Source organism: Amblyraja radiata, chromosome 17 (assembly GCF_010909765.2).
Source record: "Amblyraja radiata isolate CabotCenter1 chromosome 17, sAmbRad1.1.pri, whole genome shotgun sequence".
In the NCBI taxonomy this organism is placed as follows: Eukaryota; Metazoa; Chordata; class Chondrichthyes; order Rajiformes; family Rajidae; genus Amblyraja; species Amblyraja radiata.
Window position 1 is genome coordinate 29,120,231 of NC_045972.1, and position 72,089 is coordinate 29,192,319.

The window sequence follows — 72,089 nt, forward strand, 5'->3', positions numbered from 1 at the left end:
TGAAAGGTGTGCGGGCCGTGACATTTCACTATTTCAATTTCTTTTGCCCCTCATGTCATCCAGGAATCCCATTCTTGCATGAATGGTTTAAATGGTTTCGCCCAGTCTTAATAGTTAATAGTTACTGGTTAATAGTTTGCCGCTCTCCCAACGTTCCTGAGTAGAATGTCAACAAATTGGCGGCGTGATCACACCGAAATGCTTATTTATGGATAATATATAAAATAAAGCTCCCTTCCCCTTATCACCTGAAATAATTCCAAGATGATACAAAGAACAGTGGTTGGCTTAATCCCTTGGCTACAATGATCCCTTCGTAAAGAACATTTTAGTTTAAACTTAATTTAACATTTAAATATTTTTTCTATTTGCAATTTACAGCAGCATTAATCCCCCCCCCTCCCTCCCCCCTCTCTATCTCTCTCTCCCTTCTATCTCTCTCGCCTTATCCCTCTCCCCTCTCTCTCTCACCTTCTCTCTCATCCCTTCTCTCTCCGCTCCTCTCCCACACCCCTCCCTCTCCCCTCTCCTTCTCACCCCCTCTCACGCCCCCTCTTTCTCTCCCCCCCTCATCCCGTCTCTCTCTGTCTCCCCTTCTCTCCCACCTCTCTCTCTCTCTCCCTCTCTCCCCACTTTCTCTCCTCACTCTCTCTTCCCTCTCTCCCCCTCTTTCGCACCGCACTCTCCCCCTCTCCATCTCCCCCTCTCTCACCCTCCCTCTCTCCCTCTGTCTCACATCCCTCTCCCCCCTCTCCCTCACATCAGTTCTCCCACTCAACCCCCTCTCTCTCCCCCTTATCTCTCTCCCCCTCTCTCACCCCCCCTCTCACTCCCTTCTCCCCCTCCATCCGTCTGCCCCTTATAGTTCCTTCTGTCTCTCCCCTTCCACAATCTCCCTCTCCCTCCACGCCCTCGCTCCTCCCCTCTCGGAGGAACAATGAATGGAATGTAATTTGTATGGGATCTTTCTGTGTGAGGGCCCGTTGCCCAATATGTCCAGTAAAGTAAGAGTCGTTACGATGGAAATGAGTTCAAAGACAATAAAGCGATTTTGGATGAATATTGATTAGTTCAATTAATACGTTTGATTTATTTGGTTGCGCTCTTCCCAAGTCAGTGCTTTTACCTTCGCTGTGCAGTTTAGCAACTGCGCAAGCCCGCTTTTCAATTGAATAAAATCGAGTTGACTGCACACAAGATCAATGTATACATCAATTAAGTAAATTACCCGATTCCATTTATTTAACTCGAGTTAGGGCAAATGAACAGATATTGGGTGGTGGGGCTAATACGGGTGTATTATTTCTATGTGGACGAGTTCGTCTCACCACTTGCATGCTGCACGATGCATGGATTGATCCTATGGATATGACGATGTTGTTAGTCGGCCAATTTCATAGAGTCGCATAGAAACAGACGTTTTGTCCGAGCGTGGCATGCGGACCATCAAGAACATGTCCATACTAATTCAGTTTACTAGAACACGTTTCGTGGCCTGTTGTAACTTGGCAATTCAGGTGTTTGTCAGGACGCTTCATAAATGTTGCAAGAGCAAGATTCCAAACAATGTGTGGGAAAGAACTGCAGATGCTGGTTTAAATCGAAGGTAGACACAACATGCTGGAGTAACTCCGCGGGATAGGCAGCATCTCTGGAGAGAAGGGATAGGTGAAATGTCAGGGGAGTGGGCGGGACAGAGATAGAATGTAGCCGGAGACAGTAAAAGACTGGTAGGAGAACTGGGAAGGGGGAGGGGATGGTTTGGGTGGGAAGGGACGAGTTGACCAGGGAATTACGGCGGGAACGTTCTCTGCGGAAAGCAGCAAGTGGTGGAGATGGGAAGATGTGGCCAGTAGTGGGATCTCGTTGGAGGTGGAGGATTATATGCTTTTTCCAAACCATCTTTGCAGGAGTAAATTCACTTTTGGATCCCCTCTAAACACCGAACATTTTGCATGTGTCTTTTTGTTTTTCATGTTGAAATAAGGAGGTGCCTCCTTTTACAAAACGTATGCAATTTCAAAGGGCACAGTTGCCAAGCGGATGGACACCGATGTTTACTGGCGCATAACTTGGGCAACTGGTTGTGACCCATTTCACCCCTAGTGTTGAAGGTGAAGGGCTCAGTTGGTTAGGAGCTTTGACGTCAAATCAGTGCTTGATGCTTGTAATATGGAACATCTCGCCATTTCCCTGAGGGCTGTTGCTGCCTTCTTGTTGTCAGATCATGGACGAGTTGCTAAGTAACTACACAAATAACAAGACGTCACTTTGAGCACGGAAACTACTTGGGAATCCATTCCGAATAGATACCATCTGCCCCTCGCATTTGTTTCATTGGCTGTGAGTTGTCCGTGTAATTATGCCAACGATTTGTGTTTCCTTCTGTCTTGTTTCCCGTCGTAGCGACAGGCGCGTAAATCACTTTACCAGGCATTGGTTTCTGCTTGGTCTGCGAGATGAAAATTAGAGGGAAGACATTAGTTCATGTTTTTAGCCGCTTTGATCCTCACACATACCCGAGCGTTTTGCAGGATCAGAAATGAAAGTAATAAAATGGACGGGGAGATAGATGTTTGTTTACATCAAAGATTGACACAAAACGCTGGAGTACGTCAGCAGGTCAGGTCGCATCTCTGGAGAAATTGGATAATTGACGTTTCGTGTAGGGACCCTTCTTCAGTCTGACTGTCGGCGAGGGACTGGTGAGAGCCCAAGAGGGATACATGATCGCGACCGTGGGGCCAATTAACCGATTTGCAGTGGAAGGGGCGGGAATGGGCGGGAAGGGGCGGGAAGGGGGGTGGGGGGTCGGAATTCGTATATTAAAAGGTACCTGTGCATACAGCGTCCTTTCTTGATTCACCTTCCTTGGAATTTTCCGGGGTTTACTCAGATTTAGCGCAGCATAAGGCACCATCGCTTCACCTGCACGTTGCATGGACTGAACGAGAAAAGTATACATCTTCTCAACAAAGGTGCATTGATACTTGCGCAGAAGGACACTATCAGGCTCTAAAACGGTTTCGAGGGCCCATTACATGAATAGTTCCAATGCCAATAACCTATGCGCACGATGTCGATCACTTCTCCTGCTCTAACATTACCCCCAAAAGCAAGTTAGATCAGTTTAGCTAATTAAATCGCATTTTGGGGATGGCGGGGGGGGGGGGGGTGCATAAAAAAGGGGGATGCATAAAAAATGTGTAGAAGTCTTAACTCAAATTTACAAAGCGTTATTTGAACTACAACACATTTTGTGGACTGTTTGGATGCCCTTACTGAAAGCATGTGACATTGTTGCAAGAGACAGTTCAGAGAATGTTCAATGAGATGCCAGCGGGTGCTTTAGGATTTCCCTTTACGAGGAAAGACAGGACAGCTTGATCTTGTGCTGATTGGAATCAGAAATTGAGAGATTTTGGAGCGTCAAGCTCCAGAAAGCCACATGAAAATGAAACTCTGATTATATTTGTCACCAGCATGAGAATCACAATACATGCGTGGATGGCGGAGGAGATGGACGAAGAATGTTGAATCAGCCGAAAGCCTATTGTATGGTGAAATAGACTCGATTGGATTAATGGTCACCTTTTGCTCCTGATGTGATCTGGAATTTTGAATTTTTCACTGAGATGTCGACAACAGGCTGGAACTGCGATTAGTTTCTATTTTGTGTTGTCCTGCGACGATGCCCATGGGCCTGGGGAAGCGCTTCAGGGGAAACTTAAATTAAACAATTTGTGGCCTGCAGTTGCATGCAGTGCGTGCCAGGCAAATGCGGCAGATATGCACCCGTAATAGGCACTCGTGATTTTGCTCAGAATGTAAGACCTTTTTATAGACCTTGTCATTTAGTAGACACGGGTACGATTTTTAGAAGTGAGTGCAATATATCAGCTTGGCAATATGGATTTTCATCTAACATTCGAGTTACCGGACAAAACCTTTCGGACGGTTGTTACCGAGGGGTACTGGGAGCAATAAAACAGGTAATTAATTTGAGCTGTATAGAAGGCAAGCGCAGTATTTTAACTTTACTTATTTCATACATACCAGTTGCCCAGTAACATCGGATCTTTCTTCTTCCTTCCGCGTACCTGGTCAATTATTAATATTAATTACATAGAAACATAGAAACATAGAAAATAGGTGCAGGAGTAGGCCATTCGGCCCTTCGAGCCTGCACCGTCATTCAATATGATCATGGCTGATCATCCAACTCAGTATCCTGTACCTGCCTTCTCACCATACCCCCTGATCCATTTAGCAACAAGGGCCACATCTAACTCCCTCTTAAATATAACCAATGAACTGGCCTCAACTACCTTCTGTGGCAGAGAGTTCCAGAGATACACCACTCTCTGTGTGAAAAATGTTTTTCTCATCTCGGTCCTAAAGGATTCCCCCTTTATCCTTAAACTGTGACCCCTAGTCCTGGACTTCCCCAACATCGGGAACAATCTTCCTGCATCTAGCCTGTCCAACCCCTTAAGAATGTTGTAAGTTTCTATAAGATCCCCCCTCAATCTTCTAAATTCTAGCGAGTACAAGCCGAGTCTATCCAGTCTTTCTTCATATGAAAGTCCTGACATCCCAGGAATCAGTCTGGTGAACCTTCTCTGTACTCCCTCTATGGCAAGAATGTCTTTCCTCAGATTTGGAGACCAAAACTGTACACGATACTCCAGGTGTGGACTCACCAAGACCCTGTACAACTGCAGTCGAACCTCCCTGCTCCTATACTCAAATCCTTTTGCTATGAATGCTAACATACCATTCGCTTTCTTCACGGCCTGCTGCACCTGCATGCCTACTTTCAATGACTGGTGTGCCATGACACCCAGGTCTCGTTGCATCTTCCCTTTTCCTAATCGGTCACCATGTAGATAATAGTCTACTTTCCTGTTTTTGCCACCAAAGTGGATAACCTCACATTTATCCACATTATACTGCATCTGCCATGGATTTGCCCACTCACCCAAAATTACTTATCTAGATTTAAAAAAATTGAATTTTGTCACCCGAAAAAGACGGTGGACATAGAGTTAGGGGGTAATATAGATCGATGGGAATGATCATGTGCAAAGTCATGGGTTTATTGCCGAATCACTATTAATTCGCCTTTTAATCCTAGCGTGTTTTCGGAAGTCTTTTTGCTGGTAAGGAAATTGAATCTCCAGTTACCAACCTCTCCCAATTGCTGGGGTTCATAACATTTTGACCTGGGAGTGAGCAACTACCAAGTACCCCGTGAAATTGAGTGGCCGTGAGGGCATCCCGATATTCAAACTGTCGGGATTCAGTTACCGGTGTATTTCTTTCAGTCTGGATAGTCGTTGTTTGACTAATTCAAGTTACAATAAACATGAATGGCGAACAGCTGACTGAATAGCTAACGGGGGATGAATGAGTCCAGTGTACAATAGGACAATAAGCTTAACTTTCATGATAACAGGAAATTTCACAGGATCAATAATTAACGGACAGAAAATAGAAATATAGAAAGAAAGTGTACAGCAATGTGTACTCATGATGATTTCAGCAGGGGAATCATGCTGGACCAACAGCAAACTTCGTGAAAATTACAGAGAGACACAGCTATGCTAATAAAGAAATTATAATCTGTCTAGATTTGCAAAATAATGTCAAAGAGGTTGGCGACAAAATAAAAAAAAAGATCAGAGAATAGTAATTATCGACAGGTTGCAGAATTGATTGACGGCTGGCTGTGGGAAAGAAAGCAGACTAAAGTCCAACTGTTCACTAAAGTGCAACTGCTCACGGAAAGCAATGGGCGCAGTTGTGCCGCTTTCTCCTGTCTTGTTTCCCGTCGTAGAAATCACTTTACCATGCATTGGTTTCTGCTTGGTCTGCGAGATGAAAATTAGGGAGAAAACATTAGTTCATTTTTAAAGCTGCTTTGAATCTTACACTGACCCGAACGTTTTGCAGGATCAGAAAGGAAAGTAATCAAATTAACGGGCAGATGCTTGTTTATATCAAAGATTGACACAAAATGCTGGAGTACGTCAGCGGGTCAGGTCGCAGCTCTGGGGAAATTGGATACCTGACGTTTCGGGTAGGGACCCTACTTCAGTCTGATTAATCTGTGTGTGTGTGTGTGTGTGTGTGTGTGTGTGTGTGTGTGTGTGTGTGTGTGTGTGTGTGTGTGTGTGTGTGTGTGTGTGTATGTGTGTGTGTGTGTGTGTGTGTGTGTGTGTGTGCGTGTGTGTGCGCGTGTGTGTGTGCGTATATGTGTGCGTCTGTGTGTGCGCGTGTGTGTGAGTGTGTGTGTGTGTATGTGTGTGTGTGTGTGTGTGTGTGTGTGCGTGTGTGTATATCTGTGTGTGTGTGTGTGTGTGTGTGTGTATGTGTGCGTGTGTGTGTGTGTGAGTGTGTATATCTGTGTGTGTGTGTGTGTGTGTGTGTGTGTGTGTGTGTGTGTGTGTGTGCGCGCGCGCGCATGTGTGTGTGTATATCTGTGTGTGTGTGTGTGTGTGTGTGTGTGTGTGTGTGTGTGTGTGTGTGTGTGTGTGTGTGTGTGTGTGTGTGTGTGTGTGTGTTTGTGTGTGACTGTGTGTGTGTGTGAGTGAGAGAGAGAGAAGGGGTCGGTGGTGAGTGGGTTACTGGAGCCGACGAAAAACTGTGCAAATCGGGGCTGGCATCAGATGACAGGTAAGCTGGTTCCCTGGTAGGTTGACTGTCAGCTAGGGACTGGTGAGAGCCCAAGAGGGATACATAATTAACAGTTAACAGATTTACTGTGGAGGGGGGGGTGGCGGGGGTGGTGGGGGGTGTCCGACTTCGTATGTTAAAATGTACCTGTGCATACAGCGTCCTTTCTTGATTCACCTGCCTTGGAACTTTCCGGGGTTTGCTCAGATTTAGCGCAGCATAAGGCACCATCGCTTCACTCGCACGTTCCATGGACTGAACGAGAAAAGTATACATCTTCTATACAAAGGTGCATTGATTCTTGCGCAGAACGACGCCATCAGGCTCTAAAATGGTTTCGAGTGCTCATTACATGAATAGTTCCAATGTCAATAACCTATGGGTACGATGTCGATCATTCTCCTGCTCTAACATTGCCCCAAAAAGCAAGTTAGATCAGATTAGTTAATTAAATCGCAATTTGGGGATGGTGGGGGGAGGCCTCCCAAGCCGTATACGGCAATTGTTTTCTTCGTAAACGACTTTATTTGCTTATTCTCAGCATTTATATACGCAAAGAAGCAAATTAGTCAATTGATTGAACGCAAACATTTTCTCTAGTTCCCGTTTTTCCATTTGATTTCACATCACAATTCAGCTTCTGTTTCTAAGTGACTGTCAGAATGCGCAGCAGCATTTGCCTGTCATCTTCAGAGGGGATGCAGCAAAAAATGTATAGAAGTCTTAGCTCAAATTAACTAAGCGTTGTTTGAACTACAGCAATAGACAATAGACAATAGGTGCAGGAGCAGGCCATTTGGCCCTTCGAGCCAGCACCGCCATTCAATGCGATCATGGCTCATCATCCCCAATCAGGACCCCGTTCCTGCCTTCTCGCCATATCCCCTGACTCCGCTATCTTACAGCCCAACAAAATATGTGGACTGTTTTGATGCCCTCACTTAAAGCAAGGGACATTGATACACAAGACTGTTCAGAGAATGTTCATGGTGTTTTATGGGATTGACAGGGTAAATACTCGGGGATGCTGATAGTCATGAATGAATTTTGGAGCCGCAGCAGCTTCCGGAAATGGGGATGGGTGGTGGTGGGGGAGGGGGGGGGCATTGACATTGAAACGGGGAGTGAATTCGCCTATCAGAAATTGAGAAAGCAACATGAAGATGAAACTCTGATTATATTTGTCACCAGCATGAGAATCACAATATATGCATGAATGGCGGAGGAGATGGACGAAGAATGTTGAATCAGCCGAAAGCCTATTGAATGGGGAAATAGAGTTGATTGGCTTAATGGTCACCTTTGGCTCCTGATATGATCCTGAATTTTGAATTCATCACTGAGATGTCGACAGCAGGCTGGAACTGCAATTAGTATCTATCGTGTGTTGTCCTGCGACTATGGCCATGGGCTTGGGAAGGCGCTTCGGGTGAAACTTAAATTAAACTATTTGTGACCTGTAGTTACATGCTGTGCGTGCCAGGCAAATACGGCAGATATGCATCCGTGATAGGCACTCATGATTTTGCTCAGAATGTAAGAGCATTTAATATACCCTGGACATTTTGTAGACAACAGGTACGATTTTTAGAAGTGAGTGCAATATATCAGCTTGGCAATATGGATTTTCTTCTAGCATTCGTGTTAACGGACAAAACCCTTTGGACGGCTGTTACCGAGAGGCACTGGGAGCAATACAACTGCTAATAAATTTGTCGTATAGAAGGCAAACGCAGTATTTTAACTTTACTTATTTCATACATACCAGTTGCTCAATAACATCGGATCTTTCTTCTTCCTTCCGCGTACCTGGTCAATTATGAATATTAATTACTTATCTAGATTAAATAATAGAATTTTGTCACCCGAAAAAGACGGTGGTGTGATAGAGATAGGGGTTAATATAGATCGATGGGCATAATCATGTGAAAAGTCATGGCTTTATTGCCGAATCGTTAATAATAATAAGCAAATATGCCGATGCCTCTGCAATAGGTTCCCGACCAGTGACATGCTGCTCACCGGTCTGTATTTCCTGGAATATCTCCGCTTCGCTGCTGAATCAAGTTTGCTGCTCCCCAGTCCTGCAGGGACTCGGCTGTGACTAGAGAAAATCTAAAGATCAGCTCTTAATAGCCTGTGATAGGTTCCACCAAGCCATGGGATTTATCCACTTTAATGCTCTTCAAAGGCCCAAACACCACTTCCTTCTTGATGTTCAGCTGCCCAATATGTCACTTATCCGAACATTGATCTCACTGTGCTCCATACTCCGTGATGATTTTCCGTGATGAATAGAGATGCAGAGTTCTAATTCCTTGGAAGGTGCCAGTCCATGCGATATGGAGGAGTAAATGGATATTAGAGAGAACTCGCACCATATGCGCTGATCGTCATAAAACACAATATCATAAAACACAAATGAAACACGGTTGAAGGCAGGAGACTGAAAACGGGAGACATTATGCTAAGCACATTGGACCACGGTCGATGTAACCAGGAGAGTTCTGGTGGGGCCGGTTTCAAAAAATCCTGAAGAAAATGTGAATTATTCATATCAGGAAAGCATAAATAAAGATCACGCTCCGTTCCTTTGATCTTGTTACGAAAGATAAGGGATGACGACGAGGTTGTCTTTAAAATTAATGGAAGTTCTGAGAACATTGATATGGAAAGAATGACGCGTCTTGTGGGAAAGATCAAAAACATAGACGGTCATTAGGAGGTAGGATTAAAGAAACGTTACGTTAGAAAAAAATAATTGGGATATTGGAACCAAGGTGAGTTGGTGCAGCGAGTTGCACGCACGACATGGGAAGCCGAGCAGGCAAGCGAGAGAGAAATAAAAATGGTTAATGGTCTTAGATTTGTAGGAAATTGTGAGAAAGTACGAGAGGAGGACGAACTCCGGCCTGCGCCGCAATGTAATCGGCTGCAATGAAAAATAATGTTTATACCTTTGAGAGTTCCTATGTTTCCCTTTCTGGAGGTATAACACTATGGAAAAAAATGCATAAATTATTTCTTACCTTTAATTTTCCTTGCAATACAACGCTTTGCAATGACAAGAGCCAATAGCAACGATACAAGACCGCTCACTGCGCATATCGAAATCATGACGTAATTGACGTAATCTGTAAGATTGAAATACATCAGGTACATATGAAAATCGTAGCTGGTGAATTAGGAAAATCCCACGTCGCTTGTATATGACGCAACACGCCGCAAGCTCTGAAATTTAGTAATAATCTGAACGTTTGTACAAAGCGAACAAAAAAAAACTTGACAGATGTGAATTTCCAGAAAGTGTACCTGGAGAAAATGTAACTCGTTCTGCCTGATGAACAAAGGATATTTAACTAAAATTGCGGGAGTTGCGAGAAAGGCCGTCAATAGTTACAGCTAATTTTGTGGACCGGCCCTGTGGTTATTCATAACTATTTTCAAGCCAATAGAACTGTAGTTATTGAGTTATTGGTTCCTAAACACCCCCCCCCCCCCCACGCGAACATTTATGGAGTCAGCGAGTCAGTGTAGAAACAGGCCCTTCGGCCCAATTTTACCATGCAGACCATCATCCCCCATCTACACTAGGTCCCCTTGCCTGCGTTTGGCCCATTACCTTCGAAAGCTATCTTATCCATGCACCGGTGCAAGTGTCATTTAAACGTTGTTATGACACCTGGCTCAGCTATCTCCCCTGATATCTGAAGAAGGGTTTCGGCCCGAAACGTTGCCTATTTCCTTCGCCCCATAGATGCTGCTGCACCCGCTGAGTTTCTCCAGCATTTTTTGTGTACCTTCTATCTCCCCTGATAGCTCGTTCCATATACTCAGCACAATCTGTGTAAAAAAAGTTGACCCTCAGGCAGATTAAATATCCCCCCCCCCCCCTCACATTAAAGCGTTGTCCTCTGGTTGTTGATTCTCCTACTCTGGGCAAAATAATCTGTACGTTTGCCGTTTCTGTTCATCTCATTATCCTATACACCCTTCATACCCCTGCAGTCCAAAGAATAAAGTGTTATTCTGCTCAATCTCTCCCCATAGCTCATGCCCTCGAGTCCTGCGAATGCTCTTCTCTGCACCCTTCCCAGCTTAACAACGTATTTCCTCGATCAAACTGGCCAAACCTGAACACAATACTCCAAATGTGGCCTCACCAATATCCTGTACAACTGTGATATGTCATCGTAACTTCTATACTCAATATTCGTAATGACGAAGGCCAATGCGCCGCAAGCCTGTTTGACCAGTAACACCAGCTTCAAGGAACTATATACCTGCACTCCCAGACCCCGCTGATTGCCAACACTCCTAGGTGCCCTGCTATTCATTGTTTGACCTTCAGAAAATGCAACACCTCGCACTTATCTGCATTTAACTCCATTAACCATTCCTCAACCTACCTGCCCAACAGATCAACATCCAGTTGCAATTGTTGATAACCATCTTCAGTCACTTGCCAATTTCCCAAGATTAGGTCGAGGATTGTCCTCTCCATTGTAGGGCCATACACGTATTGGCTAAGTATATTGTATTGAACATATTTGACCAATTCCTGCTGATCAATGTCCTTAACATTATGACAATCCCAGTCTAAACAGTGAATGGTATAATATGTGGGCGAAGAAATGGTAGATGCAGTTGAATCAGAGCAAGTGTGTGCTGTTGCACTACGGAGGTCCAATGTTAATGAAAGGTGTACCGTAAATTTTAAGGCCTTGAATCATAGGTCTAGGAACACAGTTCCTTGAGAATGGTAACACAAATTGATAGCGTGAAAAAGGATGCAGTTAGTATAGTTGCCATCATCGGTCGTAGCACTGAGTACAAGAGCCATGTGGTGAGTGGTAACCATGTTGCAACTTTATAAAACTTTGCTTCGGCCGCGTTTGGAATGTTGTGTGCCGTTCTGGTCGCTCCATTACGGCAAGAATGTGGAGACTTTTGATAGGGTGCGGAACAGATGTATTAAAACAATAGTTAAAAGACATTTGGACAGGTACATGTATAGGAAAGGTTTATAAGGATAAGGGCTAAACGTAGGCAAGTGGGACGTGTAGATGGGGCAACTGGGTCGGCATAGGCATATTGAGCAGAAAGGCCTGTATCCATGCTCCATAACTGTCATAGAGTGCCGACTGGATTAGAGGATATTGGCCATCAAGAGAGCTTGGCCAACCTTGGATTCTTTTTTTCTAGGGCATCGGAAGTTGAGGGAGACATAAGTGGGGGGGCAATTATGAGGGGCATAGTCAGGATAGATGGTTAGAAACCTTTTCCCAGGGAAAACATGTGAACTAATCTCGGGCATAACTTTAAGATCAGAGATGTGTGGGGCAAGTTGTTTTTATACAGAGAGTTGTGTGTGCCTGGAAAACGTTGCCATGGGTGGTGGTGTTGGAGGCAGAATCGAATGTGGGCTTTATGAGTCTTTTGTGGTGGCACATCGACATACAATGTGTGGATGGAAATAGATCACTTGCAGGGAGTGGTAATTATTTTAACTTGCCGGACATGGCGGGACGAAGAGTCTGATCCTGTGGTGTGCTGTTCTATATTATATGTCAAACAAATAAAACTGGCTTTTAGGCCTCATTTTATGAAACTATTCCTGTAAACGAGAAAGCCTGGTTTTCATACTTTACAAAAAAAATAGCTTTAAAAAGACAATCCGGAGTATTTGCTTTTTCCTTGTTAAAAGCAAACGCCAATATTAGCGATAATATTTAGTTGACACTTCAGATTAAATCGGAGACAGCAAACCGGCGGTCCGACTCACAGTTATATCCGCTTTAAAATTCAGGAATTTCAATTAGTATATTTTTAGTGTGTTACTTTATTTCAAGGTTCAAATTGTTGGAAAATTCGTGACTTGTAGCCAGTTATGTCATGTTCAGGGAATGAGGGAGAGCGTTTCAGCTCCGTGGCCTTTCGGCCATGAGCGGATAGTAGCTCGTGTATCCATCTTACACCTCTGCGCTGACTTACCTGGCTGTGGAAGCAGAATGGCAGAGCGAGATATGTTAATCGGACAACGGGATCACTGGAAATGTTAGAATCAAACAATTGTCCCACGCGGTGGCCGGGAAATATTCGTGTGTTTGTTAGGGGAGTGCTGTCCTCAAACACAAAATAATAGTAGACGCGAGGAGGTAGTTGATATACTGCAGAGATTAGCAGACTCGGCTCAATTGCATTTTAAAAGGTATGATGTAACTGTTCATGTGTAAGTTGAAACATACAGGGACATGCTTATATTTTGAGGAATATAGAAGCATACTGTAAACCGGAAAACATATTACACAATTCTGGTGCACTGATAAAAGATTTAAGGCAGGTCGTGGAACTTTGGGCCTCATGGAAGCAGTGGATCCAAAAGCACGTGATGCCGTGGTAAATGCTTGAAAATCACTACTTTTAAGTTAGGTCTGTGCACAGGTTGTTTGCGAGAATGATGAGATCATAGTGGCCGGTTCAGTGAAGAGTTGGGAGAAGTTTGGGGTCTTCTCGTTTGGACAGAAATGAAGGGCAATTGGTCACGGGGGATGCTTTACTGGGGCGATTACAACCCATTCCCCCTGAAGAAAAAGGAAAACCAGCGGTTATACCGCATCGAGGAGATTTGTAGGAGTAGCATTCTTCAGATTCGGAGTGCAGCGCCTGACATGTTGGAGGTAGCAGCTCCCAATGAAATTTGTCAAAAGACAATTTTGCGTGTACTTGATGAGAACATTTGCAGCCACATGGAATTCCAGCGGATGTGATTATAATAGACGGATCTTCAAGGTTGAAAGTTTCAGGCCAGGACTAACGGTAATTCATATCATGCGACATTTTGTGAAATCTCAAACTTTACGTATCTTTCTATGGTAATAGAGATACACAGTCTTACCTGTGTCGGAGTTGATGACAACGTAAGTGGCTGCTGCAGGAACACGGTGAGTTACATGATTCACAAGGCAGGTGTAAACGGTGCCGGTCGGGCCATACTGTGTCACCTTTAATCGGCTGGAAGCTTCATACAATCCACCTGCGATGGGCTTGTTGCTATTAACTAAATCCGTTGTAGTGTTTATACCATCTTTATACCAGATGAAGCTGATATCCTTTGGGTAAAAGGGAGATGTCGCGCAGAGAATAAAGAAGGATTCCGTCTTCTCGGGAATTCCAGAGTAAATTTTCAGTGGAGTTGGCGGAACTAGGGAATGAAGGTCAGTGATACGTTTATATTAGTAGAAAATAATTGCGCGGAGTGTGAATGGTTAATGTGACGCAGATTCGCGCGTTCATTGTGCATTTATAATAATGTAAACGGAATCTTTATACCCGATTTGAAATCAGAGATGCCGTTTACTCGTGCTGTCTAGTGAAGAAAAACATGATGGTAAATGTATATCCCACTCTGCGTCCTGTAGAGACTGTATCCCCGACACTCAATTCCTCCGTCTACGCCGCATCTGCGCGCAAGATGAGGTGTTCCATACCAGGACATCTGAGATGCCTTCATGCAATAGGAAACAGGGGTTCCCCCCTTCCATCATAAACGATGCCCTCACTGGTGTCTCCTCGATATCCCGCAGCTCCGCGCTTGCCCCCCCCCCCCCCTCCCCCCAGTCGCAACAGGGACATAGTCCCCCTAGTCCTCACCGTTCACCCCATCAGCCGTCGCATACAGCACATGATTCTCCGGCATTTTCGCCACCTCCAACGGGATCCCACCACTAGCCAACACTTTAACTCCCCCTCCCATTCCCACAATGATCTTTTTATCCTGGGCCTCTTCCATTGTCAAAGTGAGGTCCACCGCAAATTGGAGGAACAACACCTCGTATTTCGCTTGGGCAGCTTAAGCCCCAGCGGTATGAATATTCATTTCTAATTTCAAGTAACCCTTGCCTTCGCTCTCTTCCCAGTTCTCCGACTAATCTGACTGTCCTCGTTTACATTTTATCTCTGTTTACTTTGTTGTTCCCTTATCCTAGCTAACAATGATCTATTCTACATTCCCCCTGATCGGCATCCCCTTTGTCTCGTTTTGACACCACACGTTTCCTTATCTCTGTGTCTCCGTCTCCCCTGCCAGTCTGAAGAAAGGTCTCGACCCGAAACGTCGCCCATTCCTTCTATCCAGAGATGCTGCCTGTCCCGCTGAGTGACGCCAGCATTTTGTGTCTATCTTCGGTTTAAACCAGCATCTGCAGTTCCCGCAACATGATGGTAAATGTGTTGTTCTTGCCACACTGAGGTCTCGGGGAAATGCCGCACATGGGAATGTTGAATAAAAAATGTGAATACAAAATTCTGAAAAATGTAATTTAGTTGTGATATGAGAATTTTGGGTGGAAGGTCCGGAATACCATGCAGGTCATTTGAAATGTTGATGGAAATTTAGGTTCCGATTCTTCGCTATGTTACGTCCGCAACATTAGCGTCCAAAGTTATTCATGTGGAGGCCATGGCTACAATTGAATGACTCTAACGTCCAATATATAAACAAACTCTTGATCCAACGCAGGCGAAATGGTACATCGTATGGGATCACCCACTACCATAGTTGCATATGTCTTTTACGTATTCACGACGGGCACTACAATGCTACCTGTATTGTACTGATGTTATGCTGTGCTTTGGAAATAAACTTCCAATACATAAGATACGTTTTGATTAATATCGCTAAACATCTTGTTTATACATATCAGCACGCAAGCCATCTATGGTATGATTTACCAATTGCAATATTTATAGTATTCATCTGGCTGTATGAATGATTCAAATCTGAAAAAAACACGCTACTTACAGGGCCATATCACAGACGCGAAATCGCATTCGTTACACGTTTAAACATACTTACCCAACACAACTAATGCGGATCCGGTTCCGTTGCCAACTAAAGTGCCCCGGCGGGTGATGGTACAATAATATACTCCGGCATCCTGTCGGCTCACATTGGCTATTTTCAGGAAGCCACTGAATTTAGTACTGACGCCGGAAATCGTTCTCCCGTCAGGGTCTGGGATGAAAAACTCATTTTCACCCTGTTTCCACCAATGTACGCTTACGCGGGGCCCTTCACTAAAGAAGGGAAGAGAGCAGTGAAACGAAGCATGTTGGCCCGTCGAGACATTCACTGCTTGAGGAAATTGACTTACTTTGTCTGCAGTTTCCCCAGAGCCTAAAGGAAAAAACAGGCCAGATTAGGAATATTTCACCCCAGAAGGTTAAACGCGAGAGCAGGGCTAATTGCAAATGGAAATAAAGACACGCATTAAATACACCTTGAATAGATGTAGGTTTTAGTCTGTATAAACGGTTTATGGGGATGCCATGTACCTGTGAAAATTATCCCCCAAAAAGAGAAACAGCGAAGTGTAATACTGGACAACATTCTGCAGCAAGTGATCACAGGGCGTGTGGGAGCAGTGAACGTATCTGAAGGTTGAATTGTCAGACGATGATGCACGCCACTCCTTCTGTGACTGCAGCGCGGCTCTTGTCGATGTGGCGAGACTTAATGTTACTTGCATTGCTGTCAACAGCGGCACAATCGGCTGTGGCCTATTTCACTGAATGAAGAGAAAGCAATACACCAAACAAATATAACGTAGATGATCTCTAACAACCTGCGTTTTGCATCTAGTTGGGCTAAATTGACTCCCCGCCTCCCCAATCAAACCACAAATCCCAACCCTAGCAGTCCCATTCCGCCATCCCAACGTCATCAATCCGGATCCACCAGACCACTACCATCCCTGACCACGACCCACCGCTCCCCCTCCCCTCACCGTACCGCCCATTTCGTCACTTATCGCTTCCACTCCAATAATCAGCCTTGTGCTAACACAAGCTATGATGAAGACATTTAAGCGCTAATCTCGATTTTTGAAATGCCCCTGCTCTGCATACTGAATTCAGTTTGATTTTTCGCACAGGATGAAGAGAAAGTCCTCATTTTGCTCAGTTAGTCTCTGCAAAAACATCGGTACACTGTTGTGCAATGATAGCGGAAGTTTGCGTCATTTCAGCAGAAAATCTGCGAAACCTTCAGATGAGAAGCGTGAGATCCATTGGTCTATAGTTTAGCAAAGACATAGATAATACATATTTGAAGTTCTTAACAGAGGGAGGTATTCGCTATTCGACAGAGATTGCTGGGGTAACTGCTTCGAGTTGAAGACGAAACATCCATAAATTGCTTCACCGCTGCTCCTGAGGCATTCGTTCTTCTGTTGTCGGCGTTTCTGCTTTCGCCACCACTGAAAAGCTCTCAGTGTTACATCGGTTTGGTCAAAGGGTTTTGTATAAATCCATAACCGACGAGGATGGCGGTGGGCGGGCACGGTGAAACAGATAGCACGAGGGTTGTTGCCCAGATGGTGGGCTTTGGACCGACTATTGCAAGTTTTCCAAGTAGAAATAGCGTTCACTGCGGTAACACTTATACAGATGAAACTGCTCGCTGGATATGCCCAAATGGCTAAACATGGAGGAAATCAAGCAATACACAATAATTCAAAATTTGATTGTCCAGGCAGTGATGCAGGCACCGTTAGTGTAGTTTAGTGTCGGGTAGTGGGTGCAAGCGGAGAGGAGAGTGCATGTATACAGGTTAAACTATGTCAACGTCGATGAAGAATTCACTGGGGTTGTGCGGACACCTGCTTCTACAGTTTGCGCAGAACTGGTTGATTGCTAATAAAGTTCAGCGATTAATTACTAACAGGTTATCAGTTCACATAAGCAATCCAATTGCTCTAAATATTGGAGGATTTGGAAAACAGCGGAATAAACTTCATGGTTGTGACTATTTGGAATATAATATTGGCAAGATAATCGTTTGAGAAATATACTGACACCAATTACCGGTTTCTAAAACCCTATTCAATATGTGAGTATGGTGAATTCTCTGTGAAGAATCGCTAATTGTATGAGTTGTGATTATATAAAAATAGCCTGGCAAAGTTTGCTGGGATGCAGGGAAATCCGTACCTCACTGTTAGTTATTTTTTTAAATCTTCCTAGATGCTCCAATGTACTTGCATAAGTCCTTTGGACATTGTAGTCTGAACTGCTTTACTTCCTGAGGACGCGAAACCTGAAGGTAACTGGTGACTCCACAGATATCCAGATGGAATGCAATCAGAAAGCAAAGAGACCCAGTCCTGCTTTACGTACACGGTGCTAGAAGCTACTGTATATGCAAGGCGGGTGCCACAGTTGGAAGTAATTACCTGGATCAGTAAATGCCTAAAGTAGTTGAAAGGACTGACCTGAATTAGAGGGTTTATACTATAGTATTGTCACATCCTTGTGTGCTGGTTGTCAATCAATGCCTGAATCCCAATAATCCATGGAAATCCATATATTACAAGGACTAAGGAACTCTGGACGTTTCCTTATATCATGACATAACCGTTCTCTTAAGGAAAGCAAGACAAAGAAGTTATGATCGACATCGGCAAGCGAAGCGGTGCACATACCCTGGTATACATTGATGCTGCTAAAGTAAAGATGGCTGAAAGCTCCAGGTTTTTAGGAATACATATCACCAACAATTTGTCCTGGACCAGCCACGTCGATACAATGGCAAATAAAGCACACCAATACCTCTACTCTCTTAGAAGGCTTGGGCAGTTACGCATGTCCCCAACAGCCCAGCCTCAAAAGATGCGCCATTGAAAACATTTTATCGGGCCGCATCAAGGCATGGTTTGGGAACAGCTACACCCAAGACAGCTAGAAATTACAGAGAGTTGCGGACGTACCCCAGACTACCACGTAGACTAACCTCTCTTCGGAGTCAGGGGATATGGGGAGAAGGCAGGAACGGGCTAATGATTGTGGATGATCAGCCATGATCACATTGAATGGCGGTACTGGCTCGAAGGGCCAAATGGCCTACTCCTGCACCTGTTGTCTATTGTCTATTGTTGTTAATCCCGCACCTGACTGCTCAAATTAACAAAGAGGTGACTGGACACACGTAAGCACACACAGGTATATATGGGCAAATACCAATGTGGATTCGCGTTTGATTCATCGAATCAGAATGGAGAACAGTGAACAAATGAATCAGAGTGAAGTGGAGGGATGAGATACACCTGTTTTTGGAATGGATCCGTACAGTGGATATAGTAAGCATGGCTTTGTGCATGAGATACGAATTTGCCAGAGTATTTTGAAGAAGCAGCAAAGAAGATTGCTGGTGCCAGTGCCATAGACGTCGTCTAAATTGACTTTAGCAAGGCCTTTGAGAAGTACAAAGGACAGTATAGCATAGGCACGGGCCTTTTGGCCAAGTATATCTGCTCCGAACATGATGCAGAACTTATTTCTGGTATCATCTCAAGATTAGACTAATTCCGTATCATATGATTATTGTCGTCTTGTGTAAAACTTAGTTTACCTTGGCTTACATGGGACTATCATCAAAGCGATAACGTCTGCTTATCTGCCCATAGCCGTGAAGCATTCGATAGATTTTCAAGTCGAACAGAGGGAGAAATTTTAACCTAACCCGGTTTTCATTATGAAGTATAATTTCTGAATGTTTAGAGATACAGCATGGAAACAGTCTCTTGGTTCACTGAACCCACGCTGTGCATTGATCATCCCTTCATACTCTGTCTATGGTTATCCCACTTTCTCATCCAATATCACCACACTAGGAACAATTTACAGCGGCCAATTAACCTACAATCCTGCGTACCCGGAGAAAACACATGCAGTCACCGGGAGAACGTGCACACTCCACATAGACACCACCATAGACACCACCTGAAGACACCACTGTGCTGCCCTACATTCCATCAGTATCAGATTGAACCCATTCAAGTGTGTGGCGGATGTGTGTGTGTCTGTGTATGTGCGTTTCTGTGCGTGCAACTGAATGAGAAAGATTTATATATATTGTGAAATAATAAGGCCCCGGCACTGATACCAACTAGTGGTAAATGCCTGCCACCATGAATAATCCATTCATCGTGTTTATGGTGGTAAGAAGTTAGCAATAGCGTTTCGCTGGTTCTGTCTGCCACAAAGCGTTGAACCAGATTCATCTACAAATAACTCGTTACGACATATAAAAGACCGTTGGACGGAAACATGGATAAGAATCACGTGGAGGGACGGGGTCTAGGAGCAGCCACCTGGGACTAGGTCGGCTGGCATAGACGAGTTGGGCTAATGTCCGGTTTCAGTGCAGTGTAGCTCTGTGCCTCTATGTATTCAATAAATTTGGGTGAAACATGAATCCACGTAAAGATATCCACGCCGAATATATCCTACTCGCTTAATATAATTTGGCCACAAGGATATAATGAAAATAGGACGGTGAAACAGTAATTTGTGACATTATCAGAATGTGGAAATGATTAGGGGATGTTAGTAACAATACCAGAAAATGGATACAATATATTCCTGCATTAACTTTTTCTTTCCATGTTTTCTTTACAATCAAATGAAGGACGATAACCATTCATCCACACGTTATATTCATCAATAACATCTATTAAATTATCAAATTACGATGCAAGGATTTATTAATGGATATCATATTCCACGTTGAATGTCCAGTAGGAAATCAGTTGAATTGTCAGTCTTTTATCTCAGGTCGGGTAGTCCAAACTTATAGGTATAATTTTAAGGAGAAACAGGAATCCCCTAAAGGGTTTAATTTAGATTGGAAGGGGATGGGATCCGAAGGAAGACTGAGACAGATGAAAGGCTGGAAGCCGTATGCATGGAGATGAAATAAGGTCAGAGGATATAATAGAAAGGATTACAGTAGGGAGCGAGGAAGGACTGTTGGATTGAATTGCACTTATTTTTTGATGCGAGAGGCCTTATTGATAAGTCAGATGAACTCAAGGTGTTGATAGGTCTGTGCGACTGGAATGCCGTAGCCATTAAGGAAACCTGGCTAGCAGAGGGACAGGACTGGCAACTTAATGTTCCAGGATACAGGTGCTGCAGGAGAGATAGGTCTGGGGGTAAAAGAGGAGGGGGCTGTTGCTTTATTGATTGAGGAGAATGTCATGGCACTAGTCCGAGATGACATTACTGGTAGTTCGTCCACTGAGACTATATGTGTAGAGTGGAGACATAAAAAAGGGGATTATCACCTTGTTGTGACTCACAAATAGTTAACAGGAATTAGAAGAGCAGATATGCCACAGCATTGCTGGCAGCTGCAAGACTAATAATAAGGTTATCATGATCGGGGATTTTAACTTTCAAACATACACTGGGACTGCATTGTGTAAAAGGCTTAGGTGGGGTGGAATGTGTCAAATGTGTTCAGGAACGTTTCCTCAGGCAACATGCAGAGGGCCCGACATGGTAGAGGGCAGAGCTTGATCTACTCTTAAGAAATTGGGAAGAGCATGTGACTGAAGCGTTCTTTGTGTGAGCCTTCTGCGACCCTTGACTGCTGTTCAATTTGTTTAAAGATAGTTTAAAGATAGTTAAGGATAGAGAAAGGGCCGTCCCGCTCGTTAAATTACCTAATTGGGGCAGGGCCTACTTTGATCGTATTGGACAAGGAATTGCTTCAGTTGATTGCACGCGTTTGATTGCGGGGAACGAAGCATTTAAAAAGTTGGATGCTTTAAATATTATGATTACAAGAGTTCTGGGCAGGCACATTCATGTTAGAATGAAAGGCAAGGCACCTGGGTGTGAGGAAGTTTAGATAATGAGAGAAACTGAGGCTTTACTATGGAAAAAGACGGTGGCATCTCAGAATCTGGGACAGTTAATGGAAGGATCTTGAGGTAAGTCGGTATTACGGTCGATGAAATACTGAACGTCCTAAGTTGTGTGAAGGTAGACAAATCCCCCAGGCATGATCAGATCTTTATAGAGGACACAGTAGGAAGCTAATAACTCGTAACTCGTAACGCATGTAATTTATTAGCTAAACATGTTTTTCAACATACAGAGAATTTGATTTGCCATACAGTCCTACCAAAAAAAGCAACAAGACACAAATACATAAAAATTAACATAAATATCCACCACAGCGGCTCCACCACATTCCTCACTGTGATGGAAGGCAATAAAGTCTCATCTTCTTTCCTCCAATGAAGACAATGCCCCCCCTCTGTGACGCCATTATCAATACGCTGGGCTCTACCATTCAGTATAAACTCAACTGTCCCAAATACAAGTATTGCAGCTACAATAAGTAACACAATCGAGAAGGTGCGTGTCCATGTGTTACTCCAACTTTTTATGTCTATCTTTGCGGGGAAGGTCAAATAATCCCTGTTCAAGGCGTACACTGGCCTTATCCCAGAAATTTATCTATATTACATTGATGATTGCATTGGGGCTCCCATGCAGAACTCACAGACTTCATTAACATCACGACTAAGTTTCATCCCGCACTCAAGTTCACTAGGACCATCTCCGACATCTCCCTTCCGTTTCTTTATCTCACTGGCTCCAACACAGGAAACAGAATATCGACTGACATCTATTATAAACTCACAGCTATTTAGATTACACTTATTCCCACACTGCGTCCTACAAAAACTCTGTCCCCTACTCCGAATTCCTACGTCTACGCTGCATGTGCGCCCAATATGACGTGTGCCAAACCAGGACATCCCGATGTCCTCATTGTTTAGGAAATGGGGATTCTCGTCATCCATCACAGACGAGGCCCTCACCCGGGTCTCCCCAGTATTACAGCAGCTGTGCTCCACTTGCAACATGGCGGCATGGTGGCGAAGCGGTGGAGTTGCTGCCTTACAGCAAATGCAGCAGACACCGGTTCGATCCGAACTACGGGTGCCGCCGTACAGAGTGTGTACGTTCTTCCTGTGACCTACGTGTGTTTCTCCGAGATTTTCGGTTTCTTCCCACACTCCAAAGGCCTACAGGTATGTAGGATACTTGGATTGGTAAATGTAAACAAAATGTCCCTAGTAGCTGGATCTCTAAATTCTAAATTAAACGGGGTAGAGCCCCGTGGTCATAGATCATAAGGTCAGAAGGTGGGGTCAAGGAAAGCGTTCACGTCGCAGCCCTGTTTCCACCCATCTTTCCACCACCACGCACAAGAAGCACAAGAAACACAAGATGCAATTGTATGCAGATGCCGAGAAGTGTGTTTAGCTCTGGCTGTACATTATCTAATCTTGTGATGTGGACTCGATAAGAAGGTCAGAAGGTCATAAGTGATAGGAGTAGAATTGGGCCACTCGGCCCATCAAGTCTAGTCTGCCATTCAATAATGACTCATCCCTCCTAAAGATTGATGCAAAAAAGTTATTAAACTCCTCTGCCATTTCTTTATTCCTCATTATCACTTCTCCTGCATCATTCTCCAGAGACCCAACTTCCACTCTTGTCTCTGTCTTAGTCTTTATATAACTGAAGACATTCTTACTATCGTCTTTTATTTTATTGGCTCTCTATAGGGCCTGTCCCACGAGCATGCGACTCCACGGGGCAAGCACGACCTAACGTGGTCGCTTAAGCCATACGGCCTCGCGGGGCCGGTCCCACTTCGATCGCCGGAGCCGTATGGAGTTGTGCGGAGCTGGTCCCGACACCGCGCGGGGCTCCGAAAAACTGACCTTGTCCAAAGATTCCGCGAGGCCCGCAGCCGCCTCGACGCCGTACGCAGCGTCTTGACACCGTACATCACGCGCGAACTTCCCGCCGTCTTCGCTCGAACTTCACGTCACTCACTCGACCTCCGCGTGCCCTCCGCTTCTGGTTTGGTCGCGCTCGCCGCATTCAGGTCGCATGCTCGTGGGACAGGCCCTTTACCTTCGTATTTCATCTTCACTCCCTGCATTTTCTGCCTTTTTTAGTTATCTTCTATTGTTCGGTAAAGCTTTCCATTTCTCTGGCTTCCTACTAATCTCTGCGTTGTTATACGCCTTCTCCTTTAGTTTTACACTGTCCTTGACTTCCCTTGTCAGCCACCGTCGCGTCTTTCTCCCACTAGAATCTTTCTTCCTCTTTGGAATGAAAAGATCCTGCATATCCCGGATTATTCCCAGAAATTCCTGCCATTGCTGTTCCACTGTCACCCCTGATATGGTCCCTTTCTAGTCCACACTTTTCATCCCATCGGCCCTCGTATATAGCACACAGTTCTCCGACATTTTCGCCACCTCCAACGGGTTCCTACCACTAGCCATATCTTCCCATCTTCACCCCTTTCCGCTTTGCGCAGAGGGCGTTATCATTCTACAATTCCTTATCCACATCTGCTTTGATCTGTCGTTTTCACACCATATTCTTCCATATCTCTAGAATTCCTGTCGCCTGACTCTCAGTCTAATGAAGGACCTCGACCCAAAACGTCACCCATTCCTTCTCTCCAGAAATGCTGTCTGTCCAGCTGAGTTACTTCCGCATTTTGAGCATATATTCTGGGTAAATCAATATCTGTAGTTCTTCCCTACACCCTTAAAGCACTTATGTCAAGTGTTAGTATAGTAGATATTATTTTCTGTATTAAATGTATCTTATATAATCTGTATTTGAAAGTAGTTTAAGAAGTGTGGCCGTTCTCAGGTTACAGGCCATTTGGTCAGTCACAGACCACATGCTTTTTCTCAGGAGACATTCTGTAATACAAAGGGCTCAGCATTTACGACTGGCAATTGTTTATATTTAGATAGCAAGGCATCTCTAGCAAGGCATCTCAGGATCTGTGAGCTACGTTTAATTATTCTCATGTTGGGTGGAGGGTATGTGACCTTTGTATGTTGAATTTATTTTGTTTATACAAACTGAGGGGACTAAGATGTTGAGAAAGAATAGTGGGGCTGGAAATGTGACAATCCTTTGAATAATGTTGTCAGTATGATAGCAAAGTCGTAAAGAGGCCCATGGAATGTCTCTCCCTGGAGAAGGGGGATCCCTACAAGGAGGGGGAGGGAGCTAAGATAGTCAAGAGATAATTATCGTTTGTAAACTGGGACAGTTTTATGATCCTGGCTATAGGAGATGTGGGTTTGCAAAGACAGAGTGAATTCCTATTTTAAAGTGTGTAACGTAAGACAATGTTAGTTTAAATATGATTTATAAAGAAGATCATCTGGGATATCTATATTGTCCTTTAATGAGGGAAATATATATGGTATTTTTATTTTACATTAGATCTTTGTGTTTGGATCAGTAGTTTAAGAAGTTACATTATTTTCCAAGATTATAGGTTTAATGGGAACAAGGTCTTATATATATATAAATTGGGCAACCACTGAATCATATGTAGCTTATTTTGAGGAGCGATCTTTGTGAATTGAGACCACTTTTCCTTTGATTTCACGTGGTTAAAATAAAGCATTTCAGAACAAAGGAAGAAGCCACGAGGCTAGCAAGGGGCCATAAAGGGGAGTCATGTGACTTATGACTGTGGTTATTGCGGAAAAGTACTGGTAAGAAGGGCATAAGAAGAAGCGAGTGATTGGCTGGAAATAAGGGGATGTTAGCAAATGATTGGATATGGAAATGTAACAGGGGTGGGGCATGCTGATTTGAAAATGGTATAAGAAGCAACGATCCTTTGTCTTGGGAGCGCGGGAGAAAGCTCCACGTGATTTGATGTGTGGAAAAGTAGTAGCCTTTATTTGCAAATAAAGTTTGAACTTCTTGAAGAATTCTCCACGTGATCTGAATTCATTTGAGCATTGGAAAACCACAACATAATGAGCAAAATGGTTGCAGGGACGACATTCAGTCCAGTGGATGTACATGAGGCCACATCGGGAAGAGCGGATATAGTACATAAGTTTGGTGGAGGTGCACGTGAACTTCTGTCTCACCTGGAAGGAGTGCCGGGGTCCCTGAATGGAGGCGAGGATGGAGGTATAAGGACAGGTGTTGCATTTCCTGCGGTTAGACGTATTGAGAATCATAGAGTCACATCGCCTATAAACAGGCCCTTTATCACAACTTGCCCGCGCCGACCAACGTGCCGCATCTACACTCGGCCCACTTGCATGTGTCCTTAACCATCTAAACCTATACTGTCCATGCACCTTTCTAAAGGTTTTGTAAACATTGTTACAGTATCTGCTTCAACTATCTCCTCTGGCTACTCGTTCCACACACCGCCCACCCTTTGTGTAAAATGGATGCTCCGCAGGTTCTTATTAAAAATGTCCACACTCACTTTAAACCGATCTCCTTTGCTTGTCGATTCCCCATCTCTGGGTAATAGTACCACATTCCTCTCATGATCTTGTACATCTCTATAAGATCACCCCTCATCCTTCTGCACCAAGGAATAAAGTCCTAGCCTGCTCAATATCTCTCTATAGCCCGGACATGTGTTCTGGCAACATTCTCGTTATACTTCTCTGCAACGTTTCCATCTTAATAGCATATTTCCTGCAACCGAGTGACCAAAACAGAACACAATACCATGAGTGTTGCCACATCAATGCCATGCATAACTGTAACATGACCTCCCAACCTCTATATTAAATACTCTGGCTGATGAGGGCCGATGTGCTGAAAGCGTTCTTGGCTACCCTATCTACTTGTTATTTCCAAGGATCTATGTACCTGTACTCCCAGATCCGTCTGCCCCGTCACTCCCCAGAGCTCTGCCATTCACTGTGTAGATCCTGCCATGGTTTTACTTCCCAAAAAGCAATAGCTCACACTTCTCTATATTAAACTCAATGCACCATGCATTAGGGGACAGGGGAAAGTATTCGGGAGGAGGTGGTTTGGGTGGGAAGGGATGAACGAACCATGGAATTTTAGAAGGAGTGATCTCTGCAAACGCAGATTGGGTGGAGATGGTGAGATATGATCGATGTTGTGATCACATCAGAGATGCCGGAAATGCAGGATTATGATGTGGTGGATGCGGAGGGTATGATTAGTGGTGGGATCACATTTGAGGTAACAGAAATACCCAAGACTGAAGTATTGGATTCAGCGGCTAGTGGGGTGAAAGATGAGGTCAAAGGGACTCTATCCTTATTCTGTTTGGGGGGAAGGGGAGCGAGAGCAGAGCTACGGGGCACAGAGGGGACGCGAGTCACGGGTCCATCTATGACAGAAGGGGACAACTAACATTACTAAAGCAAGAGGACGTCTTGAATGTCCTCGATTAAAAAAGCCGCATCGTGGGAGCTAATGTGGCGCAGTCGGTGGAATTGAGAATAGGGGATAGTGTCTTTGCATGAGCCATGGTGGAAGGAAGTGTAGTCCAGATAACAGTGGGAGTCTGTAGGCGTGTAGTAAACGTCAGTTCATAGTTTGTCCCCTGTGACGGAGGCAGAGAGATCAAAAAAGGGAAGAGAGGTGTCGGAGATATTCCAGGTGAAAGGGTCCCGACCGGAAACGTCATTAATCTGAAGAAGGGTCTTGATCTGAAACGTCACCGATCCCAAGTTTCCAGGAATGCTGTCTGGCCCACTGATTTACCTAGCAGTTTGTCTTCCTTGTTAAACCATTTTGATCATATTATTATCAATTGCTTTGTCTTTCGATTGGCTACACACCGTATCGTCAGTCTCTGCTTTAGTCCTTTACCACTCCACTTCCTATTCCCTGCTTCTGTACTTGCACGAACACCTCTGCTTCTCTACTCTCCTGCTGTTCTCAAATATGACCATGAAAATGATATGCTTATTTTATTACTGATTTTACGGATCCAGCCATAACCGCGGAGCATTTACTAACGTGCACACCGACCCTTACAATATTATAGGTTTCGCAATCCCAAAGCTCCAGCCCTTCCCATTTAATGATATTTGAAGGCTATTATCCTTTAATGGTACACGGTGGACGGCTTGACAGTACTCATGTATAGTCTTTTCTTTGACTGATAGCATGCAACAAAAGGCTTCCCACTATATGTTTATTTTTCCCCAACCGGGTCAAGACGGATTGGTTTCGTCTCTGATCGTTTCGATTTTTATTCATATGATGTACAGCGTTTCCATTTCTGATCATGTTTGTTTTTAATCTTCAAACATTCAGCGATTGCAAAGCGACTGAAAAGAATGCGGTAAAAGCACGCTTGGGAGTGCATATTATTTTACAGAAATTATAATATAGGTGCCTACCTTTACAAAACATATGCAAAGACAGGGAGCACAGTTGCTAAACGCATGGATACCGAAACTTACTTGAACATAACTTTGTCAATCATTTGCAACCCATTTCACCCCAAGTGTTGAAGGGCTCAGTTGGTTAGGAGTTTTGACGTAAAATCAGTGCTTCATGCTTGTAATATAGTAATCTCGTCCTTTCTCTGAGGGTTGTTGCAGCTTTTTGTCAGAGAATGGACGAGCTGATAAGTAATTACACAAATAACAAGACATCACTTTGAGCACGAACACTACTTGGGATTCCATTCTGAATAGATTACATCAGCACCTCGCATTTGCTTTATTGGCTGTTAGTTGTCAGTGGCATTATCCGTACAATTGTCTGCTCTCTTTTCTTGTTTCCTGCCGTAACGAGCGGAGCGTAGATCACTTTAGCATGCATTGGTTTCTGCTTGGTCTACGAGATGAAAATTAGGGGGAAGAACATTAATTCATTTTTAAGTTGCTTTAAATCTCATGCAGACACGAGAGCATCGCAAGATCAGAAATTATTACAACAGGCTGCCGACTAAAAGTAATAAAAATAAACGGCAGATACTGGTTTATACCAAAAATAGACACAAAGTGCTGGAGTGAGTCAGCGGGTCAGGCAGCAAATCTGACGAAAATGGGCAGGTGACTCTTGGGGTCTGGACCCTTCTTATGTGTGTGTGTGTGTGTGTGTGTGTGTGTGTGTGTGTGTGTGTGTGTGTGTGTGTGTGTGTGTGTGTGTGTGTGCGCGCGCGCGTGTTTGTGTGGGGGGTGTGGGGAGGCGGAACTGAGGCGAAGAAAAAACAGGACCAATCAAGGCCGGCAACAGGCTCTAAAATGGATTCGATGGCCCATTACAGGAATAGAAGTGTCTATCACTTCTGCTGCTCCAACAGTACTAAAAAAAGCGAGTAATAGAGCCCGCCATAATGTTTGGGACAAAGACCCATCATTTATTTATTTGACTCTGTATTGCACAATTTGAGATTTGTAATAGAAAAAAAATCAAATGTAGTTAAAGTGCATATTGTCAGGTTTTATTCAAGGCCATTTTATACATTTTGGTTTCACTATGTAGAAATTACAGCTGGGTTTATACATAGTCCCCCCATTTCACGGCACCATAATATTTGGGACACATGGCTTCACAGGTGTTTGTAATTGCTCAGGTGTGTTTAAGGGGGTTCTCAGCACCTAGTCTATCCTCCAGTCTTTCCATCACCTTTGGAAACTTTTATTGCTGTTTAGCAACATGAGGACCGAAGATGTGCTAATGAAAGTCAAAGAAGCCATTATGAGTCTGAGAAACACGAATAAAAATGTTAGAGACATCAGCCAAACCGTAGGTTTACCAAAATCAACTGTTCAGAACATCCTTAAGAAGAAAGAGTGCATTTTGACCTTAATAATCGCAAAGGGACAGACAGGCCCTGGAAGACCTCCACTGCCGATGAGAGAAGAATTTTCTCCATAATAAAGAAAAATCCCCAACCACCTGTCCGAAAGATCAGAAACACTCTTCAGGAGTCAGGTGTGGATTTGTCAATGACCTCTCTCCGTGGAAGACTTCATGAACAAAAATACAGAGGCTGCACTGCAAGATGCAAACGACTGGTTAGCCGCAAAATTAGGATGGCCAGGTTACAGTTTGCCAAGAAGTACTTAAAAGAGCAACCGCAGTTCTGGAAAAAGGTCAGATGAGACAGATGAGAGGAAGATTAAGATATCAGAGTGATGGCAAGAGCAAAGTATGGAGGAGAGAAGGAATTGCCTAAGATCCAATGCATACCACCTCATCGGTGAGCCAGTACCTGGGCATGTATGGCTGCTGAAGGTACTGGCTCACTTATCTTCATTGATGATACAACTGCTGATGGTAGGAGCATAATGAATTCTCAAGTGTATAGACACATCCTATCTGCAAAATTTCAAACAAATGCATCAAAACCGACCGGCAGTTCATTCTACAGCAAATCACTGATCACAAACATTTTACTAAAGCGACAAAGGAGTTTTTCAAAGCTAAAAAATGGTAAATTCTTGAGTGGCCAAGTCAATCACCCGATCTGAACCAAATTGAGCATGCCTTTTATATGCTGAACAGAAAACTGATGGGTACTAGCCCTCAAAACAAACATAAGCTAGAGATAACTGTAATACAGGCCTGGCAAGGCATCGCCAGAGAAGACACCCAGCAACTGGCGATGTCCACGAATCGCTGACTTCAAGCAGTCATTGCATGCAAAGGATATGCAACGAAATACTAAACATGACTACTTTCATTTACATGACATTGCTGTGTACCACACATTATGGTGCCCTGAAATGGGGGGAGGGAACTATGTATAAACACCGTCTGAAGAAGGGTTTCGACCCGAAACGTTGCCTATTTCCTTCGCTCCACAGATGCTGCTGCACCCGCTGAGTTTCTCCAGCTTTTTTGTGTACCTATGTATAAACACTGCCGACATGGTGAAACCAAAATGTATAAAAATGCCCTTTTTAAAAAATCTGACAATGTGCACTTTAACCACATGTGATTTTTTTTTTCCATTAAAAATCTCAAATTGTGGAGTACAGAGGCAAATAAATGATTGATGGGTCTTTGTCCAAAACATTATGGAGGGCACTGTAGATCAGATTAGCTAAAGAAATCGCCGTGTGGGGATGGCGGGGGAAGGCTTCCTTGCCGTAAATGACCTTTATTATCTTCGTAAACGTCTTTGCTTTATCTTAGCATTTACAAACGCAAATAAGCAAATTACAGCCAACTGATTGAACGGAAATAATCGCGTACGCGATTTTTCATTTCATTTCACATCAAAATTCTGTTTCCAAGTGGTTGTCAGTGTGCAAAGTAGCAAAGCCGTCGTCTGTTTCGATGCGCTTAAGGAACACTGTCGTTTGGATCCATTTTAGAGCCTGATAGTGCCGTTCTTCGCAAGAAAGTTACACGACACAGTTCAGAGAAGGTCCACTGAGATGATTGCGGGTGCATTGGGGTTTCTTTCTATGCGCAAATAGAGGGCAGCTTAATTCTGTACTGATTGGACGTCCTACCACTGTCTTCGAGGCTTCACATGGTAATTACTGGTCATGCAGTGGGTGCCAGGCAAAAACGGCACATATGCATCCGTGGTAGGCATTCAGGTTTTTGCTCTGGATGTACGAGCATTTAACAGACCTTAGACATTTTGTTGACAAGAGGCACGAATTTTTAGAAGTGAGTGCAATATATCATCTTGGCAATATGGGTTTTCATCTAGCAATCGTGTTAACGTACAAGACCCTTTCAACGGCTGCTACCGAGAGGTATTGGTAGCAACGATACTGCTATCTAATTTCCGTTGTATTGAAGGCAAACACAGATATTTTAAGTTTACTTCTTCCATGGGCGTGTAAATGTGAAATGTTACTTCAGATTAATCTGAGGGCAATTAAATGCATCGCAGACTACCGACAGTTATTTTTAGGACCATGCTTCATTTTTGTCCAATCGGCTCGACTGCTAATTTTGTATATTATATTATATTATATTATATTATATTATATTATATTATATTATATTATATTATATTTCCGAAATAATTCCATGGATTTTGAGTACATACCATTAATATCAGACATTTCTCCTTCCTTCTGGGTACCAGGTAAATTAAAAATACTAATTTCTTCTCAAGTTACAAAAATGGCATTTTGTCACCCGAAAAAAAGCGGTTCTCATAGAGTTGCTGGTTAATATAGATCGATGGAGACGATCATATGCAAAGACATGGCTTTATCCCGAATCGATATTAATATGCTGGTGTCGTTAGCCTTTTAATTCTAGTCAGTGTTTTTCGGGAGCCAGGCCGCTGGTAATTAAATAGAATCTCCAGTTAGCATTCTCTCCCGATTGCTGGGATTCATATAATTTGACCTGGCAGAGAGCAAATACGGAGGGGCAGGGCTTTGACAATGAAAACAAATATAAACTGTCTAGATTTCCAAAGGAATGTCAGATAGGTTGGCGACATATGACACATGAAAAAAGATCTGAGAATACGTAATTAGAGACAATTTGCAGATCGATTCATGGCTGGCTGCGGGAAAGAGACTAAACCTCAACTGCTCACATAAAGCAATGGGCACAGTTGTGTTGCTTCTAGTCCTGCAAATTGTTCGAACCAGAATCATACCTGATTCCTGAAGTATGAGTGACACATAATTGGACGAGATCTTCAGTACTGAGGGGAACAGCACGATACAGTAGGATATTAGTGTACTTAAAAATCGGCGGAATGGCGAATATGAATACTTTCATGGAAGGTAATGAAATTTCGCAGAAGGAATAGGGAGACCATTCATTGTAACATAAAACATAAATACACAGCATAGGAAAATGCCCCTCGGCCCACAATGGCTTTGTCGACCGAGATGACAAGATAAATTAAGCTATTTTGCCCAAGAAAAGAGACCTCACGACCTTCCCTTTCTATAGCTATAGCTCCCTGAACAAAATGCTTAATTGGGTTAAATTTTCTTTACCTTTATTTTTTCTTGCAATACAACATGATGCAACGAAAAGAGGCAGTAGTAACGTTACTAAACCGCACATTATCCTGACACAATTGACGATGTAAATACCTGTAAGATTGAAATACATAAGATACATATGAATATCGTAGCTCCTGAAATCGGAAAATCCCTCTCCCTTGAATCTGATGTATTACGCTGCAAGATCAGAAATCTACTAATAATTTAAACATTTGCGAAAAGCAAACAAATACAATTGACAGATTTGAATTGAATAAATTTAATAAAATTGATGGTTGGGAGGAAGGTTGTCAAAGGTTACATCAGGCATTATATCACGGTCTAGTTACCTTTTCCCCCCCTTAGTGTACTCACGAAATGTCTTCATATTTTCCTTAATATTATTTGCTAGAATTATCCATTGCCTTTTTTTTGCCCGTTTGATTTGCTTCTTAATTATGCTCCTCAGTCTCCTAAACTCCTTCAAGGATACACTTCATCCCAGCTGCCTATAACTGGCCCATACCTCCTTTTTTCCTGACCAGAGACTCAAATTTGCATGTCATCTGGGCTTCCTTACTCTCATTTGCCTTACCTATTACTTTAGCATGAACAGGCATGCTTAGAACTCTCGCCTTTGCACTTTGAAGAGCATTCCATTTCCCCAACGCTGCTTTGGCTGCAAATAACCTACTCAACTCAATCGTTGTAAGTTAAAATGATGCAAAGTGCTGGATTAACTCTGCTGGTCAATCAGTATCTCTGCAGAACACGAATAGGTGACGTTATGCGTCTGGACTCTCTTTCAGACCCCTGGTTGGGTCTGCTCCAAGCCTCCACCAAACGTTTGTAAATTCCTGTCGAATACCATCAAAGTTGGCCTTGCACCAGCTTCGGACGTTAACCTTATGGAGGAACCCTTGGTTGATTCAAAACTATGTTCACGCAAATAGAACTGTAGTTACTGGCCCCTAAATGTTCACCCACCAACATTTGTGGAGTCAAAGAGTAATTCAATGTGGAAACAGGCCTTTCAGCCTAACTTGCCCACGCGGACCAATATAGCCCATCCACACTAGTTCCACTTGCCTGCCGTTTGGCCCATGACCTCCTAAAACTATCCTTTCCATGCGCTGGTCCAGGTTTATTTTTGCCCTCTAATTTTTTATTCCCCTCCTCTGAGAAAAATACTGTGCGTTTACCCTATCTGTTCCCCTAATGCCGACAACTTCTATAAGATCACCGCTCATCCTTCTGCAGCACAAGGAATAAAGTCTGAGCCTGTTCAATCGCTCCCTATAACTCAGGCTCTGGAGTCCTGGTAACTCCCTCGTAAATCTTCTCTGCACCCTTTACAGCTTAACAACATCATTCCTGTAACAGGATGGCCATAACTGAACACAATACTCCAAATGTTGCCTCGCCAATGTCCTGTGCAATTGTAACACGACCTCTTTACATCTATACTCAATATTATGAATGATGAAGGCCACTGTGCCGAATGCTTTCTTGCTCAACCTATCTACATGTGACAACACTCTCAAGGAAGTAAGTACCTGCACTCCTACATCCATCTGCTCCCCATCACTCCGTAGAGCACTGCCTTACACTTTTTGGGTCCTGACACTATTTGACCTCAGAAAATGCAACACCTCTCACTTACTGGTATTTAACTCCATTAACCATTCCTCAGCCTACCTGCCCAACAGATCAACATCCTGTTTCAATTGTTGATAACCATATTCAGTCACTTGACAATTTCCCAATTTCCAATGATTAGGTCAAGCTTTGTCCTCCCCCTTGTAGGGCCAGGCACGTATTAGCTAAGGATATTGTCCTGAACATGTTTGACAAATTCCAGCTGGTCAACATCATTGACACAATGCCCCTCGCCGTCTAAACAGGGAAAGGTATAATTGCAAATGTGTGCATAGAAATGGCAAATGCAGTTTAATCGGAGCAAGTGTGTGCTGTTACGCTTTGCAATACTTACCACAGCACTGATGTATTGTTGGAACTTGGGTCTAAAGATATAGCTCCTTAAGAATGCTAACACAAATTGATAGAATTGTAAAGAATGCATTAGGTATACTTCCCTTCATCGGTTGTGGCTCTGAGTGCTAGAGCCATGTGCTGAGAGGGAGCCATGGTTTGGATAGGCCGCGTTTGGAATGTTGTGTGCCGTTTTGGTCACCCAATGCGGCAAGAATGTGGAAACTTTTCACAGGGTGCAGAACAGATTTACTAAAACACCATTTAAAAGACATTTCGACAGCTACATATTTCGGAAAGGGTTAGAAGGATGAGAGATGCATGCAGGCAGGTGGAACTTGTGTAGATCAGGCATCTACGTTGGCATGGGCATGTTGGACATTACAGCCCATTCCCGTGCTCTATGACTTTACCAGAATACTGGCTGCATGAGAGGATATTGGCCATGAAGAGAGCTTGGCCAACTTCGGATTTTATTTTTTCTCGTGCATCGGAAGTTGTCGGGAGATACAAGTATATAGGATTATGAGGGACATTGTCAGAAATAGCCAGAAACCTTCTCCTAGGGTTAAATTGTGATAGAATCGAGGACACAGCTTTAAGATTAGAGATGTGTGGGGCAAGTTGTTTTATACAGAAACTGGTGAGTGCCGTGAAAACGTTGCCAGGTGATGGTGGTGTTGGAAGCAGAAGCGAACGTGGGCTTTAATAATCTTTCGTACAGGTACATTGAGATGCAGAGTGTGTAAGGAAATAGATCACCAAAAGGGAAAGGAAATTATTTTAACTTGCATCACGTGCGGGACGAAATGTTTGATAGTGTGGTGTACTGTTCTATATTATGTCAAAAAATAAAACATGCTTTCAGGCGTAATTTTATGAACCTATTCATATAAGTGAGAAATAATGGCTTTCATACTTTACTACGAGAACAACAGCTTTAAAAAACGAACCGGTGTTCACTTATTCCTTATTAAAATGAAAGTTCAATATGAGAGATACCTCTGATTAAATCGGAGGCAGCAAACCGTCTGTCCGACTCACAAATTATATTCGCTTTAAAATTCAGGAATGTCAATGAGAATATTTTCAGCGTGTTACTTTATTTGAAGCTTTAAATTATTTGCAACATTTCTGATCTGTGGGAAGTAATGTCATGCTCAGGGAATGAGAGACACCGTTTCAGCTCCTTGGACTTTCGGCAAGGAGCGGATACTAGCTCATGTATCCATCTTACACCTCTGCGTTGACTCATCCGGCAGTGGAGACAGGGCGAGATATGTTAGTCGGATATCGGGATCACGGCATTTTGTTTAGAATCAAACAATTGACCCTCGCGGTGGCGGGGAATGGTTTCTGTGTTTGTTATGGGAGTGCTGTTATCCTACATTTAAAAAAAAAAGGAAACGTGAGGAGGTCGTTGTTAGACTGCACAAATGAGCCAAGATATGCTTATATTTTGAGGAATTTGGAAGCATACGGGAAAGAGGAAATATTACACAATTCTGGTAAGCTGATAAAAGATTTAAGGCAGATCGTGGAACTTTAGACCTCACGGACGAAGCACTGGATCCAAAGGACAGGATACCGTGACAAATGCTTGAAAATCACTAATTTTTAATTTAGGTCTATGCACAGGTTGTTTGCGAGAATGATAGATGAGATCATTGTGGCTGGTTCAGTGAAGAGTTGGGAGAAGTTTGGGGTCTTCTCGTTTGGGCAGAAATGAAGGGCAATTGGTCACGGGGGATGCTTTACTGGGGCAATTACAACCTATTTCCCCTGAAGAAAAAGGAAAACCAGCGGTTATACCGTATCGAGGAGTTTTGTAGGAGTAGCTTTCTTCAGATTCGGAGTGCAGCGCCTGACATGTTGGAGGTAGCAGCTCCCAATGAAATGTGTCAAAAGACAATTTTGCGTGTACTTGATGAGAGCATTTGCAGCCACATGGAATTCCAGCGGATGTGATTATAATAGACGGATCTTCAAGGTTGAAAGTTTCAGGCCAGGACTAACGGTAATTCATATCATGCGACATTTTGTGAAATCTCAAACGTTACGTATCTTTCTATGGTAATAGAGATACACAGTCTTACCTGTGTCGGAGTTGATGACAACGTAAGTGGCTGCTGCAGGAACACGGTGAGTTACATGATTCACAAGGCAGGTGTAAACGGTGCCGGTCGGGCCATACTGTGTCACCTTTAATCGGCTGGAAGCTTCATACAATCCATCTGCGGTGGGCTTGTTGCTATTAACTAAATCCGTTGTAGTTTTTATACCATCTTTATACCAGATGAAGCTGATATCCTTTGGGTAAAAGGGAGATGTCGCGCAGAGAATAAAGAAGGATTCCGTCTTCTCGGGAATTCCAGAGTAAATTTTCAGTGGAGTTGGCGGAACTAGGGAATGAAGGTCAGTGATACGTTTATATTAGTAGAAAATAAGTGCGCGGAGTGTGAATGGTTAATGTGAGGCGGATTCGCGCGTTCATTGTGCATTTATAATAATGTAAACGGAATCTTTATACCCGATTTGAAATCAGAGATGACGTTTACTCGTGCTGTCTAGTGAAGAAAAACATGATGGTAAATGTATATCCCAATTCCTCCGTCTACGCCGCATCTGCGCGCAAGATGAGGTGTTCCATACCAGGACATCTGAGATGCCTTCATGCATTAGGAAACAGGGGTTCCCCCCTTCCATCATAAACGATGCCCTCACTGGTGTCTCCTCGATACCCCGCAGCTCTGCGTTGCCCCCCCCCTCCCCCCAGGCGCAACAGGGACATTGTCCCCCTAGTCCTCACCGTTCACCCCATCAGCCGTCGCATACAGCACATGATTCTCCGGCATTTTCGCCACCTCCAACGGCATCCCACCACTAGCCAACACTTTGACTCCCCCTCCCATTCCCACACTGATCTTTTTGTCCTGGGCCTCTTCCATTGTCAAAGTGAGGTCCACCGCAAATTGGAGGAACAACACCTCGTATTTCGCTTGGGCATCTTAAGCCCCAGCGGTATGAATATTCATTTCTAATTTCAAGTAACCCTTGCCTTCGCTCTCTTCCCAGTTCTCCGATTAATCTGACTGTCCTCGTTTACATTTTATCTCTGTTTACTTTGTTGTTCCTTTCTCCTGGCGAACAATGATGTATTCTACATTCCCCCTGATCGTCATCCCCTTTGTCTCGTTTTGTCACATTTCCTTATCTCTGTGTCTCCGTCTCCCCTGCTAGTTTGAAGAAAAGACGCGACCCGAAACGTCGCCCATTCCTTCTATCCAGAGATGCTGCCTGTCCCGCTGAGTGACTCCAGCATTTTGTGTCTCTCTTCGGGTTAAACCTGCATCTGCAGTTCCCGCAACATGATGGTAAATGTGTTGTTCTTGCCACACTGATGTCTCGGGGAAATGCCACACATGGAAATGTTGAATAAAAAATGTGAATACAAAATTCTGAAAAATGTGATTTAGTTGTGATATGAGAATTTTGGGTGGAAGGTCCGGAATACCATGCAGGTCATTTGAAATGTTGATGGAAATGTAGGTTCCGATTCTTCGCTATTTTACGTCCGCAACATTAGCGTCCAAAGTTATTCATGTGGAGGCCACGGCTACAATTGAATGACTCTAACGTCCAATATATAAACAAACACTTGATCTAACGCAGGCGAAATGGTACATCGTACGGGGTCACCCACTACCATAGTTGCATATGTATTTTACGTATTCACGACGGGCACTAAAATGCTACCTGTATTGTACTGATGTTATGCTGTGCTTTGGAAATAAACATCCAATACATAAGATACGTTTATATTAATATCGCTAACACGTCTTGTTTATACATATCAGCATGCAGACCATCTATGGTACGATTTACCAATTGCAATATTTATAGTATTCATCTGGCTGTATGAATGATTAAAATCTGAAAAAACACGTTACTTGCAGGGCAATATCACAGTCGCGAAATCGCATTCGCTACACGTTTAAACATACTTACCCAACACAACTAATGTCGATCCGGTTCCGTTGCCAACTAAAGTGCCCCGGCGGGTGATGGTACAATAATATACTCCGGCATCCTGTCGGCTCACATTGGCTATTTTCAGGAAGCCACTGAATTTAGTACTGACGCCGGAAATCGTTCTCCCGTCAGGGTCTGGGATGAAAAAATCATTTTCACCCTGTTTCCACCAATGTACGCTTACGCTGGGCCCTTCACGAAAGAAGGGAAGAGAGCAGTAAAACGAAGCATGTTGGCCCGTCGAGACAGTTACTGCTTGAGGAAATTGACTTACATTGTCTGCAGTTTCCCCAGAGCCTAAAGGAAAGAAAAACAGGCCAGATTAGGAATATTTCACCCCAGAAGGTTAAACGCAAGAGCAGGGCTAATTGCAAATGGAAATAAAGACACGCATTAAAGAAACCTTGAATAGATGTAGGTTTTAGTCTGTATAAACGGTGTATGGGGATGCCATGTACCTGTGAAAATTATCCCCCAAAAAGAGAAACAGCGAAGTGCAATACTGGACAACATTCTGCAGCAAGTGATCACAGGGCGTGTGGAGCAGTGAACGAATCTGAAGGTTGAATTGTCAGACGACGAAGCGCGTCACTCCTTCTGTGACTGCAGCGCGGCTCTTGTCGATGTGGCGAGACTTAATTTTACTTGCATTGCTGTAAACAGCGGCACAATCGGCTGTGGACTATCACTGAATGAAGAGAAAGCAATACACCAAACAAATATAACGTAGATGAGCTCTAAAATCCTGCGTTTTGCATCTAGTTGGGCTAAATTGACTCCCCGCCTCCCCAATCAAACCACAAACCCCAACCCTAGCAGTCCCATTCCGCCATCCCAACGTCATCACTCCGGATCGCTACCATCCCTGACCACGATCCACCGCTCCCCCTCCCCTCACCGCACCGCCCATTTCGTCCCTTATCACTTCCACTCCAATAATCAGCGAGTCCTTGTACTAACACAAGCTATGATGACGACATTTAAGCGCTAATCCCCATTTTTGAAATTCCCCTGCTCTCCATACTGAATTTAGCTTGATTTTCCGCACAGGATGAAGAGAAAAGTCCTCATTTTGCTCAGTTAGTCTCTGCAAAAACATCGGTACACTGTTGTGCAATGATAGCGGAAGTTTGCGTCATTTCAGCAGAAAAATCTGCGAAATCATTTCAGATAAGATTGGTGAGACCCATTGGACTATAGTTTAGCAACGAAATAGATAATACATTCTTAAAGTTCATAACAGAGGGAGGTATTCGCCATTCGATAGAGATTGCTGGTGAAACTGCGTCGGGTTTAACAGGAAACAACCATAAAATGCTTCACCGCTGCTTCTGAGGCATTCGTTCTTCTGTTGTCGGCGTTTCTGCTTTCGCCACCACCGAAATGCTCTCAGTGTTACGTCGGTTTGGTGAAACGGTTTTGTATTATTCAGTAAGAAAATCCATAATCGACGAGGATGGCGGTGGGCGTGCACGGTGAAACAGATAGCAGTGGACCAGGGGTCAAATGAGATGGATGAAGTGAGTAAAATCCAGGTTAGCCGGGAAGTGGTGTTAGGTAAATTGAATGGATTAAAGGCCGATAAATCACCAGGGCCAGATAGGCTGCATCCCAGAGTACTTAAGGAAGTAGCCCCAGAAATAGTGGGTGCATTAGTGATAATTTTACAAAATTCTTTAGATTCTGGAGGATTGGAGGGTAGCTAATGTAACCCCACTTTTTAAAAAGGGAGGGAGAGAGAAAACGGGGAATTACAGTCCAGTTAGTCTAACATCGGTAGTGGGGAAACTGCTAGAGTCAGTTATTAAAGATGGGATAGCAGCACATTTGGAAAGTGGTGAAATCATTGGACAAATTCAGCATGGATTTATGAAAGGTAAATCATGTCTGACGAATCTTATAGAAATGTTCGAGGATTTAACTAGTAGAGTGGATAGGGGAGAACCAGTGGATGTGGTGTATCTGGACTTCCAGAAGGCTTTCGACAAGGTCCCACATATGAGATTAGTATACAAACTTAAAGCACACGGCATGGGGGTTCAGTATTGATGTGGGTAGAGAACTGGCTGACAAACAGGAAGCAAAGAGTAGGAGTAAACGGGTCCTTTTCACAATGGCGAGCAGTGACTAGTGGGGTACCGCAAGGCTCAGTGCTGGGACCCCAGCTATTTACAATATATATTAATGATCTGGATGAGGGAATTGAAGGCAATATCTCCAAGTTTGCTGGGGAGCAGTGTTAGCTATGAGGAGGATGCTAGGAGACTGCAAGGTGACTTGGCTAGGCTGGGTGAGTGGGCAGATGCATGGTAGATGCAGTATAATGTGGATAAATGTGAGGATATCCACTTTGGTGGCAAAAACAGGAAAGTAGGCTATTATCAGAATGGTGGCCGATTAGGAAAAGGGGAGATGCAACGAGGCCTGGGTGGCATGGTACACCAGTCATAGAAAGTATGCATGCAGGTGCAGCAGGCAGTGAAGAAAGCCAATGGTATGTTAGCATTCATAGCAAAAGGATTTGAGTATAGGAGCAGGAAGGCTCTACTGCAGTTGTACAGGGTCTTGGTGAGACCACACCTGGAGTATTGCGTACGGTTTTGGTCTCCTTATCTGAGTAAAGACATTCTTGCCATAGATGGAGTACAGAGAAGGTTCACCAGACTGATTACTGGGATGTCAGGACTTTCAAATGAAGAAAGACTGGATAGACTCGGCTTGTACTTGCTAGAATTTAGAAGATTGAGGGGGGATCTTATAGAAACTTACACAACTCTTAAGGGGTTGGACAGGCTAGATGCAGGAAGATTGTTCCCGATGTTGGGGAAATCCAGAACAAGGGGTCACAGTTTATGGATAAGGGGGAAATCTTTTAGGACCGAGATGAGAAAATATTTTTCACACAGAAAGTGGTGAATCTCTGGAATTCTCTGCCACTGAAGATAGTTCAGGCCAGTTCATTTGCTGTATTTAAGAGGGAGTTAGATGCGGCCCTTGTTGCTAAAGGCAGGTACAGGATACCGAGTTGGATGATCAGCCATGATCATATTGAATGGCGGTAATGCTCGAAGGGCCGAATAGCCTACTCCTGCACCTATTTTCTATGTTTCTGTGTTTCTATGTGATTTGTTGCCCAGATGGGGGGCTTTGGACCGACTATTGTAGGTTTTCCAAGCAGAAATAGCGTTCACCGCCGTAACACATATACCGATGGAAATGCCGAAATTCGTGCAAAAATTGCTAAATATGGAGGAAATCAAGCCAGACCCAATACTCCATAATTTTATTGTCCCGGCAGTGATGCAGGCACGGTTAGTGTAGTTTAGTGTCGGGGAGTGGATGCAAGCGGAGGGGGGAGTGCGTGTAGACAGGTTAAACTATGTCAACGTCAATGAAGAATTCACAGGGGTTGTACGGACACCTGTTTCTATAGTTTGCGCAAAGCTGTTTGATTGCTAATAAAGGCGTTCAGCGATTAATTACTATCAGGTTATCAGTTCACATAAGCAATCCAATTGCTCCAAATACGGCAGGATTAGGAAAACAGCGGAATAAACTGCATGGTTGTGACTATTTGGAATATAATATTAGCAAGATAATCGTTTGGGCAATATACTGACAACAATTACCGGTTTCTAAATCCTTATTCTATATGTGAGTATGGTGAATTCTCTGTGAAGAATCGCTAATTGTATGAGTTGTGGTTATATAAAAATAGCCTGGCAAAGTTTGCTGGGATGCAGGGAAATCCGCGCCTCACTGTCAGTTAGGTTTCTATCTTCCTAGATGCTCCAATGTACTTGCATAAGTCCTTCGGACATTGTAGTCTGAACTGCTTTACTTCCTGTGGACGCGAAACCTGAAGGTAACTGGAAACTCCACAGATATCCAGATGGAATGCAATCAGAAAGCAAAGAGGCCCAGTCCTGCTTTACGTACACGGTGCTACAAGCTACTGTATATACAAGGCGGGTGCCACAGTTGGAAGTAATGACGTGGATCAGTAAATGCCTAAAGTAGTTGAAAGTACTGGCCTGAATTAGAGGGCTTATACTATAGTATTGTCACATCCTTGTGTGCTGGTTGTCAATCAATGCCTGAATCCCAATAATCCATGGAAATCCATATATTACAAGGACTAAGGGACTCTGGACAGAGACGTTTCCTTATATCATGACATAGCCGTTCTCTTAATGAAAGCAAGACAAAGAAGTTATGATCGACTTCGGCAAGCGAAGCGGTGCACATACCCTGGTATACATTGATGCTGCTAAAGCGCCAGGTTTTTAGGAATACATATCACCAACAATTTGTCCTGGACCAGCCACGTCGATACAATGGCAAATAAAGCACACCAATACCTCTACTCTCTTAGAAGGCTTGGGCAGTTACGCATGTCCCCAACAGCCCAGCCTCAAAAGATGCGCTATTGAAAACATTTTATCGGGCCGCATCAAGGCATGGTTTGGGAACAGCTACTCCCAAGACAGCTAGAAATTACAGAGAGTTGCGGACGTACCACAGACTACCACGTAGACTAACCTCTCCTCGGAGTCAGGGGATATGGGGAGAAGGCAGGAACGGGCTAGTGATTGTGGATGATCAGCCATGATCACATTAAATGGCGGTACTGGCTCGAAGGGCCAAATGGCCTACTCCTGCACCTGTTGTCTATTGTCCATTGTTGTTAATCCCGCACCTGACTGCTCAAATTAACAAAGAGGTGACTGGACACACGTAAGCACACACAGGTATATATGGGAAAATACCAATGTGGATTCGCGTTTGATTCATTGAATCAGAATGAAGAACAGTGAAGAAATGAATCAGAGTGAAGTGGAGGGATGAGATACACCTGTATTTGGAATGGTATCCGTACAGTGGATATAGTAAGCATGGCTTTGTGAATGAGAGACGAATTTGCCAGAGTATTTTGAAGAAGCAGCAAATAAGATTGCTGGTGCCAGGGACATAGACGTCGTCTAAATGGACTTTAGCAAGGCCTTTGAGAAGTAAAAAGGACAGTATAGCATAGGAACAGGCCTTTTGGCCAAGTATATCTGCTCCGAACATGATGCAGAACTTATTTCTGGTATCATCTCAAGATTAGACTAATTCCGTATCATATGATTATTGTCGTCTTGTGTAAAACTTAGTTTACCTTGGCTTACATGGGACTATCATCAAAGCGATAACGTCTGCTTATCTGCCCATAGCCGTGAAGCATTCGATAGATTTTCAAGTCGAACAGAGGGAGAAATTTTAATCTAACCCGATTTTCATTATGAAGTATAATTTCTAAATGTTTAGAGATACAGCATGGAAACAGTCTCTTGGTTCACTGAGTCCACGCTGTGCATTGATCATCCCTTCATACTCTGTCTATGGTTATCCCACTTTCTCATCCAATATCACCACACTAGGAACAATTTACAGCGGCCAATTAACCTACAATCCTGCGTACCCGGAGAAAACACATGCAGTCACCGGGTGAACGTGCACACTCCACATAGACACCACCTGAAGTCAGAATCGAACCCAGGTATTTGGCGCTGCGAGTCAACAGCTCTACATACTGTGCCACTGTGCGGCCCCACATTCCATCAGTGTCAGATTGAACCCATTCAAGTGTGTGGTGGATGTGTGTGTGTCTGTGTATGTGCGTTTCTGTGCGTGTGTGCGTGTGCGCAGGCCGGGGCAACTGATTGAGAAAGATGTATATATATATTGTGAAATAATAAGGCCCCGGCACTGATACCAACGGCACGCTAGTAGTAATTGCCTGCCACCATGAGTAAACCATTCATCGTGTTTATGGTGGTAAGAAGTTAGCAATAGCGTTTCGCTGGTGCTGTCTGCCACAATGCGTTGAACCAGATTCATCAACAACAAAAAACTCGTTACGACATTTAAAAGACCATTGGACATACATGGATAAGAATCACGTGGAGGGATGGGGTTTAGGAGCAGCCTCCGGTTGGCATAGACGAGTTGGGCTAATGTCAGGTTTCAGTGCAGTGTAGCTCTGTGCCTCTATGTATTCAATAGATTTGGGTGAAACATGACTCCACGTAAAGATATCCACGCCGAATATATCCTACTCTCTTAATATGATTTGGATGTTCTATCGTCTATCATAACGAGTATCGTAAATATCGCAAGGATGTCAGGCGCATTTTGGCCACTGCTACACGGGTGGTTTTAAACTGAATAAGGGGGGTGGGGTGTCGAATGGGATAGTGGAGGATGGAGTTAAAGGGAAAGGGTTTCTTAAATGTGTGAGCGTAGAGACAGAGGGGTGTAAAATGAGGGTAGAAGCAATAGGTAGCAAGGTGAAAAGTAAAATTGGCAGGCAGACAAAATCAGGGCAAAAATCAAAAAGGGCCACTTTTCAACATAATTGTATAAGGGGTAAGAGTGTTGTAAAAACAAGCCTGAAGGCTTTGTGTCTCAATGCAAGGAGCATTCGTAATAAGGTGGATGAGTTGAATGTGCAGATAGCTATTAATGACTATGATATAGTTGGGATCACGGAGACATGGCTCCAGGGTGACCAAGGCTGGGAGCTGAACATCCAGGGATATTCAATATTCAGGAGGGATAGAGAGAAAGGAAAAGGAGGTGGGGTAGCGTTGCTGATTAGAGAGGAGATTAACGCAATGGAAAGGAAGGACATTAGTTTGGAGGATGTGGAATCGGTATGGGTAGAGCTGCGAAACACTAAGGGGCAGAAAACGCTGGTGGGTGTTGTGTACAGGCCACCTAACAGTAGTAGTGAAGTTGGAGATGGTATCAAACAGGAAATTAGAAATGCGTTCGACAAAGGCAAAACAGTTATAATGGGTGACTTCAATCTACATATAGATTGGGTGAATCAAATTGGCAGGGGAGCTGAGGAAGAGGATTTCTTGGAATGTATGCGGGATAGTTATCTAAATCAACATGTAGAGGAACCAACGAGAGAGCAGGCTATTTTAGACTGGGTATTCAGTAATGAGGAAGGGTTAGTTAGCAGTCTTGTTGTACGTGCCCCCTTGGGCAAGAGTGACCATAATATGGTTGAGTTCTTCATTAGGATGGAGAGTAACATTGTTAATTCAGAAACAATGGTTCTGAACTTTAAAAAAAAAGGTAACTTTGAGGGTATGAGACGTGAATTGGGCAAGATTGACTGGCGTTTAATTCTAAAAGGGTTGACGGTGGATATGCAATGGAAGACATTTAAAGACTGCATGGATGAACTACAAAAATTGTTCATCCCAGTTTGGCAAAAGAATAAATCAGGGAAGGTAGTGCATCCGTGGATAACAAGGGAAATCAGGGATAGTATCAAAGCGAAGGATGATGCGTACAAATTAGCCAGAAAAAGCAGCATACCGGAGGACTGGGAGAAATTCAGAGACCAGCAGAGGAGGACAAAGGGCTTAATTAGGAAAGGAAAAATAGATTATGAAAGAAAACTGGCAGGGAACATATAAAACTGACTGCAAAAGTTTTTATAGATATGTGAAAAGAAAGAGATTAGTTAAAACAAATGTAGGTCCCTTGCAGTCAGAAATAGGTGAGTTGATCATGGGGAACAAGGATATGGCGGACCAATTGAATAACTACTTTGGATCCGTCTTCACTAAGGAAGACATAAATAATCTGCCGGAAATAGCAGGGGACCGCGGGTCAAAGGAGTTGGGGGAATTGAGTGAAATCCAGGTTAGCCGGGAAGTTGTGTTGGGTAAATTGAATGGATTAAAGGCCGATAAATCCCCAGGGCCAGATAGCCTGCATCCCAGAGTACTTAAGGAAGTAGCTCCAGAAATAGTGGATGCATTAGTAATAATCTTTCGAAACTCTTTAGATTCTGGAGTAGTTCCTGAGGATTGGCGGGTAGCAAACGTAACCCCACTTTTTAAGAAGGGAGGGAGCGAGAAAACGGGGAATTACTGACCAGTTAGTCTAACATCGGTAGTGGGGAAACTGCTAGAGTCAGTTATTAAAGATGGGATAGCAGCACATTTGGAAAGTGGTGAAATCATTGGACAAAGTCAGCATGGATTTACAAAAGGTAAATCATGTCTGACGAATCTTATAGAATTTTTCGAGGATGTAACTAGTATCGTGGATAGGGGAGAACCAGTGGATGTGGTGTATCTGGACTTCCAGAAGGCTTTCGACAAGGTCCCACATAAGAGATTAGTATACAAACTTAAAGCACACGGCATTGGGGTTCAGTATTGATGTGGATAGAGAACTGGCTGACAAACAGGAAGCAAAGAGTAGGAGTAAACGGGTCCTTTTGACAATGGCGGGCAGTGACTAGTGGGGTACCGCAAGGCTCAGTGCTGGGACCCCAGCTATTTACAATATATATTAATGATCTGGATGAGGGAATTGAAAGCAATATCTCCAAGTTTGCGGATGGCACTAAGCTGGGGAGCAGCGTTAGCTGTGAGGAGGATGCTAGGAGACTGCAAGGTGACTTGGATAGGCTGGGTGAGTGGGCAAATGTTTGGCAGATGCAGTATAATGTGGATAAATGTGAGGTTATCCATTTTGGTGGCAAAAACAGGAAAGCAGACTATTATCTAAATGGTGGCCGACTAGGAAAAGGGGAGATGCAGCGAGACCTGGGTGTCATGGTACACCAATCATTGAAAGTAGGCATGCTGGTGCAGCAGGCAGTGAAGAAATCGAATGCTATGTTAGCTTTCATAGCAAAAGGATTTGAGTATAGGAGCAGGGAGGTTCTACTGCAGTTGTACAGGGTCTTGGTGAGACCACACCTGGAGTATTGCGTACAGTTTTGGTCTCCAAATCCGAGGAAGGACATTACTGCCCTAGAGGGAGTGCAGAGAATGTTCACCAGACTGATTCCTGGGATGTCAGGACTGTCTTATGAAGAAAGACTGGATAGACTTGGTTTGTACTCTCAAGAATTTAGGAGATTGAGAGGGCATCTTATAGAAACTTACAAAATTCTTAAGGGATTGGACAGGCTAGATGCAGGAAGATTGTTCCCGATGTTGGGGAGGTCCAGGACAAGGGGTCACAGTTTAAGGATAAGGGGGAAATCCTTTAAAACCGAGATGAGAAAAACGTTTTTCACACAGAGAGTGGTGAATCTCTGGAACTCTCTGCCACAGAGGGTAGTTGAGGCCAGTTCATTGGCTATATTTAAGAGGGAGTTAGATGTGGCCCTTGTGGCTAAAGGGATCAGAGGGTATGGAGAGAAGGCAGGTACGGGATACTGAGTTGAATGATCAGCCATGATCATATTGAATGGCGGTGCAGGCTCGAAGGGCCGAATGGCCTACTCCTGCACCTAATGTCTATGTTTCTATGTTTCTATGTTAAGGATATAATGAAAATAGGACGGTGAAACAGTAAGCTGTGACATTATCAGAATGTGGAAATCTTACAGAGGATGTTGGTAACAATACCAGAAAATGGATACAATATATTCCTGCACTAACCTTTTCTTTCCATGTTTTCTTTACAATCAAATGAACTAACCATTCATCCACACGTGTTAGATTCATCAGTAACATCTATTGAATTATGAAATTACAATGCAAGGATTTATTATTGGATATCATATTCCACGTTGAATGTCCAGTACATTGTTAGACATTTATTGTTTTGGAAAGCAGGTCGTGGAAGTGCTACGGTTCTATCTTTAAAAAATATTCGACAGTGATGTTTAGCGAATTTTGGACCTGCAAGGACCTTTGATGGTCGTTTCTCGGCACCCAGCAAATCACATGAACAGTGGATTGTAGACGAGTAATAGCAATCAAAAAAAGGTGTTCGTCGCTTGTCTCGCCTATAAAATGATTTAGTGAAACAGAAATGTGCCCAATTATACTTATTGAATGACTGGGATTAACCTTCTTGATCCAAGTCGAAATTCTGGGAACAATATGACATCGTTGACATGGATTGCTCATGCAACGAGAAGACAGACCTTGTTAGTCTATCATTGGGGGGGGGGGGGGGGGGGGGGTGCTTCATACTGACCATTTGCAATTTTATGTGCCGGCCCTTCGATATTTGAGAAATAAGGGACAAAAGTTTAGGGGTAACATGAGGGGGAACTTCTTTACTCAGAGAGTGGTAGCTGTGTGGAATGAGCTTCCAGTGAAAGTGGTGGAGGCAAAATAAATTGGATAGGTATATGTACGGGAAAGGAATGGAGAGTTTTGAGCTGAGTGCAGGTAGATGGAGCTAGTTGAGAGTAAGTGTTCGGCACGGACTAGAAGGGCCGAGATGGCCTGTTTCCGTACTGTAATTGTTATATGGTTATATATCTGCCCATCCCATTGCCTGCTCGCCCACTTCCGTTATGTTCTTGCATAGGTGGCCCTGAAGAGGGCGCAGGGAATGTTGATTCTAGGCTTTCAACGATCAGTGGACTCCACAGAGATTGGAATGCTCCATCGAGACAACAAAAACAATATTTTATTATGTTTTCACTAATTCAATTGTTTAATAATGTTATGCATAAACAGAAATATAAATTCAAATAATTTTCCATAATATTGTCCCATCAAAAAGAAGGGTTTCGGCCCGAAACGTTGCCTATTTCCTTCGCTCCATAGATGCTGCTTCACTGCTGAGTTTCTCCAGCTTTTTGTGTACCTTCGATTTTCCAGCATCTGCAGTTCCTTCTTAAACACTCCGATGCTAGATGCAGGAAGATTGTTCCCGATGTTGGGGAAGTCCAGAACAAGGGGTCACAGTTTAAGGATAAGGGGGAAATCTTTTAAGACCGAGATGAGGAAAACATTTTTCACACAGAGAGTGGTGAATCTCTGGAATTCTCTGCCACAGAGGCCAATTCATTAGCTATATTTATCAGGGAGTTAGATGTGGCCCTTGTGGCTTAAGGGATCAGGGGGTATGGAGAGAAGGCAGGTACAGGATACTGAGTTGGATGATCAGCCATGATCATATTGAATGGCGGTGCAGGCTCGAAGGGCCGAATGGCCTACTCCTGCACCCAGTTTCTGTGTTTCTATGAATATACTTGTTGGTTTATATTTAGTGCCAAACGAAATACTCGCCATATTATCATGGGACACAATTGCACAAGGATTTGTTGTTATTAGAATTTGTGCATACACTTATTTTAGTTAAGCAATTCTCAAACAAAGACATAATCTTTTTGACACGTGTTTAATTATATGTAGCCTGGAAGACCACTTTAAAATATACCCGCCAGCTTCAGCGCCCATGCTCCAGATTGTTCGCGTGGCTCGTCGTCGTCGCCGTCCCGCCATCTCAATTCTGGAAAGAGTCCAACTGCGCAGGCGCGGCTGAGGACTCGTTGGGTGCCCTTCGCGACGCCAGTAAAGATGCGCACGGGAACTGTCCCCAAAATGCGCAGTCGCGGTTTTTACGGTTTTTAAACCTTAATAAGTGTTTAAATATACCATCGATCTGAACAAAACTTATTGAATTTACAACACAGGACAAAGGGGAGCAAGGTGGGGAAAAACTGTTTTTGTGCAAATGGAAAAACAATGCAAAGCTGCAGATATCAAGATGAGTTTGAATTACATACATAGATAAACACGACATATAATGTTACAAGTATTAGTACTACAATATTTAACTCTTGTACTAAAGATGTCACAAGACCAATGACTTGGACTCATATTACTCATATGAATGAATTGGCCGGAAAGGGTCAAGGGTTAAAGAAAACATTAAGGACACATTCCCCACATGATGTGAAACATTCCTCACATCAACCAAATCTCCATAATTTTCGTCATACATGCCAAACTCTGTTTTATGAAGGAAGTTAGATGGTATACAGTTATTCTGACCCACATCACCACAGTTGAATCATAGGAACTTACGAAGATAGGTGGAGGGGTAGGTAGCGTATAGAAAGCAGGGACACTGCAGAAAGAATTGGGCAGGTTGAGAGAGTGGGCTGAGAAGTGGGAGATGGAATACAGCATAGCAAAGTGCGGAGACATGTATTTTGGTAGTAGGAATAAAGGCTTAGACTATTTTCTAAATGGGGGGAGAATTCAGACTTGGGAACGCCCGTTTTATTGGTGGTAGCTACTTAAACGTTTAAGCTTCTCCATGTTGAACACCCCCTCCAGTCGGAATTGTTTGAGGTGCAATTTGGTAGAGTAAATTAATATGCCAGCCTACACATTATTTCAGGGAACATATCACATGGCGCTGATCGTTATCTTCGTAGTTCATATAAGGATAATTTATGGGGAATTTGCCATGAATAGACGTAACATTTAGTTTCAACGAATTCATGAAATATGACTTCCACTCACGATGAACAAACACGGCATCTATCAATGCAATTGCAAAGGTCGCCATTGAGTTATTTCTATTTGAAAAAGATCAACAGTAAGAAATAAAAATACAAATGCACACAAGCTAAATTATTGATGTCAAACAATGATAGTTAAATGACAACAAAAATGTTTCCACGTTGATAATGCATAATTTGGCACGGATTTTATGTTGATGTCTTAAATTAAGCACGCCGTTAAATTCTAGTCCTTCATTTTTACTTCGATTTGGCCCCTTCTGTTTTCTAGAATCCATTCAGCTCCTCAGAAGCATAAATCAGCTTCTGACTGGTTTTCACTCGCTTAATCTGTGAATACAATGTTTAGGAATAGGTAATTATTTATAGAAGAAAGCCACTTAAAAAAAAAGAAACCACGTTTACTCTTCCGAATGACTTGCGACAACCCACAACCTACCTCTGCATATGTGGTTCTTTCCTCCGTGCCTTTCATATTTGAAACCATCTTTGACTTGGATAAATCTAATGCTGCATATGAGCAGAACTCATCATTTTCTTTTCCCGTTCGCTGCAAAATAATGTTTTATTCATTTGTATCACTCCTTATATGCAATTGAATTCAGACGGTGAATGCAAAAAGGCAATTTCTCAAAAGAGTAAAAAAAAAATGCCATGGCAGCATGCCGAAAATCTTTACACGTGTGACTAATTTTATCAATGACATCACTTTTTCTTTTAAAACGCTGGAATATTTTGGGTCCTGCTTGTTAATCGATTTGAGCTCATCCTAATTGTTTCTGTGTTGTACGACTCCGAAATCACGTAGTACCCACACAGAATCAGGGCATCCCGCCCACCGGGCTATGCTGATCTTTACGGCCTTGTACATTAATACCACTTGCTCTTATTCCCCATCTATTTACCTTGGTATCCTAAAGATTTTCGTACATAGAAATTGCATTTAGGTCCATCGTCTGCTCTTGCTGTACTTTTCAGGTCTCAACTGCTCCTTCTACAAAAACGACTGAATTCACTTCATTCTAAAACGTTCATTTTAATTAAAAGGTACCCACAATTGACAAACATTTGTAGTTCAAAACTAGAATGTCAGAGCTGTTCAAGGTGCTCTAATGCATAAATAAATCCAATCGATATTCATGCGATATAGGTACAGGTTACTGTACTTGAGTGGAGAGCGTTAATGCCATAGATTGAAATAACTCGAAAAAACGTAGCTTACCGTGTCTTCAGCAATATTAAAGGCGTTCGCCTGCCATCCATTCCCTAATAGAAAGTAAATTGAGGCCTCGGTGTTTAAACTTGCGTTATATATACAATTGCTGCTGGTTCTCACTACTTTGGCAGCACATTGACTGTAAATAACACATGTTTGCTTTATTCAGATGCAGCTCCTCTGTCATCTTAATAGACACTAAACTTTATATTGCGCTAAACCACAGAGTAAGCAATATCTGTCAGCCATGATTACGCTCGTGACAGAGCTGAAACAATCTCCACGTTTTTGTGCTGGTGAAGCACTGCAGCATTTTATTTTCCAAATCATGGCGCCTTCTGATGCACAACACTTTAGTTGAGATGTACACGATGCTATATTGAATGCTTTGTTCTCGTCTGCTTCTTGATGCACCGTACCTTGAATATAATCGGCATATGTGGTGAGGGGGGACTCTAAACAAGAGCAATGTGTAGCTCCTGGTACTTTTTACTCAACATGGTTGTTTCTGCCTTTTTTTAAAGTCACGGTAATCTGAAATGTTCACAAAGATTAGTCTTTGCCATCTATGCACCAATGTTAAGGACTGGTACAGATCGGATTGCAGATATTGCATCGCATCAAGCTGGGTTTTGGGTCCAAAGGTTGTTACTTGTTTGTTATATCTGCTTTGGGGGGACATGTTGAACGAGTCCTATGGTCCAAGTGGAATAGGATCTGACTGAATGATGCTCCTCCAATGTGTGAAATGAATTTGCAGTATCACTTGTGAGTTTATTTAAGAAATTGTATGAATTACTAGACCAAGTGCAGACCCGTTGGGTCTGTTCCCCCAACGTGCGGTTGTGGGGGGGGGGGGGGGGCGGCATGCAGCATCACACACAAACTACCCCCCCCCCCCCCACCTCCCGCACTCACGCTAATGGAGGGGAGGATGGGGGAGAGAGAGAGAGAGAGGGGGGGGGGGGGGAGAGAGAGAGGGGGGGGGGGGGAGAGAGGGGGGGGGGTGAGGGGGGGGGGGGGAGGGGGGAGGGGGGAGGGGGGGGGGGGAGAGGGGGGGGGGAGAGAGAGGGAGTGCTGAGAGGGGGGTTGAGATGAGGGGCGGGGGAGAGTTGTGGAGTAGGGAGGGGGTAAGGGTGTGTGGAGGGGAGGGGGTTTAGGGGAGGGACGGTGGGGGAGGGGATGGAGGGTGGAGGAGAGGGGGGGAGGAGAGGGGGAGGAGGGGGGAGGAGAGGGTGGAGGAGAGGGTGGAGGGGGGAAGGGGGGGAAGGGGGGGGAGGGGGGGAGGGGGGAGGGGGGAGGGGGGGAGGGGAGGGGCGGGGGGAGGGGAGGGGGGAGGGCGAGAGGGGTTTGGTTAGGGGAGGGACGGTGGGGGAGGGGGGTGGAGGGTGGAGGATGAGGGGGGGGTGGAGAGGGGGGAGGAGAGGGGAGGAGGAGAGGAGGGGGAGGGGAGGAGGAGAGGGGAGGAGGAGAGGGGGGGAGGAGAGGGGGGGATGAAAGGGGGGAGGAGAGGGGGGGAGGGGGTAGGGGAGGGGAGGGAGGAGGGGGGTGGGGGGGAGGGGAGGAGGAGAGGGGGGAGAGGGGGGGGAGAGGGGGGGAGGAGAGGGGGGGGGAGGAGAGAAGGGGAGGAGAGGAGAGGGGGGAGAGGAGAGGGAGGGGGGGGGGGGAAGAGGAGAGGGAGGGGGGGGGAAGAGGAGATGGAGGAGGGAGGGGGGGAGGAGAGGGAGGGGGGAGAGGAGAGGGAAGGGGGGAGAGAGAGTGCCTTTTTACTTCAACCCAAACCCAAACAACCATTTGCAGGCAGTGCTTTTTTTTACCTCTAACCATATTTTCATTTTCAAACCAAATTAAGGGTACTCACAGTGCTGTAGACATTTTTCAGTGTCATTCAAAGCTCTGATTGAGGCACACCACTTGCAGAGACTGATTGAGGCACACCACTTCCTGATTTTATAGTCCCTCCCCCTCCCTCCAGCGGGGGCAGTAGAGAGAATGGGGAATGTTGTAAAAACATTAATATATCTGTCAATTTTCATCGACGGGAAAAATCCGCGGCACACATGCGGCGGAGGGGGGCTCTGAGCGAGGTGGCCAAAAATGACGGCCGTAGGTGGCGGCGTACTCTCGGAAACCGCAGCACAGAAAGCCAAAACCGGTCAAGAACAGAGTTTTAGTAATATAGATGTGAGAGGGGAGGGATTGCGGTAGAGTGGAAGGAAAAACATGTCCTGGTGGACAGGAGGGGCATCGCAGGGCGGAAAGATTGGACTCAGTTGAAGAAGTAGAAATTATAAAGGAGTAATTTAAACTACTGGCATTTGGCTGAATATGTTTCTTTTTTTTTCTTTGAGGGGTACGACCATGGATCAGGCTGGAATCATGAGCGTTCCAACTAGATCACATTTAACGATCACGATCAGGCGAACTATTTGGAATAAGGAACGAAACCGAGGAATGGATAACGTTATAAATGATAGTAGAAATGCAAATATCTGCATTGATAAAGCCAGCCCAACCATAGGACAAACTGTGCTGTATGAGCGGAAATATATACTTGGGAATTGCCGTATTTAGTTCTCTAGAGATTAAAATGGGGTGGTGAAAAAGTTTATTATGTCTTGTTGTAGAATCGGAGACCCCATTACAGTATTATGGAGAAGCCAATATCATGTGGTGTTGTTAAGTAAATGTCCACCATGTTCGCCTTTGACCACCACGACTCTGTACGGTCTGGATATTAAGATGGTGGATTGTGACTGTTCGTGATGGCTATTAAGGAAGAAAAAGTAACCCCGATTCTCCATTCTTGTCTCATTCAGGTAATGCTTTTGGACATTTCGGAATGATGCACTAGTGAGGAATTATTTCAACGTATGTTAAGGCAGCAGCAGAACCCGACGGGGATCAACATAGATAATGCATAGATAATGCGAGCAGGGTATGCAACAGGGCTATTCTTGATTTCATGACCAATTATAACAACTGATGGAAAAGGCACCGAGAGTGGCGGCAAAGTGATTTAAAAATGTCAAAAACACCATGTGACGCAGGGGAAGAAGCAGCGCAAGTATTTCTTAGGGATGTTAAAATACTCAAAGCATATGAGGAGACAACAAATAGAATGATAGACTGCGTGAGTAATATTTTTTCAGCAAGAACATATGGAGCATCTGTGAGGTGTCAATCTCAACTGACCAGTGTCAAAGCGACGGGAGGCTTTCTATAATTAACTAGCCACCAAGTCGCCAATTGGATATCGACTCCACCACTAAAGCAGTGGAGTCAAGATATGCGAAATGATTGCAACCTACGATCACTGACTACAGCTAGGCAAAGGGATCAAATATACCATGGACATCTGGGAGCATGTATAATATGAGTTATCCTCCATGCCTCACACCAGTTGAAGAATACAAGATTAGTCCCATACCAGCTTGAATAAAAGTACACAATGCTCCAGACCCGGCTGAAATGATTGACGAGCAAACAATGGGCATCTGTTTGGATGTATATCATCAAACGGCGAATGACTGGGCATGCCCAGAATATATTAATTAATATGATAGAGCATAGTTAGAGAGACTAAGAGTCGTGGAGGTATAGAGCCACACAAAACTATATCTTGCGTGACTCTATACGCACGTTGGAGCAACAGTTGAGCTACAGCTACAGCTACAAAGACCCGGATTCGATCCTAACTACGGGTGCTGCTTGTACGGAGTTCGTAGTTTCTCCCTTTGACCTGCGTGGGTTTTCTTCCGGAGCTCCGGTTTCCTCCCACATTCAAAAGACGTACAGGTTTGTATGTTAATTGGCTTGATAACATTGTAAATTGTCCTTAGTATGTGCAGGATAGAGTTACTATGCGGGGATTGCTGTTCGGCGCAAAACGGTGGGTCGAACGGCCAGTTTCTGTGCTGTTTGTCTGAACTCTAACATCTAAACACGGAAACAGACCTTCGACTCGACAACCACAACCACGCTAGTCGCTCTTGCACGCATTTGGTCGTATCTATGTAACCCTTTCATATACATGTACCTGTCCAAATGTATTTTAAATGTTGTTATATTACGTGCCCATACCACCTCCCATGGCAGCTTGCTCTGTTTACTCAACACCAAGAAAACATGTTGAAAGATAGAACAACTGTGAGAAGATAACTGAAAGGTCGTGCTAGGAGAGGCAACGAATAGACGTTTACGGAGTTTTTAGATGGCATGGCATAGCGTGGTGGTGTTAAGATAAACATTGTGGATTGTAAATCAGGCTGAGTGCAATAATACTGATCCTAACCAAATTAACCCTGACCCTAACCAGGCAAGAGAAGATTGAAAATTAGTCTGTGAATAATTAGTCAAAGAATCGTTGGTCACTTCTAAATGATTTCAAATACGTAAAGTCCGCATTGAACCATCGTGTTGAGAGTGTAAAGCCTGTGGGCGCTGAGTATAATTGGAACACCTTGCGTTTTCTCAGAATGTTTCACAGCATATGCTGTTAATGCCTTGAATAAACCGACTTGTTTGAGAAACTCACCACTGCTCTAATCAATATTCTTGATGTATGTCCCATTCTGCGCCGTAATTAGGAGGGCAGACGTGAAAGCTAGATTCAGGGTATAGGTCAGCACATAATTCCCTCCATCACGACGTTGCCATAAAGTGGAGCAAACCCCTAACCCACTTATGACCATTTTTAAAACACACGAAACAGAATAAATACAAGCCGATTGATTAGATGCTCACGTGTACTTCTCTTGATGTGTCGACACCCCATCGTAATGATAAGCAGAAGAATAAATATAATTCCACCCGTTGCGCATCCATAAATAAGAAAATAGTTCCAATTATTGTCTGTAAAATAAAATAATGAACAACATATAACTGGAATTAACTGCCAGGTCCAGAACAAGACAGATTAATTGTACTGATATTTAAGTTAAATGTTTTACGAATATTCGCAAATATTTAGTTTAGTTTACTTTCGAGATACAGCTAATTTTCTCCTGCACACTGGGGATAATTTTAAAAACCAATTAACCTACCCAATGTGTACGCCTATGCAATGTAGGAGGAACCGGAGCACCCGGAGAAAACCCACACGGTCACAGGGATAAGGTACAAACTCTCCACAGGCAGCTCCCGTAGTGAGGATCGAACCCGGGTCTCCAGTGCTGTAAGGCCCTTCCACAAAAACATTTTATAATCAAAACGAAATAACGGTAAGTGTCTGAGAGATGTGGAAAATGTAGGTTGATGCGTTAAATTGAAAGATGTTACAAAACTAATTTGTTGGATTAAAAAAAATCTTCGATTTATGTTAGCCGAAGAGAAAATCAGCGATATTCACGGCACTAAGATGAAACGCACCATGGGAAAACAATATAGCTAACTAGACCAATTGCAGACCCGTTGGGTCTGTTCCCCCAACGTGCGGCGGCATGCAGCGTCACACACACTAACTATCCCCCCCCCCCCCACACGCTAATTACTCCCCTTGATATTATATTAATATTATTAATTTGCTCCTTTTACCCCATAAGCACCCTATGTACTGACGCATAGCCCCCAACTTGCAGTCACATCTAGAGAGGGGGGGGGGGCGGGGGTACAGAGTGAGGGCAGAGAGAGAAGGGGCAGCGACAGATAGAGAGGCAGAGACCGAGAGAGAGGGGCAAGAGGGAGAGGGGAGGAGGGGAGGAGAAGAGAGAGGGTGGGTGAGGGGGGAAAGGTGGGGAGGAGGGGAGAGAGGGAGGGGAGGAGAGAGAGGGAGAGAAAGATGGGAGAGAGAGGGGGGAGGGGGAAGGAGAGAGGGGGAGAGGGGGAGGGGGAAGAGAGTGGGGGTGCTGAGTGGGGGGGAGAGAGAGTGGGTGCTGAGAGGGGGTGTGGTGAGGGGAGGGGTGAGAGGTGGGGAGCAGGGAGGGGGGAGGGTGGAGGGAAGGGGGTAGGGGGTGTGGATGGGAGGAGGGTTTAGGGGAGGGAGGGTGGGGAGGGGAGGAGGGAGAAAAAGTGGGGAGAGAGAGGGGGGAGAGGTGGAGGGGAGACGGGAAGAGGGGGGAGGGGAGGGGGAAGAGGGGAGGAGGGGGGTGGGAGAAAGGGGGGGGGGGGAGAGAGAGGGGGGGTGAGGTGGGAAGAGAGAGGAGGGGAGACTTCAACTTTTTACTTCAACCCAAACCCCCCAAACAACCATTTGCAGGCAGTGCCCTTTTACTCAAACCAACCATATTTTCATTTTCAAATCAAATTAAGGTCACTCACAGTTGAGTAGACATGTGTTCAGTGTTATTCAGAGCTCAGAGAGACGTGACCTTCATCTTGCAGAGACTGAGTGAGGCACACCACTTCCTGGTTTTATAGTCCCTCGCCCTCCCTCCAGCAGGGGCAGCAGAGAGAATGGTGATTTTAAAAAAATCATTAATATCGCTCTGATTTTTCATCGATGGGAAAAATCCTCCCGTCTATGAAGGCAGACGTGGGCTCTGAGCGAGGTGGCCAAAAATGACGGCCGTAGGTGGAGGCGATCTCTCGGAAATCGCAGCGCAGTGGGCCGAAAGCGGCCAAGATCAGACTTTTAGTAATATACTAGACCAAGGGCAGACCTGTTGGGTCTACTCCCCCAACGCAGCCGTTTCCTACCCGTAGCCCCCACGGGAGACGTGGTCCTCCAACTCAAGCGGCTCAGGAATGAGCAGTGCGGCTGGTTTTAAATGGCGTCTTTGAGGCGAGATGCGGGCGCCAGCAGCCGTTATGGTCGCTGACCAGCAGGAGGCTGAGGGGGGGGGGGGGGGGGGGGGAGAGAAGGATTTAATGAAAAATGTGGACATAAACATAACGAAATCTAATGAGGAGTGGATATTTGGAATGAAAAATGAAATGTCTACCGAAATGGCTGCTTGTATGGGTGAGAAGCCAGTTTATTTTCGAAATATTGGGGGGTGGGGGCTGAGGAGAAGGATTTGATTAAAAAGGTGTACTTAAACACGACGAAATGTAATGAGGAGCGGATACTTAGAAAGAAAAGTGAAATCTCTACCGAAATGGAAAAGATCACAGCGATTGTGCGTTTGGATTCGGCGTGGCAAGGAATCAAAGGAAGAAATGCTCCCGGCAGCCGTACATGTAAATGAATCCATTCCGATTGGACATCTGCGAGCATCGGCCATTGTGATTGGACATCTGCAAGCATTGGGCATTGTGACATCACACGATGGAACGAATCGAAAGGCAGAAATGCAGCCGGACGGCAGGCGGCAGCCACTGAGTTTTAATAGTATACTAGACCAAGTGGAGATCCGTTGGGTCTGTTTCCCCAACGGCGTTTGCGGGGGAGGGGGGGGGCTGAGGCATCACACTCACATTAACCACCCCCCCAAACACACAGGTGGGGGGAGGGGGGGTGAGAAGAGGGGAGGGAGGAGAGAGGAGGAGGAGGAAACGGGACAGATTTGGGAGGGAAAGGCGAGCGGGGCAGGGGGTGAGAGAGGGGGATGGGGAGAGAGATGTGGGTGAGGGGGGGGGGGGGGGGGGGAGGGAGGGGAGGAGGGAGGGAAGGGGAGAGGGTGGGTGGAGAGAGGGGAAAGAGTGGGGAGGGAGAGTGGAGGGGAAGGGGGAAGAGAAGTGAAGTGGAAGAGAATGAGGAGAGAGTGATGGGGAGGGGAGAGAGATGTGGGGGGGGGATGGGGACGGAGAGGAGGAGGGAGGGGTAAGAGTGTGGAGGGAGGGGGAAGAGTGTGGAGGGAAGGGGAGAGAGGTGGGGGAGAGGGGAAAAGAGTGGGGAGGGATAGTGGGAGGGGGTAGAGGTGGAAGAGTGGGGAGGGTCAGAGGGGTAGGGGGAAGGGGTGGGGTAGAGAGGGGAGGGAGGGGGAAGGGAGGGGGAGAGAGAGGGGTGACGGAGGGAAACGGGTGGTGTGAGGGATAGAAGTGGAAGAGTGGGGAGGGAGGGGTAGGGGGAGTGGTGGAAGAGGGACAGAGGGGTAGGGGGAAGGGGACGGGGGAAAGAGGGAAGGGGATAGGATAGAGAGTGAAGGGGGGTGGGGAGTGTGGGATGGGTGGGAGAGGGAGAGGGGTGATAAGAGGGAAACCTAGAAACATAGAATCAGGTGCAGGAGTAGGCCATTCGGCCCTTCGAGTCTGCACCTCCAGTCAATATGATCATGGCTGATCATCCAACTCAGTATCCTGTACCTTCCTTCTCTCCGCACCCCCTGATCCCTTTAGCCACAAGGGCCACATCTAACTCCCTCTTAAATATAGCCAATGAACAGGCCTCAACTACCTTCTGTGGCAGTGAATTCCAGAGATTCACCACTCTCTGTGTGTAAAATGTTTTTCTCATCTCGGTCCTAGAAGATTCCCCACTTATCCTTAAACTGTGACCCCTTGTTCTGGACTTCCCCAACATCGGTTTCTATAAGATCCCCCCGCATTCTTCTAAAATCTAGCGAGTACAAGGCGAGTCTATCCAATCTTTCTTCATATGAAAGACCTGACATCTCAGGAATCTGTCTGGTGAACCTTCTCTGTACTCCCTCTATGGCCAGAATGTCTTTGAGCATTGGGCATTGTGACATCACACAATGGAACGTTCACCATGGGCTGGGGCTCCTGCAAAGGCATATGTAAATGGTTCCATTCCCATTGGACATATGTGAACATTGGGCATTGTGACATCATATGATGGAACGAATCAAAAGGAAGAAAGGCAGCCGGCAGCCGGACGGACGGACGGCAGGCAACAGGCACACAGTTTTATATATTAACTAGACCAAGTGCAAACCCGTTTGGTCTGTTTCCCTAACGGCGTTTGCGGGGGGGGGGGGGGGGGGGGGGGGGCTGCGGCATCACACTCACATTAACCACCCCCCAAACACACAGGTGGGGGGATGGGAGGTGTGATGTGAGGAGGGAGGGGAGAGGAGGAGGAGGAAACGGGACAGATTTGGGAGGGAAAGGATAGCGGAGTAGGAGGTGAGAGAGGGGGATGGGGAGAGAGACGTGGGGGAGGGGGGGGAGGGGGGATGGGGAGGGAGGGGAGGAAGGAGGGAGGGGTAGAGGGGGTGGGGGGGGAGAGAGGGGAAGGAGTGGCGAGCGTGGAGGGGGAAGGGGGGAGAGAAGAGGAAGCGTGGGGAAGGAGGAGGAGAGGGGTTGGGGGAGTGATGGAAAAGGGACAGAGGGGTAGGGGGAAGGGGCCGGGGGGGGGAGAGGGAAGGGGGTGGGGTAGAGAGGGAAGGGGGGTGTGGGAGAGAGGGAAGGGGGGTGGGGGAGGGATGAGGAGAGGGGAACAGGAGTGGGGAAGGAGGGAGGGAGGGGTAGAGGGGTAGCGGGAGTGGTGGAAGAGGGACGGGGGAGTGGTGGAAGAGGAACAGAGGGGTAGGGAAAGGGGTGGGGGAGAGAGGGGAAGGGAGGGGAAAAGAGAGGGGTGGTGGAGGAAGAGGGGTGGGGTAATGGGAGAGAAGTGGAAGAGGGGGGAGGGAGGGGTAGGGGGAGTGGTGGAAGAGGGACAGAGCGGTATGGGGGAAGGGGGCGGGGGGAGAGAGGGAAGGGGGTGGGGTAGAGAGGGAAGGGGGTGGGGGAGAGAGGGATGGGTGACAGAGGGAGAGGGGTGCCGAGAGGGAAACTTAGAAATTAAGTGCAGGAGTAGGCCGTTCGGCCCTTCGAGCCTGCACCTCCATTCAATATGATCATGGCTGATCATCCAACTCAGTATCCTGTACCTGCCTTCTCTCCATACCCCCTGATCCCTTTAGCCACAAGGGCCACATCTAACTCCCTTTTAAGTTCCGATTGGACATATGTGAACATTGGGCATTGTGACATCACACAATGGAACGTTCACCAGGGGCTGGGGCTCCTGCAAAGGCATATGTAAATAGATCCATTCCGATTGGACATCTGTGAGCATCGGGCATTGTGACGTCACACGATGGAACGTTCACCAGGGGCTGGGGCTGGTGCTGCTTCTATGGGTGAGAAGCCAGTTTATTTTTGAAATATTGGGGGAGGGGGGGGAGGATTTGATTAAAAACGTGTACTTAAACACGACGAAATGTAATGAAGTGCGGATACTTAGAAAGAAAAGTGAAATCTCTACCGAAATGGAAAAGATGTCGGCGATTCTGCGTCTGGTTTCGGAGTTGCAGTGAATCAAAGGAAGAAAGGCGGCCAGCAGCCGTCCATGTAAATGGATCCATTCCCATTGAACATCTGCGAGTATTGGGCATTGTGACATCACACGATGGAACGAATCAAAAGGAAGAAAGGCAGTCGGCAGCCGGACGGACGGCAGGCGACAGGCACACAGTTTTATATATTGATAGATAGATAGATAGATAGATAGATAGATAGATAGATAGATAGATAGATAGATAGATAGATAGACAGACAGACAGACAGACAGACAGACAGACAGACAGACAGACAGACAGACAGACAGACAGATAGATAGATAGATAGATAGATAGATAGATAGATAGATAGATAGATAGATAGATAGATAGATAGATAGAAAGATAGATAGATAGATAGATAGATAGATAGATAGATAGATAGATAGATTAAGAATAGATATATATTTGAAATTAGCAGCTTTCCTTTAAAATGTTGATAAATGATATTGAATAAATATCACAAATTAGCCTGAACGGTTGGATCCATCGGAGGCTGTTGGATTTTCAAAGCGAAGGTAAGATTGTGCCGATGTTAGTCCACTTTGTGGATTTATTGCACAAAGTGCGAGGCCGCCCACAATTACCATTCCTGTATAAACCGCCTGAACCGACAAAGTATCGAGGAAGCTGTGAAGCGGAACTCAATGAGAAAACACGTAAACGTGGTTATAACATTGGGAGGAACAATGGCTGGTGCGTAAAGTTATCACCTACTCAAATGGCAATCACAATATGTCCATATTGCATATTGGCATCGAGATGATGTAAATGGGCAGATCTGTAAATGCATGTGGAATCGGTAAGACATGGTGGAATTTTGAAGAAATTACCTTGCAGTAAAAGGAGGGGATCGCAGACAGGAAATAATATACATGGAATTGGCTTATGGGTGCAAAGCACTGGAGAACATAACGGCAAATATTAAAAAATATATAATAAAAGTAGTAAAACGAAAGGGAATTAAGGAACTAGTGCAATACCTTCAAAACCAGTGATAGAGGTCAACATTCTTTAAATAAACCATGTCAATGAAACACATTGTTCTTCTTCAGACTATCAAGGGGTAAAGATGTGTTATACGTTTTAGAGCAAATGCATGTACTGAGGCGTCTGACAACTAAAATATGGGCGTTGATTGCCTGAGAGATCAGTGACACTGAAGTTTAAGCCCCATTCAGAAGGCAGACCTCAATCTCAAAGTATAAAAGGGATAATTGAATGCAGCATGCATTGATGTTGATCTCCCTCTGGTACATCGAAAGAGCTGTGCGATCCTGAATTCTAACGGAGCAATTATTCTTCAACAAGGGTCAAGAGAGTAAGCGCCGAGCAAGTTGAATTATCATATGTACCGAAAAGAACGCGCCAGTGTAATTCTTAGTTGCAGCAAAGTAATAGATCTGTAAACATAATTCTCTTAGATAACATAATAAAGAATAATAGTTCAACGAAATTAAAAAAAACTGCCCCGCCTGATTTCATGTGCTTGCTTTTCCCCTTTATCTTCACTTCATCAAACAGTCTGATAACCCTGGTCGTTGCCATTTCATTCCTCCCTTAAATGAATACGGTGGCCATCAACTATCGGTGTTTCACATGTACAGGATTCAGCCCTGTATGCCTAACCGTAAATACAGTTTCAATTTGACAGGTCATATATTATGATAAATTTGCCACCTTCCCTATTCACCATCTTAATTTCCAGACGATTGTAATCCCGATCCATGACTAACCTGAAACATAAAGTAATGGACGCTAACGAAAATGTTGTCCCCGACCACTGGACCGTATAATTACCTTAAATTGCCCTAAGATTCTGCTCAACATCGTCACGGTTGGATTACGTACATTCTAGCTCAGAATGTCTTTCTGGGCACAATTTGTCTAAATCACTAAAACATTTCGAAATAATATTGCTCTATTTGAAATCTCCAACTGCTTACATAGTATTAATCTTAAATCATTCCGATTTGCCTACATCTGTGACGCAAACATCCGATAACACATTTGATAGTAGGGCTACTACATTTGCAGTTTATCATCAAAGTGACTGTTATTCTATAGAACATTGCGCATAGAATAGTACAGCACGGAAACGGGCCAATCGGACCGCAATATTTGTGCTAAAGATGCCGCCAAACCGAACACATCTCCCTGTACATAATCCATATTCCTCTATTGCCTGTACTTCCATGTACCTCCAACACCACCACTGGCAAAGCACTTCAGATCTCCCTTAAGATCTCCCTTTTCAACTATATATTTAGCCAAGTATTCTCCTGGTCTATCCTCCTATTACTATATTAATTCACAAGTGGTATTGGAATAACTCTCCATTAAACAACTTCAGGGATCTTGCTCCTTAAACGTTTCCAAAGTCCAAAGGCAATGCACATCCACACTTCCCGATTGTGCTACTACTTTGGCCATTGGGCACCAAACGTCTTTTTTCGAAAGCGATCAATATTGGTCACACCATGAAACAAGCTATCCATAGCGCCGAAAGCACCGCGGATGCTGCACAGCGAATTCATCCTAAATACCAGATGCTCAAGAACTTAAGTCGGAAGCTGATGTTTAATGCATTTCCTGAAGGAATGACCGCGAGCGCCATTAGACTTGTTGCTGGTCTCCCACAAAGCGCAGGATAAACATTGCACGTGCCCATCTCTCTTGATACGTATTGTACTTAAATTTATTTAATACTCTAAATGGAACAACCAAGTCGGTTAAGGGCTTTATCTGCTCCAACTACAATTTAGTACAATCTGAAATCCACGCAGGGCTTAATTAGGAAAGGGGAATAGATTATGAAAGAAAACTGTCAGGGAACATAAAAACTGACTGCAAAAGCTTTTATAGATATGTGAAGGGAAAAAGATTAGTTAAAACAAATGTAGGTCCCTTGCAATCAGAAACGGGTGAATTGATCATGGGGAACAAGGACATGGCAGACCAATTGAATAACTACTTTGGTTCTGTCTTCACTAAGGAAGACATAAAGAATCTGCTGGAAATAGCAGGGGATCTGGGGTCAAATGAGATGGAGGAACTGAGTGAAATCCAGGTTAGGCGGGAGGTGGTGTTAGGTAAATTGAATGGATGAAAGGCCGATAAATCACCAGAGCCAGATAAGCTGCATCCCAGAGTGCGTAAGGAAGTAGCCCCAAAAATAGTGGATGCATTAGTGATAATTTTTCAAAACACTTTGGATTCTGGAGTAGTTCCTGAGGATTGGAGGGTATCTAATGTAACCCCACTTTTTAAAAAGGGAGGGAGAGAGAAAATGGGGGAATTACAGACCAGTTAGTCTAACATCAGCAGTGGGGAAAACGCTAGAGTCAGTCATTAAAGGTGGGATAGCAGCACATTTGGAAAGTGGTGAAATCATTGGACAAAGTCAGCATGGATTTATGAAAGATAAATCATGTCTGACGAATCTTATATAAGGGAGAACCAGTGGATGTGTTATATCTGGACTTTCTGAAGGCTTTCGACAAAGTCCCACATAAGAGATTAGTATGCAAACTTAAAGCACACGGTATTGGGGGTTCAGTATTGATGTGGATAGAGAACTGGCTGGCAGACAGGAAGCAAAGAGTAGGAGTAAACGGTTGCCTATCAGAATGGCAGACAGTGCCTAGTGGGGTACCGCAAGGCTCAGTGCTGGGACCCCAGCTATTTACAATATATATTAATGATTAGGACGAGGGAATTGAATGCAACATCTCAGGTTTGCGGATGACACGAAGCTGGGGGGCAGTGTTAGCTATGAGGAGGATGCTAGGTGGCTGCAAGGTGACTTGGATGGGTTGGGTGAGTGGGTAAATGCATGGCAGATGCAGTATAATGTGGATAAATGTGAAGTCATCAACTTTGGTGGCAAGAACAGGAAAGTAGATTATTATCTGAATGGTGGCCGATTAGGAAAAGGGGAGATGCAACGAGACCTGGGTGTCATGGTACACCAGTCATTGAAAGTAGGCAAGCAGGTGCAGCAGGCAGTGAAGAAAGCGAATGGTAAGTTAGCATTCATAGCAAAAGGATTTCAGTATAGGAGCAGGGAGGTTCTACTGCAGTTGTACAGGGTCTTGGTGAGACCACACCTGGAGTATTGCGTATAGTTTTGGTCTCCTAATCTGAGGAAAGACATTCTTGCCATAGAGGGAGTACAGAGAAGGTTCACCAGACTGATTCCTAGGATTGTAGGACTTTCGTATGGAGAAAGACTGGATAGACTCGGCTTGTACTCGCTAGAATTTGGAAGATTGAGGGGGATCTTATAGAAACGCAGAAAATTCTTAAAGGGTTGGATAGGCTAGATGCACGAAGATTGTTCCTGATTTTGGGAACTCCAGAACAAGGGGTCACAGTTTAAGGATAAAGGGGAAATCTTTTAATACCGAGATGAGAAAACTATTTTTCACACAGAGATTGGTGAATCTGTGGAATTCTCTGCCACAGAAAGTAGTTGAGGCCAGTTCATTGTCTATATTTAAGAGGGATTCGCGATGTGGCCCTTGTGGCTAAAGGGATCAGGGGGTATGGGGAGAAGGCAGGTACAGGATACTGAGTGGGATGATCAGCCATGATCATATTGAATGGCGGTGCAGTCTCGAAGGGCCGAATAGCCTACTCCTGCACCTATTTTCTATGTTTCTATGTTTAACAATAGAATTAAGGCAGTAAGCAAGATAGAATTACAATACTTTTGCAACTTAGCAATTAACCTCTCCATCGAAGCCACGTCGCTCTCCAAACACGACTACCTGAATCCGCTACAATCGAACCTTCTAATGTTTTCTACCTTACCTGTTTTGGAAACCGGAACATGATACGTTGCAGTCAGTGGAGTAGGAAGAGTGAGGTGCGCCACTTGGCAAGTATAGATCGACCCGCCCTGGAGTGTCCTTGTTTCCTTTAAATGACTGGAAACTTCATATAATCCATTCATAGTCAGTTTTACCGTTGTATGTATGTCCACGAAAATCTCAATGCCATTTCGGTACCAAGTAAGGTTAAGTGACTCCGGGTAAAATTCATCCGCTTTACACAAGAGATTCAATGTGGTGGAGTTTTGATCAGGCAGTTCGGAGATTCTGAGCTGAGCTGGCGGAACTGCAAAAGTAAGACAGAAAATGTATTTGTGATCCGGAAAACAACTACACGGGCATAACTAATTTGTACAATAGTGGTCGACGACCTCATAATTACACGGTTATGGGAACGTTCAGGATTAGCATAATTTCGGCAGTTTTTTCGGATATCAACAACATAAATCGTAGGTGGACAAAAATGCTGGAGAAACGCAACGGGTGAGGCAGCATCTATGGAGCGAAGGAATAGCTGACGTTTCGGGTCGAGACCCTTCTTCAGAATGATGTGGGGGTGGGGGGGGGGGGGGCGGGAAGTAGAAAGGAAGAGGCGGATACAGAGGCTGTGGGAGAGCTGGGAATGGGAGGGGAAGGGGGAGAAAGCATGGAATACCTGAAATTGAGAAGTCAACGTTCATACCGATGGGGTGTAAACTACCCAAGCGAAATATGAGATCCTGCTCCTCCAATTTGCGGTGGGACTCACGATGGCCATGGAGGAGGCCCAGACAGAAAGGTCGGATTCAGAATGGGAGGGGTAGTTGCAGTGCTGATCAGCTTGGTTAATGTGAACTGAGTGGAGGTGGAGGGCGAAGCGATCACCAAGCCTGCGATTGGCCTCACCGATGTAAAGTAGTTGACACCTGGAACAACGGACGGAATAGATGAAGTTGGAGGAGGTGCTGGTGAACCTCTGCCTCAACTGGAAAGACTGATTTGGTCCTTGGATGGAGTTGGGGGGGGGGGGGGGGAGAGAGGTAAAGCGACAAGTGTAGCCTTTCCTGCAGTTTCAAGGGAAGTGGGTGGGAAGGCACGAATTGACCAGGGCATTACGGAGGGAGCGGTCGCTGCAGCAAGCCAAAAGGGGAGAAAATGGGAAGATGTGTCCAGTGGTGGTATCCCATTGGAGGTGGCGAAAATGTCAGAGGATTATCTGTTGCACGTGCCGGTTGGTAGGGGAGAAGGTGAGGACAAGCGGGACTCTGTCCTTGTTATGAGTGGGGGGTTGGCGAGTGTGAGCGGAGCTACAGCATATGGAGGAGACCCTGGTGAGAGCCTCATCTATAGTCGAAGACGGGAACCCACGTTTCCTAAAGAATGAAGACATCTCCGATGCCCTGGTTTGGAACACCTCATCCTGGGTGCAGATGCAGGAATTGGAAGTAGGGGATAGAGTCCTTACAGAAAGCAGGGTAGGAAGAAGTGTAGTCCAGATAACCATGGGAGTCAGTGGGTTTGTAGTAAATGTCGGTCAGTAGTTCGTTGCCTGCGATGGAGATAATGAGGTCTAGAAACGGTAGGGAGATGTCGGAAATTGTCCAGGTGAATTTGAGTGCCGGATGAAAGTTCGTGGTGAAACGGATGAAGTCAGTGAGTTCTGCATGGGTTAAAAAATAAAAGCCTTAATGAGCAAGTGGACAGCAAACATCTGAGAAGAATTAAAACTTTTTTTAGCGCTTCCAATCGTTTTTTCGAAGAGTGTGAATTGCTACCTCTGTTGATTTTTTTTTAAACAAAAAATGGTCAGTTTATCTTTAACTAACTCGGAACTTCACGGATTTGCTCTGTTTTTCAAATCCCAGACTGAGCGCCCTATATTACTTAGTTTTCTTGAAGTAAGAACAAATTAATTGGTAAAAAAAAAACCACATAGGAATATCAGGTGTTGCCATTTATGTTTACTCGGGGGAGATGAGGAGACGTTCGATATCGCTCCGGCAATTTGATACCGCGTTGGATATAAACAAAATCCAGCTATGGTAGAAGGCAGGTAGGGAGGGTCCATGATGAGGGGAATGTTGGAGACGGGAGCAGTGACCGTAACAGGGCAGCCGTTTATGCCGCACCGGCAATTGGAAATAAAATGGTCCAAAGAAATGCTTCCCAACTGTGTCGGTCTATTACATCCAAAGCTTTGTCCTGCCCCTCCTCTCTTCCAGCTTTATACCTCCCACCCAGTGCAGATATTAGATCGCATTCATCGGCCTCGGAAAGTACTGCTCAATATAGTAACTGTGTTGGAATCTGTGTTTCGGCGAATTTGGAGCAACGTCCTCATATTAACAGCAAGCAAACCAACCAATTAGACAGTTGTCCTGGGATATTAAGACACAATATTACATAGAACTTGGGTACTTCGAATGGAAAACCAGGCCACGTTGCTTTCCCGAATTATAGAATTGAACATTAATTGAATAACATCTCCATATTGCAGCGCATTTGCTTTTACTGTTACACATACCGAAGACGTTGATTCTGGAGCCAGATCCATTCACAATTTCACTTCCCTGGATACCCACTCCGCAGTAATAGACTCCAGTATCATCTGCACGGACATTCAATATCTGCAAGGAGGCTCCACCTTGTTTAAAACGAACAAATATCTTCCTACTGTCAGAGGCTGTTTGCAGAAAGTTCTGTTCGCCAAGTTTCCACCAAAAATATTCCACAGGTGGACTATTTTGCGATAGTCCAATGAGGCAATATAGGGTGATATTTGAATGTAAGATCACGGGGTTGCTCGTCGGAGATTGTTCGACTTGGTAGTGAGCATCAACGGCAACTGTAGCAGAAGAAAAAAAAATTATCGCACAACAGACGAGGCCAGACACAATTAATCGCACTTTTAAAAGATGCGTGAATGTGGATGTGCGTTCGATATACGGATGTTGATCACAGAGGGTGTTGGTCAGTAAGAAGATAAAAACAAAAGAAAAATCGAGAAATACCTGCATTTATAATCAGGAGCGACGATAACAACAGAACCACATCCCGAAATGGCATACTGAACCATGAAAATCATGTCCTAGATATTGGAAGTCTGAAATTCACTCAGGGATTGCGGAAAGCAGCATGTAAGTAAAGTATGATCTGCATAAAGAGAAATAGACTTTTCTGTTCGAAAGACTTTGTCAAATGGAACATGTTGCACAATGCATTACCATGTCTCTGCCGTGAAAGAAAGGTTACGCGATTTGACGTGGGCTGAAGGAAATGACGTCCGATACGAAATGACCCAATTGCAGCTGGTCAGAAATGAGCTTCGGGATAAATTCTGGAAACAACCTGTCGGAAGTGCATGTCATGTTCCATGATGCAAACACATATTTGCCATCCATCCAGACGAATCTTGCCTTTGCTGAATTTACCAATGATCTTCATGCTAGTGGCTGCGGTTTTATTTCAGAACAGAAAATTAAAGGTCTTCCACATATGTAGATTTACGATACACACGGAAATAAAGTCTCAATTACTTAAGTTGGAGAGGTCTGCAATGTGCTTAGATGATTGAGCGTTCTTGTAACAGTTTCATTTGGATTTGGATGGGTAAACAGAATAGTCAGTGGGAGAGGGGCGCCACCGGATGCTCAGGGTCTCTCTGAATAGTCACCAAGCAATCTAGTTTATTTTCTCCAATGCAGAGGGGAACGATTTGTGAACACCGAATTTTAAAGTCCAACCGGAGGAAGTGCAAAAAAATCGCTGCTGAACATGGAAAAAATATTTCAGTCCTTGCATGTTGAAAAAATTAATTGTTCCTTCTATGGTATAAATGCTAAAAAAAAAACCGGATCTATTTAGGTGAATGGGAGTGAGCAGACCTTGGATTCACGAAGAAGGTAATCATTTCATTAGACAATAGACAATAGGTGCAGGAGTAGGCCATTCGGCCCTTCGAGCCAGCACCGCCGTTTAATGTGATTATAGCTGATTATCCCCAATCAGTACCCCGTTCCTGCATTCTCCCCATATCCCCTGACTCCGCTATCTATAAGAGCCCTATCTAGCTCTCTCTTGAAAGCATCCAGCCTCCACCGCCCTTTGAGGCAGATAATTCCACAGACTCACCGCTCTCTTTGAGAAAAAGTGTTTCCTCGTCTCCGTTCTAAATGGCTTACCCCTTATTCTTAAACTGTGGCCCCTGGTTCTTGACTCCCCCAACATCGGGAACATGTTTCCTGCCTCTAGCGTGTCCAAGCTTTTAACAATCCTATATGCTTCAATGAGATGCCCTCTCATCCTTCTAAACTCCAGAGTGTACAAGCCCAGCCGCTCCATTCTCTCAGCATATGACAGTCCCGCCATCCCGGGATTTAACCTTGTAAACCTAGCTGCACGCCCTCAATAGCAAGAATGTCCTTCCTCAAATTAGGGGACGAAAACTGCACACAATACTCCAGGTGTGGTCTCACTAGTGCTCTGTACGACTGCAGAAGGACCTCTTTGCTCCTATACTCGATTCCTCTTGTTATGAAGGCCAACATGCCATTCACTTTCTTCATTGTCTGCTGTACCGGCATGCTTACTTTCATATACTGATGTACAAGGACCCCCAGATCCCGTTGTACTTCCCCTTTTCCCAACTTGACGCCATTTAGATAGTAATCTGCCTTCCTGTTTTTGGTACCAAAGTGGATAACCTCACATTTATCCGCATTATCATCTTTGCGGAGATGATAGCAGGCATGGGCGGAAATCCTGGGGGGGGGGGGGGGTGGGTGGGGGACTCGTCCCTCCCATGTTTTGAGTGGTGGGGGACAATCCCTCCCATGTTTTGTAATCCGGATTTTGAAATTCGGTGAAAAAAATCAATTGAAATCTTCGCTTTCCGCGAGACAGGGGGGGGGGGGGGGGGGGTAGGGGTGGGTGGGGGGGGGGGGGGGGGGGGCACTGTTAATCACTTGTTAAATGTTTGTGTTAACATCGTATTAACACGATGGGTCACCAATTGTGTTTTGACCTTCAAGTATTACTGAAGGTATTCACAGAGAATTTCTTAAAGCTGTCTGATGCGGGTATAATTACCATTTGAACTAATTAGATGTATTGATTGATGGGAAAGATGTAAATGGTTATCTGATTTAAAAGGGTCAGGTCATTAAGGGCTCCGGTCGAACAGGTTTCCTGGCTGGCTTGCAGGTAAGTCCCTCATTCACGGTCACTCACGTTATTCAGTTTTTTCCCCATCTCGCTCTCTCTCTCCCCCTTCCAAGGATGGTTCTTCTGTTTGCCTTTATTTGTTTC

The 72,089-nt window shown here is 44.6% G+C and overlaps 1 protein-coding gene and 2 long non-coding RNA genes across 3 annotated transcripts; all 3 read right to left on the minus strand.

Annotated features, from left to right (window-relative positions):
• Nucleotides 1–1,980: 1,980 nt before the first annotated feature.
• LOC116982949 lies at nt 1,981–4,094 on the minus strand. The gene is made up of 3 exons (XR_004414572.1): nt 4,057–4,094; nt 2,837–2,944; nt 1,981–2,452 (listed from the first exon to the last, which is right to left on the minus strand). It is a non-coding gene; the product is annotated as an uncharacterized LOC116982949 (long non-coding RNA).
• Nucleotides 4,095–5,681: 1,587 nt separating this feature from the next.
• LOC116982982 (tyrosine-protein phosphatase non-receptor type substrate 1-like) lies at nt 5,682–47,768 on the minus strand. Its single transcript, XM_033036514.1, has 9 exons — nt 47,756–47,768; nt 38,265–38,585; nt 36,353–36,658; nt 13,577–13,882; nt 9,708–9,812; nt 8,444–8,487; nt 6,826–6,933; nt 6,631–6,717; nt 5,682–5,873 (listed from the first exon to the last, which is right to left on the minus strand). The coding sequence occupies exons 1-9, from the start codon at nt 47,766–47,768 to the stop codon at nt 5,682–5,684; spliced, it is 1,482 nt and encodes a 493-aa protein (XP_032892405.1).
• A 3,057-nt stretch (nt 47,769–50,825) lies between these two features.
• On the minus strand, nt 50,826–51,842 carry LOC116982962. Its single transcript, XR_004414581.1, has 3 exons — nt 51,812–51,842; nt 51,029–51,139; nt 50,826–50,919 (listed from the first exon to the last, which is right to left on the minus strand). It is a non-coding gene; the product is annotated as an uncharacterized LOC116982962 (long non-coding RNA).
• Between the last annotated feature and the right edge of the window lie 20,247 nt (nt 51,843–72,089).

Bases quoted from the DNA above. Each gene is read 5' to 3' on its own strand.
- LOC116982982 (XM_033036514.1), bottom strand. The intron at 6,934-8,443 runs GTATGTATGAAA...TTTCTCGTTCAG, and splicing joins CCGATGTTATTGAGCAACTG to TCCATGGAACGTGCGAGTGA. The intron at 5,874-6,630 runs GTAACCCACTCA...TTCATCTCGCAG, and splicing joins ACAGTTTTTCGTCGGCTCCA to ACCAAGCAGAAACCAATGCA.